The sequence below is a fragment of the Schistocerca nitens genome, chromosome 2, assembly GCF_023898315.1.
Source record: "Schistocerca nitens isolate TAMUIC-IGC-003100 chromosome 2, iqSchNite1.1, whole genome shotgun sequence".
Taxonomy (NCBI): Eukaryota; Metazoa; Arthropoda; class Insecta; order Orthoptera; family Acrididae; genus Schistocerca; species Schistocerca nitens.
Genome location: NC_064615.1, coordinates 1,000,133,338 through 1,000,205,426, shown reverse-complemented (window position 1 = coordinate 1,000,205,426; position 72,089 = coordinate 1,000,133,338). Strand labels below are relative to the sequence as shown.

The 72,089-nt window shown below is 43.2% G+C and overlaps 1 pseudogene; it reads right to left on the bottom strand.

Moving 5' to 3' along the window:
• Positions 1-54,790: 54,790 nt before the first annotated feature.
• LOC126237600 (5S ribosomal RNA) lies at positions 54,791-54,908 on the bottom strand (annotated as a pseudogene).
• Between the last annotated feature and the right edge of the window lie 17,181 nt (positions 54,909-72,089).

Here is a 72,089-nt window from a genome sequence, read left to right as displayed (position 1 = left end):
ATTATATGTGAAAAATTTTTAGCACTGTTGTTGTGTTTTTCATTTTAACGAGAGTGACAACTCACACACCAGTACAATGATACTGAGAAATGGTGCTGTTAACCACTCTGTTTATCAGCCAACAACTTTATGTCCAGCCATCCATCATGCCACAAAAACTGAACTTTATATATAGTTAAAAGGCAAGAGTTTCAAGTAAACTTTTGTATTTAATTAAATTGATTATGGAAGTGAAATGGTTTTGCAGGTGGTAATTGATATTACATCCTCATATGACTAATTCTGATATCGCACCCCAGCAAGAACGGTAAAACAACTAAAAAATGCATTACTTGAGAAAACTCAACTTAAAGAATTAATTCTACGAAACTTGCACTGAGATACTACAGGCTTCCTTTAAATTTCAATTAAGTGATACTGGCATTAAATTCCGTTATACTCTTTATGCATGTTAAGGCACTTTACATGCATTTTTCAATGATATAAACGAAAGATCCCGTTTTTCGACTTGTGACAATTTCTTTCCCGGGATGTGATACAATTTCAGCAAACTTATTAATAAGTTAGGCAATAAAGAAATAACACGAATACAAAAGCTATTTTCATTTATATAACAATACTGTTAGACTGGTATGAAAAATAAAAGAACTGACACTAAAAAATACACTCCTGGAAATTGAAATAAGAACACCGTGAATTCATTGTCCCAGGAAGGGGAAACTTTATTGACACATTCCTGGGGTCAGATACATCACATGATCACACTGACAGAACCACAGGCACATAGACACAGGCAACAGAGCATGCACAATGTCGGCACTAGTACAGTGTATATCCACCTTTCGCAGCAATGCAGGCTGCTATTCCCCCTTGGAGACGATCGTAGAGATGCTGGATGTAGTCCTGTGGAACGGCTTGCCATGCCATTTCCACCTGGCGCCTCAGTTGGACCAGCGTTCGTGCTGGACGTGCGGACCGCGTGAGACGACGCTTCATCCAGTCCCAAACATGCTCAATGGGGGACAGATCCGGAGATCTTGCTGGCCAGGGTAGTTGACTTACACCTTCTAGAGCACGTTGGGTGGCACGGGACACATGCGGACGTGCATTGTCCTGTTGGAACAGCAAGTTCCCTTGCCGGTCTAGGAATGGTAGAACGATGGGTTCGATGACGGTTTGGATGTACCGTGCACTATTCAGTGTCCCCTCGACGATCACCAGTGGTGTACGGCCAGTGTAGGAGATCGCTCCCCACACCACGATGCCGGGTGTTGGCCCTGTGTGCCTCGGTCGTATGCAGTCCTGATTGTGGCGCTCACCTGCACGGCGCCAAACACGCATACGACCATCATTGGCACCAAGGCAGAAGCGACTCTCATCGCTGAAGACGACACGTCTCCATTCGTCCCTCCATTCACGCCTGTCGCGACACCACTGGAGGCGGGCTGCACGATGTTGGGGCGTGAGCGGAAGACGGCCTAACGGTGTGCGGGACCGTAGCCCAGCTTCATGGAGACGGTTGCGAATGGTCCTCGCCGATACCCCAGGAGCAACAGTGTCCCTAATTTGCTGGGAAGTGGCGGTGCGGTCCCCTACGGCACTGCGTAGGATCCTACGGTCTTGGCGTGCATCCGTGCGTCGCTGCGGTCCGGTCGCAGGTCGACGGGCACGTGCACCTTCCGCCGACCACTGGCGACAACATCGATGTACTGTGGAGACCTCACGCCCCACGTGTTGAGCAATTCGGCGGTACGTCCACCCGGCCTCCCGCATGCCCACTATACGCCCTCGCTGAAAGTCCGTCAACTGCACATACGGTTCACGTCCACGCTGTCGCGGCATGCTACCAGTGTTAAAGACTGCGATGGAGCTCCGTATGCCACGGCAAACTGGCTGACACTGACGGCGGCGGTGCACAAATGCTGCGCAGCTAGCGCCATTCGACGGCCAACACCGCGGTTCCTGGTGTGTCCGCTGTGCCGTGCGTGTGATCATTGCTTGTACAGCCCTCTCGCAGTGTCCGGAGCAAGTATGGTGGGTCTGACACACCGGTGTCAATGTGTTCTTTTTTCCATTTCCAGGAGTGTAGAACAGCTGAGGGAAGAGTAATGTAAACGTGTTTAGTAGAAAATCTGTTATGAATGGAGGTGTAGAATGTGGATAATTAAATACATCTGTGACATTTTCTAACGTGGATACGAGATACATCTGTTGTTGTTGTTGTGGTCTTCAGTCCTGAGACGGGTTTGATGCAGCTCTCCATGCTACTCTATCCTGTGCAAGCTTCTTCATCTCCCAGTACTTACTGCAACATACATCCTTCTGAATCTGCTTAGTGTATTCATCTCTTGGTCTCCCTCTACGATTTTTACCCTCCACGCTGCCCTCCAATGCTAAATTTGTGATCCCTTGATGCCTCAGAACATGTCCTACCAACCGATCCCTTCTTCTAGTCTAGTTGTGCCACAAACTTCTCTTCTCCCCAATCCTATTCAATACCTCCTCATTAGTTACGTTATCTACCCACCTTATCTTCAGCATTCTTCTGTAGCACCACATTTCGAAAGCTTCTCTTCTTGTCCAAACTAGTTATCGTCCATGTTTCACTTCCATACATGGCTACACTCCATACAAATACTTTCAGAAACGACTTCCTGACACTTAAATCTATACTCGATATTAACAAATTTCTCTTCTTCAGAAACGATTTCCTTGCCATTGCTAGTCTACATTTTATATCCTCTCTACTTCGACCATCATCAGTTATTTTACTCCCTAAATAGCAAAACTCCTTTACTACTTTAAGTGTCTCATTTCCTAATCTAATTCCCTCAGCATCACACGATTTAATTTGACTACATTCCATTATCCTCGTTTTGCTTTTGTTGATGTTCATGTTCATCTTATATCCTCCTTTCAAGACACTGTCCATTCCGTTCAATTGATCTTCCAAGTCCTTTGCTGTCTCTGACAGAATTACAATGTCATCGGCGAACCTCAAAGTTTTTACTTCTTCTCCAAGAATTTTAATACCTACTCCGAATTTTTCTTTTGTTTCCTTTACTGCTTGCTCAATATACAGATTGAATAACATCGAGGAGAGGCTACAACCCTGTCTCACTCCTTTCCCAACCACTGCTTCCCTTTCATGCCCCTCGACTCTTATAACTGCCATCTGGTTTCTGTACAAATTGTAAATAGCCTTTCGCTACCTGTATTTTACCCCTGCCACCTTCAGAATTTGAAAGAGAGTATTCCAGTTAACATTGTCAAAAGCTTTCTCTAAGTCTACAAATGCTAGAAACGTAGGTTTGCCTTTCCTTAATCTTTCTTCTAAGATAAGTCGTAAGGTTAGTATTGCCTCACGTGTTCCAACATTTCTACGGAATCAAAACTGATCTTCCCCGAGGTCCGCTTCTACCAGTTTTTCCATTCGTCTGTAAAGAATTCGCGTTAGTATTTTGCAGCTGTGACTTATTAAACTGATAGTTCGGTAATTTTCACATCTGTCAATACGTGCTTTCTTTGGGATTGGAATTATTATATTCTTCTTGAAGTCTGAGGGTATTTAGCCTGTCTCATACATCTTGCTCACCAGATGGTAGAGTTTTGTCATGACTGGCTCTCCCAAGGCCATCAGTAGTTCTAATGGAATGTTGTCTACTCCCGGGGCCTTGTTTCGACTCAGGTCTTTCAGTGCTCTGTCAAACTCTTCACGCAGTATCTTATCTCCCATTTCGTCTTCATCTACATCCTCTTCCATTTCCATAATATTGTCCTCAAGTACATCGCCCTTGTATAAATCCTCTATATACTCCTTCCACCTTTCTGCCTTCCCTTCTTTGCTTAGAACTGGGTTGCCATCTGAGCTCTTGATATTCATACAAGTGGTTCGCTTATGATGACTTAAAACAGAATTGCCCACACCAACCACAGTCAAAATCTAATAAGAATAAATTCTTCATTCTGTATACAAATTTTTTTCATTTGGATCACATAATGTAGAATAATGTAGGTACCACGATTAAGAAAAACATATATTATGGATGTACGTTAACATACTACTGTAAGGTACAACTAAATTTGCGACATCTTTTAACGCAGATATGAGATACGTCTACACTGACCAAACAGAACATTATGACTACCTACCTAACAGCCGTTATCTCCAACTTTGGCACGGATAACAGTGTCGACGCATCGTGGAATGGAAGCAGTGAGGCCTTGGTAGGTCACTGAAGGGATCTGCACACACAAGTCACCTAATTCCCACAGATTCTGGGTAAAGGGGCGAAAAGATCTGACGCCACATTCAATTACATCCGAGATGTGTTTTAATGAGTTCAGTTCTGGTGAGTTGCAGGGCCAGCACATCAATTGCAACTCACCACTATATTCCTCGAACCACTGCATCACTCTGCTGGTCGTGTGACATGGCGCATTGGTTGTTGTTGTGGTCTTCAGTCCTGAGACTGGCTTGATGCAGCTCTCCATGCTACTTTATCCTGTGCAAGCTTCTTCATCTCCCAGTACCTACTGCAACATACATCCTTCTGAATCTGCTTAGTGTATTCATCTCTTGGTCTCCCTCTACGATTTTTACCCTCCACGCTGCCCTCCAGTACTAAATTGGTGACCCCTTGATGCCTCAGAACATGTCCTACAAATCGATCCCTTCTTCTAGTCAAGTTGTGCCACAAACTTCTCTTCTCCCCAATTCTATTCAATACCTCCTCATTAGTTATGTGATCTACCCATCTAATCTTCAGCATTCTTCTGTAGCACCACATTTCGAAAGCTTCTATTCTTTTCTTGTCTAAACTATTTATCGTCCATGTTTCACTTCCATACAAGGCTACACTCCACACAAATACTTTCAGAAACGACTTCCTGACACTTAAATCTATACTCGATGTTAACAAATTTCTCATCTGCTAAAAATTGCCACTGCCATCGGGATATACGATCGTCATGAAGGGCTGTACGCAGTCTGTAATCAGTGTACGATACTCCTTGGCCGTCATAGTGCCTTGTACGACATGCTCTGGACCCATGAATGTTTCCCAGAGCATAATGGAGCAGCCGGCAGCTTGTCTACATCCCACAGCACAGGTGTCCCTGGAAGACGACGCATTCGTGCCCTCCCCTTGGCATGTTGACGAAGGAATCGGTATTCATCAGACCATACAACGCTCTGCGACTGCGCCAACGTCCAGTGGCGATTATCAAGTGCCCATTTCAGTGGTAGCTGCCAATCTCATGGTGTTAACATTGGCACATGCATAGATCACTAGCGGCGGAGGCCCATCGTTAGGAGTGTTAGGAGTGTTCAGACACACTTGTACTCTGTCCAGCATTAAAGTCTGATGTTACTTCCATCACAGTTCGCCACCTGTCCTGTTTTACCAGTCTGACCAGCCTATGACATCCGACACCTGTAATGAGGGTTAGTCACCCAAACCCACGACACCTGGACGTCGTTTCATTGTGGTTTCGCCGCGTGTTGAAGGCACTCACCACAGCACTTTTCGACTACTTGACAAGTTGTGTAGTTTCAGAAACGCTCATGCACCAGCCTCCAGGCCGTCACAATCTGTCCTCGGTCAAAATCAAATAGACGGCACGCCTTCTCCATTCTATACACGGACAGCACATTCACTGATACTACATGCACCATGCTTGTGTCTGACTAGCGGTCATTCTGCGTCAGGTGGCACTGCTATCACCTGAATGAGTTTATATCGCCAGTAGGTCAATGGTCATGTTTCGGCTGATCAGTGTAAGTGTGGTGACGTGAACAGAACTATCCACATCTACAATACCCTAAATATCAGTATGCAAGTAGTTACCATATGAACCATTTTACGATTGGTATTTCTGTTATCCATCATAACAAATTCATTTCTCTTTAATACATGGTCTGTGAAAATGGGAAAAACCCAAAACTAGTCAACCAATAAATAAACAACAGCTCTGGTGTTAAAATGTCTTTCCTTCAAAATAATACTGGATGTCAACAAAAATAACAAGTCAAAGTTTGACGAACTGCCTATTGGCTTCTGTCTCGGGTTCTTCGGCCGACGTTCATCTAATGATTTTTCTGACGTTTCGCCAGCACGAGTGGCTGGCATTGTCAAAGCTTCACCCTCCATTGCCGGTGGTGAAGCTTTGACAATGCCAGCCACTCGTGCTGGCGAAACGTCAGAAAAATCATTAGATGAACGTCGGCCGAGAACCCGAGACAGAAGCCAATAGGCAGTTTGTCAACAAGTGGCCACGAAAGCCTTAACAATTTTGTAAGTCAAAGTCTCTTTGAATAAATTTTCTCAGAAGCGAAAGTTTAGAAACAAGCATTTAAAACTTTCTTAGTAAACTTAACATTTATCTATAGCACAGCTTACAAAGATTTCACCCTTTTCCAATCGACATATTGCGTTGTTTACATGCCTTGTATTTTTTTACTTTGACTGTAATAAATAAATGTTGACAATTAGGTGTTGGAAGCGACATTTTCTGTTGCTTGTACAACTTGTAAGTCAGACACAGTAACTGCCTGGATGAATGCAAGACACCTCCCACAACCACACTGCACTAGATAAACACAACTGATTTATAAGAGTCGAAACAAGTCTGTCTCCCTCTTCGCAATTTTATGACTTATCCTGCAGCCACGCCATTGGGTTGTAGGATTCTGAACTCCGCCTCTGTCTGCTGCCTTGCTATGACGACAAGCTGGATAAGGTGCCGACTCCTGCAGATGGCGTCTTGCTTGGAGAAGGAACAAGCAAGTTTGTTTAACCCTTTAATTGCTCTGGACGTGTCAACGCGCGCGCCTTTGTACCTGTCCCTGTGTGCTCTCAACGTGTTTACGCGCGCCACCAGTCCTACCTGGTACTCTGAACGTGTCTCTGGCGTGGGGTCGCTCGTATGACGGCGCGTTCGGTGCGGCCATGTCGGTTGTCCGTGCACCGTAAGGCACGGAGGCTCGCACTAGGACGTATCGCTTCTAGTCGGGCGTGCCGCGGCAGTCCTCACAAGGGGAAGTGACGCGTCTCTCATGGCCTCTCCTTCACAAGTAACTCTTTCCGCCTTCCCGTGGTGCCAGACGCCAAGCTCGGCATTTCTCGAATTCGCTCGAACGCTGCCTTGCGACAGAAGGGAGAGCTGCGAACCAACCCGATGCGAAAGCGAAGGGTGCGTGGCACAGGGAGAAAAAAATGGTTCAAATGGCTCTGAGCACTATGGGACTCAACTGCTGTGGTCATAAGTCCCCTAGAACTTAGAACTACTTAAACCTAACTAACCTAAGGACATCACACACATCCATGCCCGAGGCAGGATTCGAACCTGCGACCGTAGCAGTCGCACGGTTCCGGACTGCGCGCCTAGAACCGCGAGACCACCGCGGCCGGCGCACAGGGAGAGCTGTGTCTGATGGACCGAAGATCTGTCCCTCTCTCTTTTCGCAGGGCACAGACCAGCAGGTGTTCTGCATGCCGACGACCTCGTTTGTCGGCGTGGGATCACGGCGCGAGTCAGAAAGGGTGCTTCACCGCGCCCCTGGGTAATCGGGGCGTGTTCTGCCAAACCCAGGAGGTGGTGACATCGTTTGGGCCAGGTTAGATGGGTGCAGACAGCTGAACGACTGGGTGACCGGCCCGCCACCTGAGTAGGAGTGGGTCCATGGCCGAGAGGTGGAAGCTCGGGCTAGTAAGCGGCGAAGGGCGAGAGGTGCATCCGCCTCTCCGGAGTGCGGGGTGCACTTGCCGAGGAGCGTCGGGTGAAATCGACGATGACGGAGCCACCGATGGGGACCAGTGCGTTGGCGACGGCGCGCTGAACCCTGCAGTTCGTGAGTGCCCTTAGTCTTGTGAGGGCGAGGCCGGTGGGCGAGCTGCGTTATTGTCGCCCCCCCCCCCCCTCCCCCACCATGCCAGAGAGAGACGGGCTCGCACCTTTTATCACTCGTTAACTAAAGATGGCTACAACTGAGACGAGTGATTCGAGTGCGCTCAAGCGTGCATACTCGATGCTTGATCCCTCTCCTCAGGACGAGTTGGGACAGGCAGATGATGAAACCGTAACTCAGAGCCATGCACGAGCTTCGTTGCTCCTGGAGCAAAATATTAAAAATGGAAAAATCAGTCAAGCGGCAGTGTCAATTATTATAAACAAGTCGGCTGCATGGGCCATTGCCCACGCCAAACTCGAAGGCCGCGTAGAGGAGTTAGAAAAGGAAAATGATAGATTGAGAAGGCAACCAAGCAAGACCTGGACGGGAGTGGTCGCGCAAGCGCCACCCAAATCGCAAACTACAAAAGAAATAATCGCCAAGGTTAGCAAGGCGTCAGATACGGCGGTCTTTCTCAGAACCTTACCTGGCCGAGACACAAGTGTGAAAAAGATCCAGGAACTGTTGACCACAACCATTGACCCGCTAAAGGACCAAATTAAAATTAACAAAGTCAAACCAAGCAGTAACTTAGTGATTGTTGAGGTTGCCACCGAGGAAGAGAAACAAAAACTATTAAACAACCCCAAGCCGAGCTCGGTGGTCAAATGTGAACCACCGAGAAAAAGAAACCAACTGATCATTCTATATTACGTTCCTACAAATCTAACAAATCAGGAACTTTATGAAGCTATCAAAGAATAAAACTTCGACCAAGTGAATAATGAGGAATTCAAAAACTCCTTTAAGCTCAGATTCAAAACGGCGCTTCGGGATCGTGATGTTGTACACCACGTTGCTGAGGTTACCTCACCCATTTGGAGGAAAATAATAACAATGGGCACACTATATGACGGTTTTCATGTTGTTAATGTCAGAGACTATCTCGTGGTACCTCGCTGCCATAATTGCGGAGAATTGGACCACATTCTGAGGCACTGCACCAGGGGGTCGGCGTGGTCCAGGTGCGGCGAAGACGGTCACACCCGAAAAGAATGTAAAGTTGCAAGTGTCTGTATCCCGTGCATAAGACGCGGTAAGAAATCCTGTGGAGCCACAGGACGAAATTGCCCTACATACCGTATGCTGGAACAAAGATTGATTTCCAGAATCGATTATGGTTGAGTACGTCAAACAGAACAGGAGCCAAAGCGGAAATCCCCGAGCAAAAGGAGGAGGGATGCCATTAGGGCGAAAAATTTCAAAGAATTCTTGAGGTCTCTTTCGAGTGACTCGAAAATTGAGACAGTTGATAAAGGTGTCCAAACTGACCTCCCAATGATGGACAGAAGTATTCAGACGGAGCCAACCCTCATGGTCACAACTCCCTCCTCTTTCAGCCGGGGAACGAAGCCCGTTAAAGACCAGCAGCGGCAAGGGAAGTACTAAGAACGGAAGGAGTATATGCAGGATAGGCATAATCTAAGAGTAGTGAGGGTTCCGACGTAAAGCTGATAGGTGTTGGGTGAAGAAAATAAGTTAATACTAAGTGTTGTGTCGAGTGAGCATCCTTGAGTGATGAATGGATACGGTGCTGGGCTAACATTTGGGTATGAATTACAGGAAACGGAGCGGAGACAGTTTGTGCATGTGTTGTTTTATCTGTGTGACTTCGTAAATGTAAATTGACTCCCCACGGTCCCTTGCGGAGGGAGCAATAGGATGTTTTGTGTAACTTTTGATTTCATGTAGTTCTGTATATTTTCTTGTGAAACTGGTTTAATTTTTGATACAGCTTTACTTACAAAGGTAATTTGTCATGCATATAAGTAAATTCTATTTGAAACGTGTAGGATCTAAATATCTTGCAGCTAGTAGAAACAAGTTTAAATTTCGAAAATAAGTGTTTTTCTTAAATTATTGATGACTGAAACTTTATGAATTACTGAGCAGGGATAAATCAGCAGAGAACGGTTCGAACTCCACAAAATTCTAATCTGATTAGGGACATTAGTCGTCTCTGACCCCAGAAAATATATGGGTGAATAAAAAATACTGCTGCAAGACATTTTTAACAGCTTATTAATTGTTTAGTTGAAGACTGTGGTGTTGCAACGGGCTTAGGGTCCACGTGAATCGTACTACTCAGAGCAATGTCCATATGTTCTTTTCCCGGGCTTGCAGCTTTGCGCGAATGAGTGAAACCTATGCTAAATGATGTCAAGTTAGGATGCCTTCTTACGTGAGGTCTTGATTAGCAAAGTCGCCCCTACCACGTATGTTATCATTCCGAGATCTCAGTACAATCTGATGATTTGCTCTCTTCCGGGTCACACGCTATCATTTTGAACTGAGACACTTTTCTTTGAATGTATTCCAATCTCTGTCTTACTCTACAGTTTTTGCACTCTACAGCTTCCTCTAGAACCATAGAAGTCATTCCTTGATGTGCTAACAGATGTCCTATCATCCTGTCCCTTCTCTTTGTCAATGTTTTCCACGTATTCCTTTTCTCTCCAATTCTGCGCAGAACCTCCTCATTCCTTGCTTTATCAGTCCACCTAATTTTCAACATTTGTCTGTAGCATCACATCTCAAATACTCCGATACTCTTACGTTCCGGTTTTCCCCACAATCCATGTTTCACTGCCATACAATGCTGAGTTCCAAAAGTACATTCTCAGAAACTTCTTCCTCAAATTAAGGCCTATGTTTAATACTAGTAGGTTTCTCGTGGCTTCTTTCACCTTGAATATTAATCCCGCTTCTGAACCTTTCTTCTATTTCCATAATCCCTTCTTTGATGTACAGGCTGAACAGTACAGGCGAAATACTACGTCCCTGTCTTATACCCTCTTCAGAGTAATTCGTCCTTGGTCGTCCACTTTTATTAATCTATCTTGTCTCTCCCGATAGCTTACCCATATATTTCGAACATCTTGCGCCATTTTACACTGTCGAACGTTTTTTCTGTTGACAAATCCTATGAAAGTGTCTTGATTTTTCTTTAGTCTTGCTTCAGTTATCAACCGCAACGACTGAATTGCCTCTCTGGTACCTTTACATTTCCTAATGCCAAACTAATCGTTATCTAACAAATCCTCAATTTTGTTTTCCATTCTTCTGTATATCATTCTTGTCAATTCCACCTACCTGTTCTCTACTTTGCATTTAACAGCGGAATTGCCGTTACACTCTTAATATTACCACCCTTGCGTTTAATTTCACCGAATGTTGTTTTGACTTTCCTATATGCTGAATAAGTCCTTCCGAGAATCATTTCCTTTTCGATTTCTCCACATTTTTCAAGCAGCCATTTCGTCTTAGCTTTCCTTCACTTCCTGTTTACTTCATCCTTCAGTGACCTGTATTTCTGTATTCCTGAAGTTCCCTGAACATTTTTGTATTTCCTCCTTTCATCGATCAACTGGAGTGTTTCTTTTGTTAGGCACGGTTTCTTCGCAGTTACCTTTTTTTGGAACTATGGTTTTCTTTCCTCCTTCTGTGATTGACGTTTTTAGAGGCGTCTATTCCTCTTCAATCGTACTGCCTACTGAGCTATTGCTTACTGCTGTATCTATAGCCTCAGAGAACTTCATGGGTATATCGTCGTTCCTTAGTACTTCCGTACCCCACTTCTTTGCGTATTGACTAATCTCTTCAAATGGTTCACATGGCTCTGAGCACTATGGGACTTAACTTCTGAGGTCATCAGTCCCCTAGAACTTAGAGCTACTTAAACCTAAGGACATCACACACAACCATGCCCGAGGCAGGATTCAAACCTGCGATCGTAGCGGTCGCGCGGTTTCAGACTGTAGCGCCTAGAACCGCTCGGCCACTCCGGCCGGCTGACTAATCTCTTGAACGTCAGCCTACTCTTCATCACTACTACTTTGCTATCTTAATCTGGTTCTGTTCCTGGGTGCGCCTTGCAGTCCAGTATCTGATTTCTAAATCCCTGTCTGCCTTGATGTAATCTAACCGAAATCTTCCCGTATCATCTGGCCTTTTCTAAGTGCACCTCCTCCTATTCTGATTCTTGAACGGAGTAATCGCTATTACTACCTGAAATTTGTTACATAATTAGTATTCCGTCTCCTTCATTCCTTCTCCAGAGCCCAAATTCTCTTGCAACCATTTCTCCTACTCCTTCCCCTACAACGGCAGTCCAGCCCCCAGTGGCAATTATTAGATTTTCGTCTCCCCTTACGTACTGTATTACCATTTCAATATCCTCATATAGTTTCTCTTCATCTTCAGCTTGCGACGTCGGCATGTATACCAGAACTATCGATGTCGGATTTCGTTTGCTGTCGATTCTAATTAGAACAAACCTATCATTGAACTGTTCACAGTAACACACTCTCTGTCCTACCTTCCTATTCATAACGAATCCTGCTCCCGTTATACCATTTTCTGCTGATGTTGATACTATCCTATACTCATCTGACCATAAATCGTTGTCTTCATTCCATTTCACTTCACTGACACCTATTATATCTAGACTGCGCCTTTGCATTTTCCTTCTCCGAATTTCGTGCTTCCCTATCACGCTCAAGCTTCTGACATTCCACGCCCCAACTCGTAAACGTTATAACGTTATCCTTTCGTTGGTTATTTCAAACTTTTTCTCATGGTCACCTCCCCACTGGCAATTCTCCTCCCATAGATCCGAATGTGAGATTACTCCAGAATCTTTTGCCAATGGAGAGATCATCAGGACACATTTTCAATTACTGGCCAAATGTCCTGTGGGTACACGTTATGTGTCTTCAGTGCAGTGATTTCCTTTGCCTTCAGCATCCTCATGCCTCTGCTCGTTCCTCTGCCCTCTTCGACAAGGCCGTTGGCTGAATGATCGTAACTTCTTATACGGAAAGTGTTTGGCTGTGAATGCTGACTGTGAATTAAAACTTAAACGGAGGCGGGTTTCGAACCTGGGAACGAAGACGTTCTGATTACTTATCCTAGATGTTACCCCCCCTTTTTTTGCATTTTGTTCGTTGTTGATCGTTGTGTTTGGTCGTTGCGGACGTCCCGTAACACCCGTTCAAGTTCATTTGTTGATCTTTCCACTCAGTTTTTTCTTTTATTACAGAGGCCAACCAGCTCTCTGACCGAACACGATGAGCTACCGTGTCGGCATTCTTTAATGTTGTGGGTGACTAAGCTTGAGGCACGGTTGTTACATGAGTTACTGCTACGCATCGAGAAAGTGGCATAGGATTGCAGCTCCGGCTTGTAAGGGGATACAGAGTCGCAGTCCTGACACTTTTTCTCAGCTGCACCAAAACAGTGTAACTCCTGTGTAGAATAAATCCATCAAAATCTATTCAGCGTTGGATAATTTCAGATTGCGTTATCCATTTTTTTGAGTCAGGGTAAATAGATTACGCAGATAAACCTCAGTATCTGCCAACCAAATGCTGCCCAGTGGAGTGCTAATTGTTTGTTGCTCGTACTTGTGTTGCCTACAGTTCAGGATTCATTTGCCCTATTTTATGATTAATAAACTCTTGTCATTTTTATATAAGATTAAACCCGTGTCGGTACCTTAATCACCCATTACTAATTGAGTAGAATAATGACAGGGCCACCTCTTTATTAATTTATCTCAGAATTCAGTTTTTATTTAAGATTCTGATAAAAGTGATAGCTTTCAATTCAGACTATCAGTAGTGACTAATCTCAGAGGGCAGGTTAATTTAGCTGACGCATGGCCATGAAGGCAAGTGGAAGGCTTACAAGTTAAAGCGATTGCTGCCTGGGTGTAAACTGGCAGTAGCCTGTGGTCTTTCAGATCAAACCACAAGACCAGTGTAGTCTTGCAAATTGTACTATAATCATTGCGGAATCCCGCTTGTTTTACGCATTGTCAGTTTTCTGCATCAGCATTGATGCGATTTGTTAAGACGTTAGTGAATAGTTTATAGATAACATGGAGTAAAATGATGGGATGACAATTCTTCAGACCGTGAATTCTTTCTTCTTAGTTGGTTGGGTTGTTTGGGGGAGAAGACCAGACAGCGTTGTCATCGGTCTCATCGGATTGGGGAAGGACGGGGAAGGAAATCGGCCGTGCCCTTTCAAAGGAACCATCCCGGCATTTGCCTGGAGCGATTTAGGGAAATCACGGAAAACCTAAATCGGGATGGCCGGACGCGGGATTGAACCGTCGTCCTCCCGAATGCAGTTTCTTCTTAGTGTACAAGAATTATCTTTGCTTTGTTACAGGAGGCGGGGAAGCTGCCTGCTTGTGTACAAGCAGGGACGGAATTTTTTTGTTTCTTCACCAATATTTCAATCGTTAGATTATCATGATCCCCTACTTCAGCATTTAGCATTTAATTTACGTGAAGTTGTAACGTTCTTTATAAAAGAAGTGACGTTCTTTAAAAAAATTGTGTTGTTTGTTTGCCAATGAATAGGAAATGCATAATGTTTGTGTCATGCAAATTTATTCTGTGATGTGTTGTTGAGCAAATGGTGTACTTAACCACTTTTACTGTAATCCAAAAAAATAAAAAAACTTAATCTGGAAAACCAGTATGCAAAGCCTTTAACAAAATCAATGTCTCTGTAATTTACCCAGTCTCGTGAGAACCGAGTTCTATGGCCCTGTGCAATAAACTGACAAAATACCGTATGCAAATAATTAATGAAATAAGTTTCCTTAGCTATAGAGTCGCAACGGATGTAATCTTAGTATTTTGTTCTCTCCGCAGTACGCATATAAAATATTCATACTTGGCACAGCGAAGTGTAATGCTGGCCTTAAAAAATCTTCAATCAGTAGATTGGTTGATAAGTGAATAACCTTTCAAATGTTCAGTGAAAACATTGGATATTGGCTCACCACTGTGCAATGCTGCCAGCATTGTAACTGTTACAAACATTAACACTTTTCTGATTCTAACACATTAATATTTTTCTGACTCTGATTGAAAAATGATTTCTTTAAAAAAATATTCATTGGATTCAAATAAACACGACATGGAACAGGATGAGGTACTGATAAGGGGATATCCTAAGACCAAATGCTTCAGTTTGAAAACTGTATTCAAAATAAAGTTTCTCCTTCACAAAATCTGATATGAAATATTTTACATTAATTTCAAAATCAGTGAACTTCTCAACTGTTCTACAATTCTCACTTACTGCCGTAATTAAAAACACTTGGATTGTTCCATGACAAAAGTATGACATCGTTTGACAAAATAGATTACAAAATTTATCTTCTCTGTATCCGGGTTACAAAACACACAAAATATTAAAATCGCATATACCCAATCAACGTATACATTAAATCTGATGGAAAAAACTTGGTTCCTACATTCAAAGGTCAGCACTGTAAAAATTAGTGAAATCCACATTGCGTTGCTGCATGCTTAAAACTAAATATACAAAATTCCATTACCATAAAATTTGTTCCAGTTGCTTTGCCTTTGAGTTACAGTTCATTACTCTCCTCTAATTGCCATGGACAATGGTCAATATTGTTAACGATCAGTATCCTTTCAATTCTTGATAATCTTATAGCCAAACAAATTAATGATACACACTTTACACTTTTATAGAAATAACTACGACCTGACATTTACGGGATCTAAGTGAGCGCAAACAATACCATTCATCACTTCATTTTATAAAAACTGTATTATGCTCCGTCCTTAGACTAACAACCAAATTCTCACAGCTAGCCACTAAAGTGCGCGTCATTTATGTTAGCGGCCGAGTTTAGGTTCGTTCTGCGCATCTGTCAAAAAATACAGTCAGCGAATGAACAGAGAACGACGTTGCCAGATCTCGACTGCAGAGCAGAGCACGGACGAGTGTCTTCAGTTTTAGAAACGTTCAGTCATAAATAAAGTAATAGAACAAAAGCAATGTCTTGATAGCAGACTTTGTTTTTTGAAAGTTTGGAAAAACCATTCTTTATACCAATTGCTTCATTTTCTATTAATTAAACCAAACAAGCAATAAGACTCTTAATGCAGGCGATAGCAAGGAAAGGTGTTTGTATCAATTTCACGAATCGCTTTTTCGCAATAAAGAACTGTGGTAATTGTTTATTTCCTATTGTACTTCGACGAAGTGCGAGTAATTCATAGGCATACCAATAGTGTTTGTCAGCAGTTTGCGTTACCTGTTAGACCCCTTATGGAGAAACATTGTAGGACAGGCTGCGTTAGCGTAACGGGTAAGGTGTTGGGTTTGTAAGTGAAAGGTAAAGAATTCAAACCTTGTGCAATGCTAAATATTTTCTTTATTTAAAAACAATATCGAAGTGTCTTACTTCACGAATTTTATTCGTTTAAATGCAATTTTATGAAATTTCTGGTGCTTTGTCTCTTCATTAATCCTTTCGCTGCTGCAGTCACGTGCTCCCCGCATTCCGCTCTGTGCGCGATTTTGTCATCACTGGACTGCTCGCCTGTGCAGACACATGGTGTTCTCACTGCTTTGACACACTTATCATTCGATTTCACAAAAACTATTTGGCCCAAAAATTAGATTTTTACACATCTTCTTGACTGATACCTTCCCCCCATAAATGACTTAATTTTGTTTTTATGTGCAGCATTAAATGTAGTAAACCATTGCACGAAATTTTGAAGAGTTTGCAGAGGTAAAAGTCCATAGCACATACTTTCCGTATGGTCAATTTTAGTTGCCACAATGTTGAGAATGAAATGTGGACAAGATACCTAAATTTCATATAATATTTACTGTATAACAATATCTCATTTAATTTAAGTACGACATAGGTGTCGTATGTAATATTGAGAAATATTCAGTCTTTCGCGACTGTAATAAAAGTTTTATTTACACCGGGCCCGTTTGGCTTTATTTTAAAGCACTTCAATCAGTCAAAGGAAGTGGGGGGAAGGTATCAGTCAAGACGATGTGTAAAAATCTAATTTTTGGCGAAATAGTTTTTGTGGAATCGAATGATAAGTGTGTCAAAGCAGTCGGAAACACCATGTGTCAGCACTAGAGATGGGGGATCCGCTCCTGAACAGATTCATAGAGTTGAATCTTTCAAAGGAGTGAACAATCAGTGATTCAGAAAAAAAGAACGGTAGCTCGAAACGTTTCACACAGCAGAGAGAGAGAGAGAGAGAGAGAGTCGGAGCAGGTCAGCGGGGCCTCTGCTGGTCAGAGCACACTGCACGCCACACAACACAGCCGGCGCCGGCCTCTGCCCTGCTTCTGTCTTGGCTGCCTGCATTGTGCAGTGCCCCATTGGATTTTGTGTTTCACATATGCCGTGCCGTCTCTGTGCTTCCTCTGCCGCGTGCAGTGTCTGGCGCACCTTAACTTAGCATCGCACTCCGTCGGCGATCGTTCCAGTCGCACGTCCTGCCCTCTGGGCAGTTGATGCGAGCAACAGGACAGAGAGCCTCCTAGCGGAGAACATAAGAACTACTTGCAACAACCTGCTCGCAAGAGAACGGACGATTTGTCTCTGAGCGGGTGACTGGTGGCCGTTCACCGCTCACCCCACCCTCGGAACTCGCCCGCTCAACGCTAACCCCACCGTTCTCGACTCTAGCCAGAGTGTTGAGCAAAGCAACTCAGGTGTCACTCTGGTCTCTGCGATCTTAGCTCACGCAGCAATACAGCTCGCGGCTCGACCAGCTTGACTCAGCGCCTCTGCATCAGAGTTCGTCTATACTGGATATTGTTCTTCGGACTAATACCGATATGTATATTACATAATTATGTTATGTATACATCATTTGTTTTTATTTTATTTTTATTTGTTTAAACTGATCAGATGAGGTTCCTGACGACTCCTCTTACTATAGGATTTTTTATTATGGACACTCGAATTTACACTTTAATTACGAGTGAACCAATAAACGTATCGCAAAATGTGATACACCAATATTTTCCTTGTTTTATTCTGCGTAAGGCTATATGCAGCACTTTGGTCTTACAGTCAAATTTATATTTTTTTTCTAATTGTAGTACGGATTTTGCGATTTTGGGCGTCTTCGGAAGGAAACGTTCACTTTAAAAATATATGGCTTGGGATGTATTTGTATGAGGTTAATGAAATTTTAATACATTATAGCCAAATACATTGTTAATGTAAATCTCAAGTTACAACATTTTCCGATCACCCAAAAAACCACGATAGTGCAAAATAAATCGATAATCAAAAACTTTGTCATATCGTGGAAATTTCAATAAACAATACAAAATTATTACTCATTATCTGTGTTACTTCAAAATAGGACCAAATAAGATCAAAATACAGGTATAGTACTGGAATAAACCAAGTTTAAAGGGCAATGTGCCTTCCATTTATTTTCTATTGTGAATGAGTGGTGAGTCATGAAAAAGACCTAGTTCATTTCAGGGAGTGAACAGTTCTGATCCGATCTCTGAAAAGAACAGTTTTGCCCATTTCTAGTCAGCACAGGCGAGCAGTGCAGTGACAAAATCGCGCACAGCGCGGAATGTGGGGAGCACGTCTCTGTAGCAGCGAAAAGGTTAATGCGGCCGTAGTGGCTTTACTTCATAAACTGCGCGCTCCTCCCTAAACGTAAGCTTGCGAACTATACTATACTATGGCGTTGCTTCTCTTGGCACGTGCGTCGTGTGCAACTGGCAACGCAGCAATCTCCCGCTTCTGGGCTGGCATGCGCGAGCCGCCAAGATAAAAGAATTCAACTATAGCTTCAAGTCTTACATCCTGCCTATAACAGAGTGCAACTGCTACTGCACTCTGCGCGCCCCTACTTACAATCGATTCTGCCACTGAGGCAAAATCTTTGGTTGAGTGGTGTCAAAAATACAATCTCTTCTACATATGGCAATCACTTCAGGTCTTTTTCATGAATTGTATTGTAGTATCGGTCTCCACGTACAAGTGCACCCCCTCACGAAATATTCTCAACGGCTCATGTTTTCGTTCGCATAGTGTGCTGTACAAATTCTTCATATTCTATGGATCTATGGACTTTCTTCCTTATATTTTATGCGTACTTTATCAGTGTCAATTGCTATTACTTCTTTTTTAAGAATCATAAGATTTTGTTTCACCTTGTTACAGCCTTCTTTCATATAAAAAAGAAGTAACGTGAAGGACAATCAAACAATTTAGAACGAGATATGGTAAAATAGTCTATATTAAAGTAAGTAAAAGTCCATATCAGCAATAGCTGTTTATTGTGTTTATCATTGCATGACGACTGTTCTTATGTTTTACTGTTCGTGCACGGTTCAGATCGGATGTACGCCTGCTGTTTCATTCGTGGTTTTACTGAGAGGCGGCATTTTTTATGCGCACTTGCACCTTGGAAGTCGTGGCACATAAAGTATTAATTTCATGTGACCTGAAGATATACTTCCAGGGTTTGAAACCGATTGTCATACAGCGATAAACAAAATAAACAACTATTGCGGATGTGAACTTTCACTCAGTTGAATACAGACTATTTTACCAACACCGATTCTAAATTTTTTGATTGACCATATTGTGTATAACTTCTTTAGCTGTGGTTGTTCGACCTATAAGATTACTTGTATATAAAAAAGAGTATATTTTGTGCATTTTGCCTACAAATACGACGCGCTTCTAGCTGAGAGGCTGCCTTTTCCATATCTGAGCTACGGGGTTTTCCTCTTCACTGAAAAATGCTTCGCTATCGCAGTCTGACTTTAAAATATGATAAAGTTCACATTTCAGCTCTAAGCACTTAGCGCCTTAAAAACCGCGTAAAATGGAAGCAAAGTCACTTGTAATCTATTCCTAGAGCACAACGTCTGTTCCTAGATAACATTCCAAGGTCAGAACCGTTTTTCTCTTGGTCACACACGCCCTGACGACACAAAAGAGAAGGAAGGGTCTGCTTTTACGAGAGCTGTGATATGTGGACTGCATCCTCGAAGCCCGTTTTATGGCTCCAGTTATTCCTCTGGAGTTGCCAAACATAAATATGGATACGCTATAACTGTTTCCTCTACTGATCGTAGCAATAAATCTGTAACTCGCTACTCCGGACAGAAAACGTTTGTGATGTATTTTCGCAATTTCCTTTTGCATGAAGCATATTTTATGATTTTTGTGCTTGTGGCCGAGGCTACTGCGTATCACGGAGTTAGCTTTGTATAGTCAAGTACATGGTATGCGATTAAAATATCGTTATAAATATTTTACTTGTTTGGCGAGTACTGATTTCCCGGAAACATCATTCGAATGAAGGAATTCAACCTTCCTGTTACGTTATTTTAATGAACATAAGCATACCAACACGTCGTAATGCCAAATCTGGGTGAGGATGCTATAGGGCAATTACATGTCATTTCAACACAGAAAAATAAAGCGCTCTACTCTGTCATTTCAGTTCTCTTTCAAATTTGGTGCATCCAGTGACCCAAGTAAGACGTATATGACAATTGTGAAGAAAGTTACAGGGCAGCTAAGTTTGAAAATTGTGTCAAATTTCATGCATATGGCTCAACATACATGACAGTAATTATGGTTATCATCTAGATAGAGCAATGGAACCTTTGTCATTGTAAAGGTAATGAGTAGAGCTTTACACTGACATTCCACATTGCTGGATTGCAAGAAATTTCACACGAAAAATTGCTGACCTTGACCTTCGACCTTGAATATCTCAAAATATAACATCTTCAGTTTTACTAAAAAAAAAGGTATTGTGCTGATTCATTATGTTACTATGTTTCTATGAGTATGGTAATCATCTAATGCCACACCAAAGGCACCATTCCAAAAAAAATATTTTGCTAACCACAGTCAACTATCAAAATGCAAAATATAGCACATAAATAAGAAACATAAATTAACGAAAAGTAATATTCATAATTAACATTGAAAAAAAGAATTAGGTTTATATCATAATAAAGGCTTTATGAATCATAAAGCAGTAAAAAGTGGTGACAGCTTTATCACACAAGTCTCCAATTAAATAGTTAAGGTTTATCACATATGATGCAGACAGAATGTGTGTCCTTCCAACTGGTATCACTGTATCCAGTCTTGTCAGAATGTTACATCTTCTGATAACACAAGTGTCTGGCAGGAAACACAAATGATGGATATGCTCCACATCGATGCAAGAAGCTAGCCTATACTTCATCAGTTTCTTCGTAAGTATGTAAGACAAATGCAACCCATCAATGACTATCATATATGCAGGCGAAAGATCCACGTCGGTATGTCTGTCTACAGCATTTTATTGAGCCCGGCAATGACTGACTCTTCTCGACTCACTAAAGAAGCGGTATAAGTCTTTACCTTCACTACACATTTGTTAAAAGGTATTACGGAATGAAACCTGTGGATATCTGGAACTGTCCTTGTATTCTTGAAATGTTGATTCAGCTTGGTAATCTCTTCATCGTGATGGGAAGCCGATGTATAATCGAAGACACATGAAGGAATATTTTTTTGGACCCTTGTAACAAACGTCATGGTGTCAAAATATGGTTTTCATGAGGTCGGTTGAGGCTTGCAAGCGTAGCGTCCCTGCTACCTATCACACTTTAACATGTGCTGTAGTACAAAAGCCATTCTGCTGTAACTTCAAAATCTTCCTGATTGTAGGACTAATTTACGAAATTCTTTGCTTTCTTTGTATCGGGCAGCACAACCATCCTAAAGTAAAGTGTGGTTTTAAGTTAAAAAGTGTCATTTTAAGAAATTGATGAATTTTTGCTGGAAAGAATACACTCTTTCACTGTATTATGTTGAAAGCAGTCAAGTATTTTCACATATCACACATTACTTCATTAGCAACTGCACCTCTGTAGCAAGCTACACATGGTTGAGTTGTAGTGTGCGAATTATTCCAGTAGAATCCTTGTACTTCATCCTGACTGGTGAAGAAGTAATCCTCTGCAAAATCACAAACAACAAGGTATTCAATTTATGGATGTCCAACCTATTGCATGGACGAGGGACTTCGGCTGATGATATATACACTATGTGATCAGAAGTATCCGGACACACCAAAAAACATAGGTATTTCATGTTAGGTGTATTGTGCTGCCAACTATTGACAGATACTCCACATCAGTAACCTCAGTAGTCATTAGACATCGTGAGAGAGCAGAATGGGGCGTTCCGCTGAACTCACGGTCTTCGAACGTGGTCAGGTGATTGGGTGTTACTTGTGTCATACGTCCGTACGCGAGATTTCCAAACTCCTAAACATCCCTAGGTCCAATGTTTCCGTGCAAAGGTGAAGGGACACGTACAGCACAAATGCTTACAGGCCGACCTCGTCTGTTGACTGACAGAGACCGCCGACAGTTGATAAGGGTCGTAATGTGTGATGGGCAGACATCTATCCTGACCATCACACAGGAATTCCAAACTGCATCAGGATCCACTGCAAGTACTATGACAGTTAGACGGGAGGTGAGAAATCTTGGATATCGTGGTCAAGCGGCTGCTCATATGCCACACATCACGCTGGTAAATGTCCAACGACGCGTCGCTTGTTGTATGGAGCGTAACCATTGGACAATTGAAGAATGGAAAAAAGGTGTGTGGAGTGATGAATCACGGTACACAATGTGGCGATTCGAAGCAGTGTGTGGGTATGGTGAATGCCCGGTGAACGTCATGTGCCAGCGTGTGTAGTATCAGCAGTAAAATGAGGCGGTGGTGATATGGTGTGGTCGTGTTTCTCATGGAGGGGGCTTGCACCCCTTGCTGTTTAGCGTGGCAGTATCACAGCACAGGCCTACATCGATGTTTTAAGAACCTCCTTGCTTCCCATTGTTGAAGAGCAATTCGGGGATGACGATTGCATCTTTCAACACGATCGAGCACCTGTTCATAATGCACGGCCTTTGGCAGAGTGGTTACACGACAGTAACATCCCTGAAATGGACTGGCCTACACAGCATCCTGACCAGATTCCTACAGAACACCTTTGGGATGTTTTGGAATCACGCCTTAGTGGTGGCCGAGCGGTTCTAGGCGCTACATTCTGGAACCGCCCGACCGCCACGGTCGCAGGTTCGAATCCTGCCTCGGGCATGGATGTGTGTGATGTCCTTACGTTACTTAGGTTTAAGTAGTTCTAAGTTCCAGGGGACTGATGACCTCAAAAGTTAAGTCTCATAGTGCTCAGAGCCATTCGAAACATTCGAATCCCGACTTCGTGCCAGACCTCACTGACCGACTTCGATACCTCTCCTCAGTGCAGCACTCTGTGAAGAATGGGCTGCCATTCCCCAAGAAACCTTCCGGCACCTGATTGAACGTATGCCTGCGAGAGTGGAAGCTGTCATCAAAGCTAAGGGTGGGCCAACACCATACAGAATTCCAGCATTACCGATGGAGGGCGCCACGAACTTGTGTCATTTTCAGCCAGGTGACCGGATACTTTTCATCAGGTAGCGTATGAGAAAAAGTACCACCACAGCTGTATCTTAAGAATGCCTTTGTTGTATCACACGACTAGTTTCGGTGACACATTACAGCCATCCTCAGACTCCACCAAGGCAAAAAGAGTATTAGATTTCCTTGGCACTCTTATTGTAGAGTCCTTGTTACTAGTACACGTGGCCTAGCTTTCCGCAGGAGCGTCTACTGTACACCGTGTTGTCTCCAATGCACTCATGTGTCCCTAACGTGCCCACAAAGAGCTGGTAACAAGGACTGCACAATAAATGCGCCAAGGAAATCTAATACTCTTTAGACCTTGGTGGAGCCTGAGGATACCGCTGTGCCGCAGAAATTAGTCATGTGAGACAATGAAGACATTCTAAAGATGCAGCTTTGGAGGTACTTTTTCTCATATAACAAGATATTCGTTTACTATGAGTTCTTCTCATTTTAAAGAAATGTGATTTCTGTTGGGAAATAAATGAGTGTGGCAGGATCTATCGTAAACTCTATGCAAATACCCCGATGAAGCCGTCTGCTGATTTTGTTATAGTCACCAGAAATACCCTGCCTGCAGTTAACCAGGCATTATATGTAATTTCGTCAGTGGAATTCGTACCGAATAGTTCGAAAAGATAACATCAGTCTTGTCACATTTAGGCGACAGGGACATGCATCTAAGAAATATGCTGCAAGTGTAGAACTGAATGTAACAAATGCTACGCGGTGTTTATATGACAGTAACGTATGTTCATCACATTCTCTTACTTCTTTCAATTTACACTCTTCAGTTATTAACTTAAAATTATGTTGCGAGGCATACACTAAAACAGCATGTGTCCCAGTAGCACTGGCAAGAACACAGTGCTTTACTCACAACTCACAAAATATTTACATCTGTGTATGTGTCGCTGAAATATGCATCTTCTTTCACACACACAGCCTTTTTTTCCTCGTGTCACACGATCACAGTAAGACTCACATACACTTCGGACAATTTTGTCACATAGTTTCTTACCTGCTTTTGGAGTTGGTGTTACTAATGTGAAATGTTCTGCTAATACTGCTTTTCTCTCTGTACCACGCAATCTGAAGTGGAAAATTCTTTCATAGTTTTCTGTTATGCCCCAGTTCTTTGGAGATACGGTCATAGTATATGATTTTGTCACACATACAGTCTCAATTGCGAAACTTATCTTTCAGCTGGGCTATGATTTACCACTTTTCTGTGTCCATTTGTGTCACGTAAAGTATGCTCCAACAATGGTGTACACAATGTCATACACTGTCTTTATATTACATTACAATGTTATTCATAAATGCGTGCGTGCACGGGACAGTGTTTTGACGATTACAGCTGTTGTAAATATTACGAAACAATGGTGTAAACAATGTCATACACTGTCTTTATATTACATTACAATGTTATTCATAAATGCGTGCATGCACGGGACAGTGTTTTGACGATTACAGCTGTTGTAAATATTACGAAACAGGTTCGTAAACAGAAAATACGTATTGACGTCAACTCTACATTCTATTAATGACACACGAAAATTTTCCGTTTATCGCGAACGGTCGGCTTAACCACTTTGGATATCTGTGCGGGACTCACAAATTACTAGTATAGGGATACGGACAACGTATGGAAGTTTGGGTAGCTCCAGCAAGCGTGCTCTGCTCGATTAGCCGGAGTTAGCCGGCACGGTAGCTCAGCGTGTTCGGTCAGAGGGATAGCTGCCCTCTGCAACAAAAAAACTGAGGGAATGGATCATCGATGAACTTGAACGTGTGTCATGGGACGTCCGCACCGAACAAATCCAACGAACAACATCGAACAAAATGAGATTAGGAAAAAAAAAAAGAGTGAGGTTGTTAAGGCGACCGCTCGCGACATCCGGAAATCCGTGTTCGATTCCTGATCCGGCGCATATTTTCTTGCTTTAATGTAGTGGAAGCTGACGTCAAAACTTAATCGAAATTTGTGAATTTATTACGTAATACGCTCCGAAACTAAATGTGTCTCAGTTTTTGCCTTCGGTTCTATTTCTCACTCTGAAGCCTCTTTTTCATCACAGTAGATTCATCTAAATACTCAAGGTACTATTTAATGAAACCAGCATGGATTTGATACTGTTTCATATTCACTTACCTCTGAAACAGCTGTGCCAACACCTGCAGTGGTTGACGAGTTTTGTGATGCTCCATTAAATTTCGGGCGTGTGGCCGCATAAATTTTGCCTCTTCTTCTAATGTTTCGGCTGTGTATCGTTCAGCCGTCTTATGAGCGAGCCGAATGGCGGACGTTCCAGCACTCGCCCCGTCTTTTTAAACCCGCGGTCCACGCCACTGTGTATGTAGGCACAGATACGCAATTTCAAATAATTGTTTTGCTCCAGTTGCTTCACGGGCGTTGACACTAGCGTCAAACACAAACGATCTCTGCATAACAAGCAACAATGAGTTCTGCTTAGTAGATTTTCTTACGATTACGTGACATATATTTTGTTCCCTAGTTTAAATTAATACAGTCCGCAACTGTTCTCTTATTTTATTCCTTATTATTCTATAATTTTGATGTTACTCCCTGTACAGTTTGGTACCGTTATATGTTACTACATATTACCACTGTATATAAGGCGCTGCCCCCTGTTGTTACGCACTTCATACTGTTATCATTGTTGTCTATACGAAAGGGCCTGAAGGTGGCGTAATATATCGCCGAATATGATAGCCAAATAACATAACAATCCGAAAATGGTGAAAGGAGTTTGATTTGATATTCTGTTCTGAACAGCCGAAGCCTCGCAGACATATGTGAAAAGATAGGTATAAAGTCACAGATACATTGCTGAATGTTGATGACACTTTTGTTGCGTGGCCCCACGGTGAGGATAAATTACAAGAATTTTTATATTACCTGAATTGCATCGTTAGACTAAACCAGTTCGCAGTGGAAATCGAAGAAGCGGGATGCCTTCCATTTTTGGATGTTCTGGTACGACGCGAAGATGATGCCGCTTTGGGACATGCAGGATATTGGAAATGGACGCTTGTAGATTTATATTTACGTGCAAATAGCCACCCTTCTCAGACAATGAGTGTTCTCAGAACTCTGGTACTCGGAGTACACATCATTGCTGGCGAGAGAAATCTGTAGGACGAGCTTCTACGTTTGAAGGGAGTTTTTGAAGACAACGGGTGTTCTCCAACGCAGATATGTACGGCTCTGCGAATGACACCATGCGTGGGCGTAAGGAATGCAGAACAAGACACGGAAAGTTTTAAATTCGTGGCTTTCCTGCCATATGTGGGAAGCCCATTGTCAGAAATAGGATGGATGTCCACCAAACGCGAAGGCGACTTTTCACCCTCCACCAAAGACATCAACACTCCTGGGTTCCATTAAAGAAGATTTGGTGCTACAGAAGGCTGGAGTTTACAAGATCTCCTGTGAATGTGGCCGTTCATATATGGGATAGAAGACACGTACAGTCCATGAGAGATGCACAGAGTGCCGCAGGTAGAACCGGCTCTTACAGCCTAATAAATCGTTGGTGGCAGAGCACTGTTTTGATACTGGGCACTCTATGGTGTACAAAAACGTCGAATTTTTACCCTCAACTTCATCATTCTGGTCGAACAGTTATCCTCAGCTTCATCATTCTGGATTGAAATTCGATTGGTGACGAATTTAATTAACAGAGATAGCGGCTTAAGCTTGGATAAATCATGGAATCCTGCACTGTCTGTAATAAACTTACAAAGACGTCGGTACAGTACAGCTCGCAGTGATACATCGATATCCCAGAGTGGGTCGACTGCGCAGCCACACGTCGAATTCCAGCATATTTGTACGTCCTTGCCGCCGATCAACGTCTCTGGCGCTTTGTGTATCTGTGACCGGATTCGCAGTGAGGCGGTCCGCGAGTTTATGAGGACGGAGCGAATGCTAGGGCATCAGTCATTCGGCTCACTCAGAAGATGGCTCAACGATACACAGCCGAAATATCAGAAAAAGAAGTGGAATTTATGTAGCTACACGCCTGAAATTTAACCGAGCAGTCACTGGGCTGGAAAAACATGAAGACGCACGAGTTTTGTGATACTTGCTTTCTACATTTACTGCACACTTTTGCACCGAGCAATACATTCGGCTCCTCCTTTGTAGTCCATTCCTGAACATTCCTCAAATTATTCTGTGGTCTTGCATGGCCTTCTCTTTAAATTAGTAGCCACAAAACTATTTTGACTTGAAATCCATTCCTACAAACTATTACAGATACTACTGACAGAAAATGTATACTGTGCAGTTCGATTAAACAAGCTACAACCAAGAAATGAGTTAATGATAACTGGTTGAAATAAATATCCCTCTGATTAGCTGTTCACAACAAGAAATGATCAGAAATTGGTCAGAACAATAGTTACTGCTGTTGTTGAAAAAAATGGATCTCTATTGGCTTAATTAATTTTGTTAGCCTAGCGATATAGGGAAAATAAACTTTTGGACGTGATGTCTTTGGTGTACCGTCTTGATGTTCGCCACGATTATAGTTCAGTATTTCGAGAGTGTATTCCTGAGTGTACCGAGAATACGAAGTTTCAGCTATTACTTTTCACCACGGAGAATTTCACGACCGAGATCAGAGACGTTTGCTTTGCGTAAAGCTGTCAGTGGTAACAGGCCAGCAACTCTGCGTGAAACAATCGCAGAAATCAATGTGGGGCGTACGACGAACGCATCCATTAATACAGTGCGGCGAAATCTGGCGTCAACAGGCTATGGAAGCGAGTGCCTTTGTTAACACCACGACACCGCCTGCAGCGCCTCTCCTGGGCTCGTGACGATATCAACTGGAAAACTGATACGACAGACATTCTGGCATCATATGCGATTTCCTCAGATGTTTTTCGTCCATCCTCTGTCAAAATGTCATGATCAATAACCTGAGAGGTGTAGTCTGTTGCAGTTGATGGCCTTCCACTTCTTCGGTTGTCCTCAGTGCTTAACCGACTTCCGCGGGTTGGACAGACCATCGTCATACTGTGCTACGATTCAGTAAACCATTCACACACACCTCTCTCAAAGCGTTGTAAATGTCCGTTGGGTTCTTTCCACGTAGGGATTCGATTTTGACGTGAGTGCGCTGGTCTACATGTAATCCGACCTGACTCGGTTTCAGATTCCATTTTAAAACTGAATTACTCACGACACAACAAACACACATATGACCGTCACGCCTGAAGTGTCGCTCACAACTGACATGAAGTGCAACGTGATCACAACTCCATAAGTCACGCAGGAGCAGTGTGCAGGACTTTTGAAATGACCCTCTTATGGAGCTATGTAGCTTCTTTGTAGTGTGTTTGAAACTGAGTTAAATCAATCTCTCTCTCTCAGCATGGAATCCAGGTTGGCTCCGGTGGTATGTCAGATTTTTGCCCCGTGAAGAGGAACGTGGCCAATGAGATGCGACATCGTTTTACGTCACAAGCAGAACACAGGAACGACCATAGCGCATGGCGTTACAAATAGTATTTGGGGAGTTTTCTATCTCATAGACTACGTGACATGTATACAAAGTGTTTTAAGTCATCAGAAAATTGAGAATCTTTCGAAAATACGTCGTTCTAGCTACGATTTATTACAATAAAATGAGAGGAAACTACATATCGTGAGAGGAAACTACATATCGGTAGGGAAAGGCTTCAGAGCTTTCAGTGCCACGGTACAATGATGATCCATCAAAAGTACGTCTTTTTGGTACAATCTGCAAATCAATTTTCAAATAATGACTTACGTTGATACAGTCTTTGCACAGTATATACCTTATCAGAGGAACCATTGCCATGTTGAAGCTGTAACGCAGTTGCTCTCATTTTTAGGTCTTGTGTTGTGATGTGAAAGGTAGGTGGTTCGTGTCCGCATCCTGCCAAAAATTTTTTTCACCATTTGTTTTCTAAAATAGTCTGGATTTTTTATTCATATAATAAAAGTATTATCACAAAATTCGGTGTTATTTATTATAAATAATATATTTGTTGCAATTCTGTTGCAAAGACTAACGACTGGACTGAAATGTTTCCCTAGTGGCCATAAATCTTAACGTGACTGCCAGTCTATGTCTGAAAGTAAACACGAATTACACACTGGACGTGTTTGCTTTTATGAAAATTCTTGTAAAATATACCCACCTATTTCTGAGTTGATGGACTGTCTCATGTTTTATCTTGCCTTTAATACAGGGTGTTTCAAAAATGACCGGTATATTTGAAACGGCAATAAAAACTAAACGAGCAGCGATAGAAATACACCGTTTGTTGCAATATGCTTGGGACAACAGTACATTTTCAGGCGGACAAACTTTCGAAATTAAAGTAGTTACAATTTTCAACAACAGATGGCGCTGCAAGCGATGTGAAAGATATAGAAGACAACGCAGTCTGTGGGTGCGCCATTCTGTACGTCGTCTTTCTGCTGTAAGCGTGTGCTGTTCACAACGTGCAAGTGTGCTGTAGACAACATGGTTTATTCCTTAGAACAGAGGATTTTTTCTGGTGTTGGAATTCCACCGCCTAGAACACAGTGTTGTTGCAACAAGACGAAATTTTCAACGGAGATTTAATGTAACCAAAGGACCGAAAAGCGATACAATAAAGGATCTGTTTGAAAAATTTCAACGGACTGGGAACGTGACGGATGAACGTGCTGGAAAGGTAGGGCGACCGCGTACGGCAACCACAGAGGGCAACGCGCAGCTAGTGCAGCAGGTGATCCAACAGCGGCCTCGGGTTTCCGTTCGCCGTGTTGCAGCTGCGGTCCAAATGACGCCAACGTCCACGTATCGTCTCATGCGCCAGAGTTTACACCTCTATCCATACAAAATTCAAACGCGGCAACCCCTCAGCGCCGCTACCATTGCTGCACGAGAGACATTCGCTAACGATATAGTGCACAGGATTGATGACGGCGATATGCATGTGGGCAGCATTTGGTTTACTGACGAAGCTTATTTTTACCTGGACGGCTTCGTCAATAAACAGAACTGGCGCATATGGGGAACCGAAAAGCCCCATGTTGCAGTCCCATCGTCCCTGCATCCTCAAAAAGTACTGGTCTGGGCCGCCATTTCTTCCAAAGGAATCATTGGCTCATTTTTCAGATCCGAAACGATTACTGCATCACGCTATCTGGACATTCTTCGTGAATTTGTGGCGGTACAAACTGCCTTAGACGACACTGCGAACACCTCGTGGTTTATGCAAGATGGTGCCCGGCCACATCGCACGGCCGACGTCTTTAATTTCCTGAATGAATATTTCGATGATCGTGTGACTGCTTTGGGCTATCCGAAACATACAGGAGGCGGCGTGGATTGGCCTCCCTATTCGCCAGACATGAACCCCTGTGACTTCTTTCTGTGGGGACACTTGAAAGACCAGGTGTACCGCCAGAATCCAGAAACAATTGAACAGCTGAAGCAGTATATCTCATCTGCATGTGAAGCCATTCCGCCAGACACGTTGTCAAAGGTTTCGGGTAATTTCATTCCGAGACTACGCCATATTATTGCTACGCATGGTGGATATGAGGAAAATATCGTACTATAGAGTTTCCCAGACCGCAGCGCCATCTGTTGTTGAAAATTGTAATTACTGTAATTTCGAAAGTTTGTCTGCCTGAAAATGTACTGTTGTCCCAAGCATATTGCAACAAACGGTGTATTTCTATCGCTGCTCGTTTAGTTTTTATTGCCGTTTCAAATATACCGGTCATTTTTGAAACACCCTGTATCTTTTTCAGTGATGGTGAATAGCTTCAGGTAATGCCTGAAGATGGTGTATTTGATCACCGAAACTGGTAGCCATATAATAAATACAATGTAAAGGATGGCTGTAGGTGGTCGATTTTATTACATAAGTTTCGAAAATATGTCTTCTACTCAAATAAAATTACGAAACGAATTACGATCTTGAAAATTGTGTGATAAAGAGCGTCATTACAGAGCGTCGATAGTCAATGTATTATCGAGAATGTGTATGTTACGCATGCACAATCCCAAATGGGGTGAAAATTCAATTGTGTTAACGAATAAATTGAGGGTTTTAAAGCCAAAGTGGTGTAAGTCATGTTTCATGCATTTTGAGAAACAGAAGGTTTTGTGAGAATCATTATAATAAATTCCACAAGAAATCAATATCACTTTTTTTGTGTTTTACATCACAGGAAGGTGTCATTGTTTCAATGTGTTCATAATTGGAAACGGTTTAATACAAAATTATGTGTCTTTTGAAGGGCCCAAATGACTTACACCATGTTGCCTTTAACCAATCTTGTATTTGCAGTAAATTAAAAACAAAACCAAAAGGTATTTTTAATGACAAATGATATATTTCAGAAATAACTAAGAGCAGTACAACGAAATACCCTTTCTTAGCTATGACAATGTTCAGTCACGTTCAGTATCAACAACATCCAGCGGGCCTGCATCATTTACTGTTGCTTCAGCTGTTGTAAGTCCCTGGAAGTAAGCATGGTTGATGGGTGGAATGTATGGTAGAAGATCTAGCATGTCCCTTTTCTTTTCCTTGGTTACAGGTCTTGGTCCATGGTATAGGTTTTCCATAGCAATACGTCCAAGTGAAACTGGCCTTCCTGGTTTGGCTGGCCTTAGACATAGAGCAGAGAATGGAAAATCCTCATTCAGAGTCTCCTTGTAATAGAGCATAAAAGGTTCGTTCTTCAGTAAACGAATCCACTGCATATTAAGCTACGACACTGGTTTTTTAGCGACATTTTATTTTCTCCTTGTAATAGCTTGTTCAACATTCTTGGTAGACTTGAAGTCTTCACGTGACATTTGCGTAACAATAAAAGCTTTCTTTCTTCTTGATTTTGCGATTATGGAGCACCAATCAGCAGGAACATAAACTGTTTTACCTCTTGCATAGTATTCTATAGATCCAAAATCTGAATCTGTAGGGAGATAGGAGTGGCCACTAACCATAAATTTATGGTCGAAAATGTCGATGTTAACACTGGTGTGAAGCAATTTCATGAGACACAATGCAAATTTCAAATTCCTATTTTGCTCCGTACAAGTGTCACTACACATGACAACATGTTTTGAAGATGGAGCTCTTGTAGTAATATGTTTTGTAACACAAGAACCTATTTCTTGTGACCCACGTGAGTCCATTGTCTCATCCCTTGTGTACATAAAGCCAATATCAGTTGACAGCTCATGACAGCCAAAATTGTATAAGTACTTGTTTCTTTTATAATAGGCCACAGAAGTGGTGAGTTTGGGGAATGGTAGAGATTTCTGCAAGTCAAAAGTGAAGGCATAATACAATTTATCTTTCTGTGACTTTTCTTTATCTAATTTCATGGATGTTCTAGCAGCCTCCGCCTTTCGAAGATGAAGTTCGTGTTGTACTTCCACGTTCTTTCGTTCTATTGCATCTTCAAAAGTGGACATCTGTATTTTGTACTTGTCACACTCCACACAGGTATCTTTACGTGGAGCATGAAAGTGCAAGTTGAAGTCATGACTGAAACATCTGCGATAAATGGGCTCTTTAACGGGTAAGATTTTTTCTCTTTGCAGTATTCTCTGTATAAGTTATACATAAGATGTACATTAAGGTCAGGGGATAAATATTTTCTGTTTGGATTTTGAGCTCTTGTATAATGAGACTGGTATGAGGCGAATGATGAAATATGCTTCCGGACAATATCATTTCTTTCATCAGAGATTTTGTTCACGGGTATCCCACTTCCTCGTTTGTCCTATCCTGGTTGCTCTCCCATTTTCAACTTTTTTTCAGCTCTGGTCATCAGCCCATCTGATATTTGGAATGTTTGAAGGAAATATTTTTTGCATACTTTAACACTAGTTCCATCAACTTGAATATAAAATTGATTGCTGGTTGACTTTGGCAATCTTGACCCATCTCTAGGACGCCTGTGTTGAGGACTTATTTGCTTAATTAACCCACATAGAAAAGCATTCTGACAGGAAAAAGAACCTAAATTCCAAAATGTTTCGAATGAACTTCTGCGTGTCACTTCTGAGATCTTATCTAACATTTTAATCTGCAGCTACAATTTATGTTTGAGAACGTCTTTTCAGGAACCTTTCTCCTTTACTTAGTTTCATATGCCTGACCCAAATTTCTTTTTTTCTTTCTTTCCTGCTTCGTACTCCCCATTTTTTGCCTCTTTCTACTTCGATTTGGTAATTAATGTTGTGTTATTTCCACTTCTTCCTCTGCAACCAAACAAACACGCATAATTATTTTCCGAATGTTATGATACGACGTTTTGAGTTGTGTATCAAGACTGTTATTATTTTTACGAATTGCGTTGCAGAAATTATGCTACATCATTTAGCTCGCGCACCACGTTTGCTATTATTTTCAGTGAAATTATGTTTATAGGCCAGCCATTGTTAAACTTCAAAGATATGATAATGTATTACTAACGTAATTGGCGAAATGATAGACTACGTGAGTTAAACTTACCTGAAGAACCAAACATTTCATTCTCTGAAGGATCATAATCATCACTAGATCCTGCATTTTGCAATATACTGGGTTAACTACTTGTGTCTTCATCAAATTGAGGATCCATCTTCACCAAAACACGTAAAGTACACAGTACGAAAGCACACCTTAGAAAGCACACCTAGAATAATGGCGTAAGTCAGACTTGCACCGCAATGCCTGTAAACAAAGCGGCCGTTTCATTCACAAGTGAAACTGCTAACGCCATCTATGGGGGTAAGAACAAAACTGTTAGTTACACCGTTCTTCCATTTAACAGAGCTATATTTCAAAATTGTATTGCAGCACTTAAGTCAATACTTTTAAAAACGTGACTTACACCACTTCGGCTTTAACCCCGTCAATTCTACTACTATGTATCTCAAATGGTTGCACTGCATTATATAAGTGTTCCTCTACCAGTAACTCACTGTTTAATCCATCGACGAGTCCAGAATGTTCTTCGCGATTTTCTGCGGTGTTCTTTCACAATCGCTAACAATGTTCAGATAACTTACGGGTTTGCTGCCGAGTGACTTCGTCGACCACCGCCGATATTTCGACAGGAACACACCCTGGCATTCTCAAGGCACAATTGCAAGGAGGAAGCAGTGTGCAAGGGAATTTAATACCTCGGTTCAGAGAGGAGAAGCAAGGAAGATACCACACACAGAATAAGTAACCGTGAGTCAACACACAACCAAAAATAACCAACACCAGAAATATCGATAGTGACTATTAATCAACAGGTGAGGTAGCACTAACTCCGTCCCTCTTTTTTTTGATGAGAGACAGTGCCGGATTCCAAGCAGCATTTAAACAAAATCCACCATCTCTGGTTGTAAGGTTGCTTGATAGTTTGATTTCAACAGCTTCCTTAATAACACTATCCCAATAGCTGGACGTGCAAGCTAACACAACAACACGGCTTGCAAGTCCAGCTATTGGGATAATGTTATTAAGGAATCTGTTGAAATCAAACTATCAAGCAACCTTATAACCAGAGATGGTGGGTTTTGTTTAAATGCTGCTTGGAATCCGGCACTGTCTCTCATCAACAAAAAAGAGGGACGGAATTAGTGCTACCTCACCTGTTGATTAATAGTCACTATCGATATTTCTGTTGTTGGTTATCTTTGGTTGTGTGTTGACTCTACGGTTACTTGTTTTGTGTTGTATTTTCCTTGTTTCTCCTCTGTGAACCGAGGTGTTAAATTCCCTTGCACATTGCTTCCTCCTTGCAGTTGTGCCTTGAGAATGCCAGGGTGTGTTCCTGTCGAAATATCGGCGGTGGTCGACGAGGTCACCCGGCAGCAAACCCGTAAGTTATTTCAACATTCAATTCGCCGGGAAAAGTTAAGGTCTCAAATCGGTAACAAGTTCACACAGCTGTTTTACACGCGCCCGCTTCCGTAAAGAAACTCTATTGTTTGCGAGCCAAATAAAGCCGACAACGGCCGCTGGAGAGTGCTGGGACCGTAAATCGCTTTAACTAGCTCGTCCCTCCGTGTGCCGACGGCTTCGTCTCTCGTGAGGTCGCATGACCCATCCACGTCCGCGTCAACGTTAGCTGTATCGTCCCGTGTGAGGGCAGCTTCAGACACGGTAGACCACTGATCGTGGCGAATGTGTTTGTAGAGCCGATATACAGCTCGTCTGCGCCACACCTGTGTAACGGTTTAAGATCGTAGAAACATTCACTTTCCGACAGTGAAAATCCACTGTAGACACTGTTAACTTGGGAAACCCGAATTCTTATGTATTCTCTGGTGTGTTATGACCATTGGTCTTGCAACGGTCATAATACCCCTTTCACAGTCGCTGAACTAGCGACGTGCTGCCGGAGACCTCGCCCTCACACCTACCCTTATAGGTAAAATGTCATTCGGAGTCACAGAGAGCCTGAAAGCTATGCGCACGACACTAATATCGGTCACTTTCAATTATTTCAGTAAATAATCCCCTGCACACTCTCGCTGGCAGTCCTAGGGTTGCTGTCACTGTCTGATACCTACAGAACGTTTACAATTTAGTACGTTGTGCGTGTACGAAGTTTGGCTAAAACTGCTCCAAGCGTTTCTGAGTTATGTTGCAAGGTACACGTATCTCTTAATTTTAACACATCCCTTGACGAGCGTAAATATTGTGACCACCTGCTTACTAGCGTGTCCGTCCACATTTGGTTAGCGATATAGCGACGTTTCTTCGCGACGTGGATTGGACAGTTTGTCGGTAGCTTTGCGGAGTTATGTGGTACAAGATATCTATGCACGTACCTCGCAATTCCCGGAAATTATAGGCTGGTAGTTTGTTGGACATCCACGTCTCACTCTGTAAAGGAGGACAGACGGCCACATCTGGAGGTTCTGACGACACGACACGACGTCGGTGCTGGAGCTACTGTTTCGGAACACACATTTCAGCGGAATTTATTGAACATGGGGCTCCGCAGCAGACGATTCCAAAGTGTGCCCATGTTGGCCCAACGACCATCTGTTGTAACTGCAGCAAGTGAGCTACGGAGTACACTGGGACCTGTGGTAGTAGTTGAAGACACCATGACAACTCTGGACTACGTGAGTATAATTGTGGACCACTTGCATCCATCATATTTGTCTCCGCCGACAGAGATAAGATCTACCAGAAAAACACAGAATCTTTTCAGTTGTTTCAGGTAGATGATGCGAAAGCAAAGAGAGCTTCACTACAAATTTAAACGCAGCCAAAACCTCTTGGACTAACAGAAGCTAAACGATGTCACAGTTAGCGTAAGGGTGTGCTCCTGTCGAAATATCGGCGTTCAGTGAATTCGAAAGTAAAATTCTATGTACCGACTTGACAGAAATGCATAGGAAGTTCTGGTCTTACGTTAAATCAGGAAGTGGATCGAAACAGCATATCCAGACACTCTGGGATGATAATGGCATTGAAACAGAGGATGACACGCGTAAAGCTGAAATACTAGACACCTTTTTCCAAAGCTGTTTCACAGAGGAAGACCGCACTGCAGTTCCTTCTCTAAATCCTCGCACAAACGAAAAAATGGCTGACATCGAAATAAGTGTCCAAGGAATAGAAAAGCAACTGAAATCACCCAACAGAGGAAAGTCCACTGGACCTGACGGGATGCCAGTTCGATTCTACACAGACTACGCGAAAGAAATTGCCCCCTTCTAACAGCCGTGTACCGCAAGTCTCTAGAGGAACGGAAGGTTCCAAATGATTGGAAAAGAGCACAGGTAGTTCCAGTTTTCAAGAAAGGTCGTCGAGCAGATGCGCAAAACTATAGGCATCTCTGACATCGATCTGTTGCAGAATTTTAGAACTTGTTTTTTGATCGCGTATCACGTCATTTCTGGAAACCCAGAATCTACTCTGTAGTAATCAACATGGATTCCGGAAACAGCGATCGTGTGAGACCCAACTCGCTTTATTTGTTCATGAGACCCAGAAAATATTAGATACAGGCTCCCAGGTAGATGTCATTTTCCTTGACTTCCGGAAGGCGTTCGATACATTTCCGCACTGTCGCCTGACAAACAAAGTAAGAGCCTACGGAATATCAGACCAGCTGTGTGCCTGGATTGAAGAGTTTTTAGCAAACATAACAAAGCATGTTGTTCTCAATGGAGAGACGTCTACAGACGTTAAAGTAACCTCTGGCGTGCCACAGGGGAGTGTTACGGGACCATTGCTTTTCACAAAATGACCTAGTAGATAGTGTCGGAAGTTCCATGCGGCTTTTCGCTGATGATGCTGTAGTATACAGAGAAGCTGCAGCATTAGAAAATTGCAGCGAAATGCAGGAAGATCTGCAACGGATAGGCACTTGGTGCAGGGAGTGGCAACTGACCCTTAACATAGACAAATGTAATGTATTGCGAATACATAGAAAGAAGGATCCTTTATTGTATGTTTATGTGATAGCGGAGCAAACAATGGTAGCAGTTACTTCTGTAAAATATCTGGGAGTATGCGTACGGAACGATTTGAAGTGGAATGATAATATAAAATTAATTGTTGGTAAGGCGGGTGCCAGGTTGAGATTCATTGGGAGAGTCCTTAGAAAATGGTTCCATCAACAAAGGAGGTGGCTTACAAAACGCTCGTTCGACCTATACTTGAGTATTGCTCATCAGTGTGGGATCCCTACCAGGTCGGGTTGACAGAGGAGATAGAGAAGATCCAAAGAAGAGCGGCGCGTTTCGTCACAGGGTTATTTGGTGAGAGTGATAGCGTTACGGAGATGTTTAGCAAAGTGGCAGACTCTGCAAGAGAGGCGCTCTGCATCGCGGTGTAGCTTGCTGTCCAGGTTTCGAGAGGGTGCATTTCTGGTTGAGGAATCGAATATATTGCTTCCCCATGCTTATACCTCCCGAGGAGATCACGAATGTAAAATTAGATAGATTCGAGCGCGCACGGAGGCTTTCCGGCAGTCGTTCTTCCCGCGAACCATACGCGACTGGAACAGGAAAGGGAGGTAATGACAGTGGCACGTAAAGTGCCCTCCGCCACACACCGTTGGGTGGCTTGCGGAGGATAAATGTAGATGTAGATGATAGTCAATCTGATGACCGATAGTGTCCCAGATGTGTTTCTTAGATTTCAGATCAGGCGAGTTTGGTGACCGAGACATAAACATGAGTTCTCCTCAAACCGCCGAAAACATTCTGGTTGTGGAACATGCACTGTTAATTTCCTGGAAGCTGCAATCTCTGTCGGGGGAGACAAGTATGAAGGATGCAAGTGGTCCACAGTGAAATTCGCGTAGTCCAGAGTTGTCATGGTGTCTGCAACTACTACCACAGCTCCTATGGAAGCTCAGGCCAGTGTCCTCCATAGCTCCAGTGCTGCCACATCGCCCTTGGACTGTGACATGCATGTTTAGAGTAGACGTTCACCTGGATGGTGGCGTATCTGGACACAGACCTGGTGTAACAATAAAAGTGGTTCATCCGTCCTGGTGAAACATTACTGTTAATCTGTCGTTCCCGTGCTCACAGCAGTAGATGAAGCCGCTGGTCAACATCGGCACACGTGAGAGCCGTCTGCTGCAGAGCCCCATGTTCAACAATGTCCACTGAGATGTGTGTTCCACAACAACTTGTTCCAGCAGAGGCGTCGTGCTCTGTCACCAGAACCGCCGGATATGGCCCTCTGCCTCGCTTTACAGAGTGAGGAAGCCACCGACGTGCACGTCCTGTGCCGGCCGCCTTGACCTCGCGGTTCTAGGAGCTTCAGTCCGGAACCACACGACTGCTACGGTCGCAGGTTCGAATCCTGCCTCGGGCATGGATGTGTGTGATGTCCTTAGGTTAGTTAGGTTTAAGTAGTTCTAAGTTCTAGGGGACTGATGACCTCAGATGTTAAGTCCCATAGTGGTTGGAGTCATTTGAAACATTTTTGAACGTCCTGTGATGAGACGCCGATGTCCAACAGCTTGTTGTCCACTCCCGCTTTCACTGTCTTTCCCCCACTTTCAGTAAATTATCACGACAGTAGCGCGCGACCACCATGCCGGTTTCGCCGTTTTCGATACGCTCGTTCTCAGTCGCCAGGTCATAAATGTATGCTCTTTAGAGTCGCTTGTGTCAATGGATTTTCCCAACTGCGGCTCGTATAGGCTCTAAAATGATTCCCCATTCATCTCTGCTATGTATATAAATTTTCTTCCCTACTTCATATGCCTTCAGTGCCAACAGACAGCATTCTTGCAAGAACAACTACCTCGTATTAAAACGCCAGAAATGTCGCAGTTTAGTCGGTGACTCCGTAGACGGTTGTATAAGGTGCGTATAGTATAACTGGCCACGCTTTCCCACTCAAGTTTTGTGATCATTAAGCCAGTCTGTCTTTGAACTAGCTTGGTGAGCTGCCGTGTAGGAATTCTTTCTGCCTGTTACGCGGAGATGCCCTCGTAGTTTTATGTCCCCTTACAGAGCAGTAGCAGCGCGAAGTGTGTTACTACTGTCTGTGTTTTACGTACCGTAATGAAGTGGGAAGAAGTTTTTCTTTTTTTTCAAATAACTTTTTCTGGGGATGATATTTAAAAAAATGGAAATGAAGTCCCATGCGTCTTCACAGAGCGTAGGGGGACGATGTGGGAGACCCGCACTGCCGTACTAGACGAGGTCCTATTGGAGGTGGTTTGCCATTGCCTTCCTCCGACCGCAATGGCGATGAATGATGATGATGAAGACGACACAACAACACCCATCCATCACGAGGCAAGAAAAATCCTTGACCCCGGCGGGAATCGAACCCAGTACCCCGTGATCGGAAAGCGAGAACACTACCCCAAGACCACGAGCAGCGGATGACATTAATGTGTGTTTATTTAACAAATGCCGTAAAATGAAATTGTTCACACTTATTATAAGCTAACTATCAACGGTACGAGAGCATGTTCTATCACATGCCACACAGTCGCACTGAGCGTACAATCGGTATAGTTCATATAAGATCATATATCTTCGATTATGCCAAAGTTATCCATTTATTTATTAATATCAAAGTTTCCTGGCATTTTAAAATTACTGAAAGGTAGTATTTATGACTCATAGACTCCTCCTAGTGTCTGAGTGGCATAATGCAACTTTTGTAATCAAATATTTATTAATTACAATTACTTGATTCGCGTCAGAGTAAATGTACATTCTCTACGTATCTCTCTGCTGACGTCACGAGCGATTTCTGCATCGGAACCTCATCCCACTGGCTCTGAAAGCACCAGGTGGTCAACCGTCGCTGCTATCCAGGTGGGAACCTACCGCTCGCTCCTTACTCCCTGATAAAATCACTTCACCTATGTGAAACAGCAGAATTGGAAATAAAGTAAAATGCGCTCTTATCTGCAAATAAGGGGTACCTTACATTCTTCTTCACAGTCGGCAGTGGTCACAATGGTTTGGTCCATTACTGTATATTATACGTATTACGATTTCGTAAAGTTGTATTAGTTAATATCTAGAATCATCCTGCACAACGAAGTGCCCTTGGTAGCAGCTCACACAGGAGATAAGGGTGACCAATACTGATGAGGGCCATCTGATACTTCCCCAGAGTTCCCACACTAATATTAGACAACAACATGAAATTACTTAAACGTCGTTACAATAACACTTTCACTAAAGCATCCCTTGAGGGAGAAGTGTTGTTTGTTGTTATGGTCTCCAATCTCATGCAGCTCTCCGTGGTAGTCTGTCCTGGGCAAGCCTCTTCCTCTATGCATAACTACCATGACGTAGATCTATTTGGAACTGCATACTGTGCTCCAGCCTTGGTCTCAATGTACTACTTCTACCACCCACACTTCATTTCATTGCCAAACTGACAACTTCTTGATGCCTCACAATGTCCCGTACCAACCGATTTCTACTTCTAGACAAGTTGTATCACATTTTCTCACCCATTTCGATTCTTTACTTCCTCTTTTATCACTCCATCTATTTTCAGCACTCTTCTACAGCACCAGACTCTTCTGAAGTACGTATCGCCCAAGTCTGTCTTCTGTACAAGGGTACATTGCAGACAAATACCTTCAGAAAACGAAACTTCCTGGCAGATTAAAACTGTATGCCCGACCGAGATTCGAACTCGGGACCTTTGCCTTTCGCGGGCAAGTGCTCTACCAGAAGATACCGGCAGAAGTAGAGCTGTGAGGACCGGCCGTGAGTCGTGCTTCGGTAGCTCAGACGGTAGAGCACTTGCCCGCGAAAGGCAAAGGTCCCGAGTTCGAATCTCGGTCGGGCACACAGTTTTAATCTGCCATATCAGCGCACACTCCGCTGCAGAGTGAAAATCTCATTCTGGACCTTCAGAAAAGACTGCCCTGCACTTGAACTCATATTAGATATTAACGATTTCCTGCTTTTCGGAAATGTTTATCTTGCTATCCCTGTACTTCGAGCAGCATCAGTCATTTTACTGCCCGAGTAACGAAACCCATCTACTATATTCAGTTTTTCACCTCCTAATCTAATTCCCTCAGTATCGCGTGATTTAATTCGACTACAATGCATTCTTGTTTTACTTTTATTTATATTCATCTTATAATCTCTTCTGGAAATAATTCGTATATATACAATGACGACAAAAGAAATGCAACACCAGACCGAGTTGTGTGACATAAACGAAAGTTGGTAGATGCGTCCCTACAACTGAAAGATGGCACCTATTCAAAATTCGCTCCAATCGCCTAAGTAAGAGATGTGCTAGTAGTGCCATTACGAGAATGCAAATCAAATTTGCGTTAAATACACATTGTAACGGTCGTGAGCGTTAGTTGCTTTGAGACTGGATGTGGTGAGTTGATGTTAATCAAAAACACGTTTAAGGCGATAAAGATGACACTCTTAACTCCTCATTGTGTTTGAACGAGGGCGTGTAAGAGCGCTATGGTAAGCTGGATGTTCCTTCTGCGATACTGCAGAAAGACTTGGGAGGAAAGTAGCCACTGCACATGATTGTTGGCAGCGGTGGTCACGAGAACGTACGGTCGTCGTCGGAATACCGGGCTCTGGACAGTCAAGTGGCACTACCGAAAGGGAAGTCCACCATGTTCGGTTCAGATGTTCAATAGTGGGTGAATTTCTAAGGGACCAAACTGCTAAGGTCATCGGTCCCTAGACTTACAGACTACTTGAACTAACTTAAACTAACTTATGCTAAGAACAACACATCCACACCCACGCCCGAGGGAGGACTCGAACCTCCGGCGGGAGGGGCCGCGCAATCCGTGACATGGCGCCCTAAACCGCGCGGACACTCCGCGCGCCCCGTGTTCGGTGTACGGCTGTGGCTCATGATACTTCATCTGCGGCAGCAGTGTGAGCAGCAATTGGCATCACAGTGACACAACCAACTGTTACAAATCTGTTACTTCAAGGACAGCTCCAAGTCAGACGCCTTGCAGTTTGCGTTTGAGTGACCCCAAATTACTACCAGTGGCAACTTCACTGTTGTCAAGTGAGAGCTCATTGGAGGCCATCCTGAGGTCTGTTGTGTTCTCTCATAAAAGCTGGTTCTGCGTCGATTCCAGTGACGGCCGTGTTTTGGTTAGAAGTAGACCAGTTGAGAGCCGCCAACCAACCTATATGTGTGTTACGCACACTGGACCTACACCTGGATTTATCGTCTGGGATGAGCTTTCGTATGACAGCAGGAGCAGTGTCGTGGTTGTCCCAGGCACGCTGACTGCAAAACTGTACGTCAGTATGATGATTCCTGTTCAATTGGTGTTTTCCAACAGGATAACACTCGCCCACATACCGCTATTGTAACCCAATATCCTCAATAGAGTGTCGACATGTTGTCTTGACCTGTTCGATCACCAGAAGCGTCTCGAGTCCAGGGCACATGAGGCATCATCGGACGACAGCTCCAGCGTCATCCACAATCAGTATTAACCGTCCCTGTATTGACCGACCAAGTGCAACAGACATGGAAATCCATCCCACAAACTGGCATCTTTCACCTGTGCAAACAATGCATGCACGTTTGCATCCTGCATTCATATTCTGACGGTTACACCTGCTGCTAATATACCAGCATTTCGCATTTGCATTGCCTGTTTCGCACTTACATTAACCTGTGATCTTACAATGTTAATCACTTAAATATGGTACAGTCCTGCTCAAAAGTATCCGAACGACCTGAATTGCATTTCGCCTGATTCGCATGCAATCCACATAACGCAGCTGTCTAGCAGTTCCTCTAATCGCTCCTGGGTACAGTCGTTCGACTATTGAAAATGGTCCCAACAAATCACCACTAGAAAATACTGCTCTGTATCGCAATAACTCAAGATGTAAAGTAATACCACGATACTACAAATATAAGGGAACACCTTATCACAGATAAGACTGCTCTTAAGGCTTGTAAGCTCACATTTATTACAATAAATGATATACCTGAAATGTTACCACTCTCATTATTACGTCTGATAGGTAATGCACGTAGTAAGTTCGTCGTACTCATGTTTTCCTCTTCAAAGTAACATACCGTACTTATTATTTAACACAAATGAGATTAAAAATTTAAGTTATTCACCAGCAGCTAGTTGAGGATATGTATGAACTCCAAATGACACGACGAACCGTCTCGTTCTGCATATGGATTCAAACCCAGGTCATGCAGACTAAGCAAAGATTTCGTGACTGACGGAAACTAACAGTCATTCCTGATTAGTCATACAGAGAGTGATATACCTCGATTTTAGACAGTATCAGTTAGCAAATACCAACTTTAAATTACATAACGCAAGCATTTTTAACGGACGCGAATTCCTACCCAGCACCTATTGTCCCTGTTAACGAACTACGAGAGATGTTAAATATTGCTTCTTAACAAGTAACTTACTTGAATTGCCGTGAGGTAAAGCTTTGTGTTGGACACGGATTCGAACCCAGAACCTAATCGGATAGATATCGACGCACAATCAACTGTGACATTTTGGATTTTTTCGGCAGTAGCTAGATGTTTTAACTGAAATGACGAGAGGAAACATTAATTTTTTTCCTTCCCAGGACTCCAACCCGGCACCTATCGCTGTTATATTCTAGAGAAAACGAACGTAAAATATGGGTTTGTTGCACCAGCAGCGACATGTGAGCATGTTTGAACTAGAAATAATATGACGAAGAGTTCAGTGCTGACTAGGAATAGAGCTCCACACATATCGTTGTTGACTACAAACAAAGAGACATCAGCTACCGAATTTTTCTCCAGCTCGGACTAACATCTTGAACTTACAGTGATCTCGTAAATAGTTCTGTGTCTCACTGGGAGTCAAAAACGTCACATATCGTTAGTGTTGACAACGAATGAAAATACATTAAAAATCAAAATTATTATCCACCAGCAGATGGGTGTTCTCATGCTAGAGCTTGATAATACATAATGAAATATTTAGTGCCAGGCCAGGATTCGAACGCATTCACGCGCAATATGTGGAGATGTTGAGGAATCTGCAGTTTTGAACAAACAACAAATTGTAGCCGAGCTGTATTGTCACGAAGGAATCAAATTCCGCGTTAAGGACGGTCTGATTTGCATTCCCAGTTCGGAACCAATTTTATCGACATTCAGAAAAATGGCTCTGAGCACTATGGGACTTAACATCTATGGTCATCAGTCCCCTAGAATTTAGAACTACTTAAACCTAACTAACCTAAGGACAGCACACAACACCCAGCCATCGCGAGGCAGAGAAAATCCCTGACCCCGCCGGGAATCGAACCCGGGAACCCGGGCGTGGGAAGCGAGAACGCTACGCACGACCACGAGATGCGGGCCGACATTCAGAAGCTCAGGTAAAAGATGGAATAAGTGTCCTGTGAGCCTACATAGCGTTTGTTTCGTCACTAGAAATAAATAACTAGTATAAGAAAGGTTACTGGTGATAGAGTTTCTATATGTCGCCACTCCAGACTTCATTGTGGTTCAACATAACGTCTACTTGGTAGAGAAGCAATATCATTTTTAATGTTAATTTCAGACCACAATGCCATTATATCTTCTTCACTTGGTGTAGCGAGAAGAGAATGGAATCTGTCTCTCCCTATCTAAAATCATTGACAGAAGTGGGAATCGAACCCACACCATAGATATACAAACATATAATCAGTCCAACAGACCACCAAACCCTCTTCTCTGTGGCTCATTTTCCTATCGTAACGCCGTTGCGCCACACTGGTTGAGAATTCTGACACACAGGCTCCCTGTAGTAATTTGCAGCATGTTCAGTAAATTCATTTACTTGGTTGACCGAATCACCATTAAATAGCTGCCTCGGCTACCCAGTGCATACATTCGACTTTATTTTGTTATCACCGAAATACACTCCTGGAAATGGAAAAAAGAACACATTGACACCGGTGTGTCAGACCCACCATACTTGCTCCGGACACTGCGAGAGGGCTGTACAAGCAATGATCACACGCACGGCACAGCGGACACACCAGGAACCGCGATGTTGGCCGTCGAATGGCGCTAGCTGCGCAGCATTTGTGCACCGCCGCCGTCAGTGTCAGCCAGTTTGCCGTGGCATACGGAGCTCCATCGCAGTCTTTAACACTGGTAGCATGCCGCGACAGCGTGGACGTGAACCGTATGTGCAGCTGACGGACTTTGAGCGAGGGCGTATAGTGGGCATGCGGGAGGCCGAGTGGACGTACCGCCGAATTGCTCAACACGTGGGGCGTGAGGTCTCCACAGTACGTCGATGTTGTCGCCAGTGGTCGGCGGAAGGTGCACGTGCCCGTCGACCTGGGACCGGACCGCAGCGACGCACGGATGCACGCCAAGACCGTAGGATCCTACGCAGTGCCGTAGGGGACCGCACCGCCACTTCCCAGCAAATTAGGGACACTGTTGCTCCTGGGGTATCGGCGAGCACCATTCGCAACCGTCTCCATGACGCTGGGCTACGGTCCCGCACACCGTTAGGCCGTCTTCCGCTCACGCCTCAACATCGTGCAGCCCGCCTCCAGTGGTGTCGCGACAGGCGTGAATGGAGGGACGAATGGAAACGTGTCGTCTTCAGCGATGAGAGTCGCTTCTGCCTTGGTGCCAATGATGGTCGTATGCCTGTTTGGCGCCGTGCAGGTGAGCGCCACAATCAGGACTGCATACGACCGAGGCACACAGGGCCAACACCCGGCATCATGGTGTGGGGAGCGATCTCCTACACTGGCCGTACACCACTGGTGATCGTCGAGGGGACACTGAACAGTGCACGGTACATCCAAACCGTCATCGAACCCATCGTTCTACCATTCCTAGACCGGCAAGGGAACTTGCTGTTCCAACAGGACAATGCACGTCCGCATGTATCCCGTGCCACCCAACGTGCTCTAGAAGGTGTAAGTCAACTACCCTGGCCAGCAAGATCTCCGGATCTGTCCCCCATTGAGCATGTTTGGGACTGGATGAAGCGTCGTCTCACGCGGTCTGCACGTCCAGCACGAACGCTGGTCCAACTGAGGCGCCAGGTGGAAATGGCATGGCAAGCCGTTCCACAGGACTACATCCAGCATCTCTACGATCGTCTCCATGGGAGAATAGCAGCCTGCATTGCTGCGAAAGGTGGATATACACTGTACTAGTGCCGACATTGTGCATGCTCTGTTGCCTGTGTCTATGTGCCTGTGGTTCTGTCAGTGTGATCATGTGATGTATCTGACCCCAGGAATGTGTCAATAAAGTTTCCCCTTCCTGGGACAATGAATTCACGGTGTTCTTATTTCAATTTCCAGGAGTGTAAAATCACGTAACTGCCACCTACACATAACTGCCAACAGTGTAAGATGCAGAAATTGGAATAGGAAGTATTTCTTTCCACTTGAGCTACTCTATTGCGCTGTCTCTTTGTTGAAAACGTCGTGCAGTGCAAATGTGGTATTTCATAAATAAAGTTTTGTATTCCTAGAAACCCAAAATTTGTTTGTCAGCGGCGGGAAGAGGAGTTACCTGTTGTTCAGCATTTTAAGTTTTTCATCATTGCCCCATGAGCCGAAAGTATTTTCTTGCGATTTCCTTATCGATGTTTGAGCTGACTGCTTGTAGCTCTTTCACAAAAGGGATGAAAACGGTACGGTCAGTGAGACTGGAACTGCGAACCATAACAGAAGCTTTTTCACAGGTCAGCACCTTACCACAGAGCTGGCGAAGAAGTATGTGTCTTGGCTTCCTCTTACGAGATCAATAGTGCCTAGAACTCGTAAACCGCTATTTAAAGGACGAGATTAGTTGCGATTTTACGTGCAACGACTTTCCTGGGCTGAAAACAGTAAATTTACAATCTTTTTTAACACCTCAAGCGATAATAACATCTAACTACTGCCGAAAAAATCCGAAATGTCACAGTTGATTGTGCGTCGATATCTATCCGATATCTATCCGATTAGGTTCTGGGTTCGAATCCGTGTCCAACACAAAGCTTTACCTCATGGCAATTCAAGTAAGTTACTTGTTAAGAAGCAATATTTAACATCTCTCGTAGTTCGTTAACAGGGACAATAGGTGCTGGGTAGGAATTCGCGTCCGTTAAAAATGCTTGCGTTATGTAATTTAAAGTTGGTATTTGCTAACTGATTCTGTCTAAAATCGAGGTATATCACTCTCTGCATGACTAATCAGGAATGACTGTTAGTTTCCGTCAGTCACGAAATCTTTGCTTAGTCTGCATGACCTGGGTTTGAATCCATATGCAGAACGAGACGGTTCGTCGTGTCATTTGGAGTTCGTACATATCCTCAACTAGCTGCTGGTGAATAACTTAAATTTTTAATCTCATTTTGTGTTAAATAATAAGTACGGTATGTTACTTTGAAGAGGAAAACATGAGTACGACGAACTTACTACGTGCATTACCTATCAGACGTAATAATGATAGTGGTAACATTTCAGGTATATCATTTATTGTAATAAATGTGAGCTTACAAGCCTTAAGAGCAGTCTTATCTGTGATAAGGTGTTCCCTTATATTTGTAGTATCGTGGTATTACTTTACATCTTGAGTTATTGCGATACAGAGCAGTATTTTCTAGTGGTGATTTGTTGGGACCATTTTCAATAGTCGAACGACTGTACCCAGGAGCGATTAGAGGACCTGCTAGACAGCTGCGTTATGTGGATTGCATGCGAATCAGGCGAAATGCAATTCAGGTCATTCGGATACTTTTGAGAATGACTGTACCTAGACAAATGTATTCTGGAAATACTATTATTCTACATTAATTACTATTTGGTATAGCAATTTTTTCCGACAGTGTATTTTGAACCCATTACCAGTATGATAACATTTTTAGAAGGCATTTGGTCCATACAAACACTGTGGGCCTCCAGTGCGTGTAGGCTGCCTCGCACTGGCGCCAGCCTGAAGTATCTCTGTGTGCCGTTGTTGCGCGCATCGCGTGCCAGTAATCAGTGCGTTATTTTGCTAGCAGCCGGCCTAAGGGTACCGATACGTCCTCACACAGAATCTCACGTCCGTCCAGTGCAAAAACGCCGCTCCGAAACATCGCTTGCGGAGTGATGTCGTCTTCCTCTCTTGCGTTTCGTTAAGGTAGGGCATTAACTCACAAAGAGCACTACCAATTATATTGCTTCTGGAAAATATTATATCCCCGTAGTATTTTTTTCCTCGTTCTGGTGCTTTTTAGACGCAAATGTTTATTAAGGACCTGTGCTACACAGCTATGCGGTTTGTTGCAAATGGTAGCTTAACTTACGTGGTTTTTTGTGGATACATACACATTTGCCATGACGCAAAACGATTCCTTTTATTTCTCTCTTCTTACTGATAGAGAAATATAGGAATGCTGCTGATACAACTGTGTCCATGCAGGAGAAAGCGTACTGTGTTTGTGGTTTCACGAAACGCAGTCATCTATTACAGTTAGGCGACAGCTCCCAATTACCTATGCTCGAGATCTTCCAGATGTGAAGAGCATCAGATGATGGTATGAAAAGTTTCAAGAGGCGATAGTGTTGGTGAGAAGGGAAGAAGCGGGTAGATCTGGAGAGAGTGAAGGCAATGTTGATGTCGCGTGTATAGCATTTGATCGCACTCCGCCGAAATCTACGGACCGTGTATCGAGGGAAACAAACATGCCTCAGAGCCCTGTGGTGAAGATTTTACACAAACTGAGACGCTACATTTTCATGCATACATGGTACAACTATTGTATGCTTCGCAGCCAGATGATATGTCCAGACCTGCTGAGTTAGCTAGGAACATGCTGGAACGAATCGGCGTAGATAATGACAAATAAGGTTTGCTTTTCCGATGAAGCGACTTTCCACATCTACTTGAAAATAACCAGGCATAATGGTCGGATCTGTGGCTCGGAGAATCCACAAACCGAGGTACAGCAGATAAGTGCCAAACCGAAGGTGAATATGTCGTATGTCGTAATGCACTGCACAGTTACTGGATAGTTCATTTTCACTGGTACTACCATCACACCAACTGAAGATGCTGAAACTTGATGTTGCACCTCAGTTACCGTAATTTCAACCAAGAGTAGTGTTTCCACAAAATGGTTCACCGACACACTGGAGGTTATTTGTTCGCCTGTTTTTGGATGAGACATTTCCAGACAAGTGGATTGTTAGATGTTCATCATCATAGCCACCACGTTCACTAGACATATCGCACCTTGACTACTTCTTGTGGTGAGGTTACGTTATGGCTAAAATACTCAGTTTATCAGTTCCTGATGTGCAAACTCTTACAGATTCTGTAGACAGATCATGGATGAGATGTTGGCTAAGACTTGGAATTCAATATCGCCTAGACATTCCACAGGTAACAAACTCAGCACATGTGGAAGCGTATCCACAAAAATATCTGAGTTAAGCTACTATTTGCAGTAAACAGTACAGCCTGAAACGGGACAAGTTACACTCTCGCCTATTTTTTGCATACGGAAAATTATTAAAAATTTCGTTACAACCTGATGCACCTTGAGCGAGACTGCAGAAGGCTAACGGCCCGAACAGACGTTGATGGAGCCTGGTAGGGCGCTACAAGCATGAGGTATTTTTATGATGCTTAGCTCATAGAAACGGCTTGTTGGGAGTTGAAAGCAGTTGGAGGCGAGCGCATCCCTTAGTAAATCTTGCAGGACAGGCCCACAGCCGTAAAGGGCAGATAGGGCAGCCCCTCATCGAGACAGGACTCCAGCAGAACAGTGCTGCACTACCTGCAACGGTGCCAGCAGAAGCCTGAGTTGGGGCGACGGTCTAAAGTAACACATCTACACAGCGGAGTCCTAAACCGGTCATTGTGTGAAGAGCCATGAGTAATAAAAATTCACGAGTTTTCATGATCACCAATATTGCAAATAGGCCAGTGGACCGTCTCGGTTGTATAAGAAAAATCCGGCGTCTGAGAAACGTTTAGAGATATAATCTTTATTACACCTCATATCTAGGCTTAACAAGCTCCAAGGCACAGGCGATTTAGATAAAGATTTTTGAGATTGTATCTGTTTGCTTGTTGCTGTGGGAAGAGATATGGCTTCGGAAAAAAATCATCTCTTCCCCCTCTGCGAAAACTTAAAAAAGCCAGTAATTGGCGGTTTCTTTTTTTTCAGAGATGCAGGTTTCTTAACTCTTGCCCTGGTTCGACATGAGTTTGTGCTGTCGTGTGGGAGGGGAGATTTAGCGCCTCTAGAGCTCTGTGATTGGCTCAAGACGGTGCACTTTGCGGGAAAACGGAGACTGACTCCACTTGCGAGTAGCCTAGACTGGGGAGCCTGTGGTGTTCTTACTGTACGGACAGTGTGACTTCAAACGTCTCGGACTACTCGTTTGCCGAGGGAACACTTATTCATATTTGGTTTACCAGTCTTCACGTTTGGTATCCTTGTGCGCTCTGTCATATAAGTGAGCCAAGTTGGTTCTTGGTACGACCAGCGAATGGGTATGTCACACTCTGAAATCAACGTGATTTTAGGGCTCTGGTAGAAAGTAAGTTTCGATCTATCTGCCTGATCGCTAGACCGTGAGAGTTGTGCGTTTCTTTCGTGGCCGCGATCGATTCACAGGTGCCGCCTCCAAGTCTCACCTCCGCCGCACACATCTCGCTAGGTGCAAGTTACATCGCCGCACGAAACAGACAGGGTAACGTGCTGCCGCTCCAGCATTGTCAGGGTGTACAGATCTCAATCGCCGCTTCAGCTGCACCTGTGTAGAGGAACTTCAGTAGATTTGATCAATCGAAGTCTGCTCAGCGTCAGATCAATTCAGCTTCCGTTATCCACATTTTTAGTGCCACAGTACTCGCTGGTCATCTAGTTAAATTCTCTCTGCCAGCCAGGATCCTTGTCCAGTGTAGTCTCAAATCACCTGTTAGTAATGTAGAGTATTCAATCAATAACTTGTTTAGTATAATTTATGTCTTTTTGGGGAAAATAGATGTTGTTAGTACACGAAATTTTGCCTACATTCTCAATCATTTAAATAGTCACACCAGAGTTGCCTTTCAAGCCATGTATAGCATAGTGGCTTAGAAATATATTTGTTGTAATCAGGGAAAGAGTTTATGTTGAACGCGTACACAGAGTGACAAAAATTCAGTGTCGAAACTGACAGATGTGGTGGTGGAGACAACAGACATATTTCGTTAAGTAACCACTGTCGGAGATGCACATTGAGTGAGTAAATGTGTTTCAGCCGTTTATTTTTCTGATCAAATGTTACAATAAATGTTCAAAATGAGCTCCATTTACATCATATTCGAGCCAGTACCGACGTAGCAGGACGTCCTATGTTAGATGGAAAACGTGTGTTCTGTACGTGTGTGGCCGCTGTAAGAATTCATGCAAATTGATTCCTCCTCTGAATCCACAGGGATTGATTTCAGTTCGGTTTTCATGCAGACCTAATTCTAATAGGGTTAGGATCCTTCAGGTGGATATGCAGGTCCTCCCCATTCGATCCACCGATTACCGGAAGTACGGTTAAAGCAGCTCGTAGTGTCCATGCAAAGTACGTCGGCGCTCCATAATGCTGAACAGCATCCTCTCCCTGATACGTAAGTTTATCTCCTCCAATAACATCGTTAGGTGCTATGGCAAGAATAGTCTGTACATGGTCACCTGAGTCGAAGAGACAACACATATGGCCCGAGGAAGCAGTCACTGAAGATACCACCTCACATATTTACTGAACATTGGTCCTGATGACATTGCATCAGCCAGTCGGGGTGGCCGAGCGGTTCTAGGCGCTACAGTCTGGAACCGCGCGACCGCTACGGTCGCAGGTTCGAATCCTGCCTCGGGCATGGATGTGTGGGATGTCCTTAGGTTAGTTTGGTTTAAGTAGTTCTAAGTTCTAGGGGACTGATGACCTCAGAAGTTAAGTCCCATAGTGCTCAGAGCCATTTGAACCATTTTTGAGATTGCATAACTGTTGTATGTGGGAGTTAACAAGCCCAATTGCCTTCAGCTCCACCGTTGACCAAGTGCATGCCCTATACTGGCTCAGTGCGAAAGTCAGGACGTGGCTCTGCCTCAAATTATCTTCGGTATAACGACTGAAGAAGGTGCCATTGGTTTATCTCCTTCGTCATGGGCGTACTTACGCATGCTTGGTTCTCACTCAGATATGGTTGCCAAACTAAATATACAGGGTGGCTCATCTGCTCCTACCGATGTCGTTTTACGCAACCCGCAATGTTATATCTTATCGTCTAAAACCACAAGCGAGATTTTCATGTTCTCTCGTTCCCTACGCACAAACTATTATTCTTACAGAATAAAATAAACAATGCCTTTTTATAGGAAATTTACTGTAGCTAAATTATGTGCTGCGATAAGTTTACCATACAGTCCGTAGTTTTCGAGTTGCTCAATAAGAACGTACGAAAGTGACCTTCTTCAAACGTACCCCACTCCCACACTCAGTCCCCATCGGTCAGGACTTCTAGAATGTCGTTCATCGCAATCCCACTAACTACTGCACAAAAATTTTCCACTGCATGAATTATTTCCAACATTTCTCATTTTTTGGTCTTAATTGACAGACGTTACGTAACCGGCTTCGTCGAGCGCTTACAAATTGTAAAATTCTCATTTGTGTATATTTTGACTAACAGGTTTGTGAACATTAACAGCGTGAAATAAACAATTACATCATTGTATTCGTCAGGCCTTCTGACTAGTTAGTACTGTGCTCGTTCGAGTCAAGTTTGGATCGAACAGTCGACGTAATTAGTTTTAGTATAACGTTCAAAAACGTCGTTTTTCTCTCATTACTCTCACTGGCACGCTGAAATTAATAATGTTAACGAAATAGCTGAGTACGCTAGTGGCCGGCCGCGGTGGTCTCGCGGTTCTAGGCGCGCAGTCCGGAACCGTGCGACTGCTACGGTCGCAGGTTCGAATCCTGCCACGGGCATGGATGTGTGTGATGTTCTTAGGTTAGTTAGGTTTAAGTAGTTCTAAGTTCTAGGGGACTGATCACCATAGCAGTTGAGTCCCATAGTGCTCAGAGCCATTTGAACCATTTTTGAGTACGCTAGTGGCGTAATACTCCAGTCAATAGACAAAAGAAGGTCGAATATCGGAAATCGTTCGTGTTGTCGGGCATCTTTTATACAGTGGTAGGTGGGAGGCAACGAACAGCGTACTAGAAATCCTGACTGGTGAAGGATCTGTGGGGATACAGTTGCATTTGAAGGTGACTTTTCTGTGTTTTTCTTGAATAACTCTAAAATCGTTACCTCCAGTAAACACGCATGCCAGCACAAAATATCCTACAGAAAGGACTTGTTTATTTTTTCTCTAGTAGTTTGCAGGTAGGGGGTGAGAGAATATGATAACCTCGAGCGTGGTTTATCAAAGCTACATTGCGGGTTGCATAAAACGACATCGGTAGCGGCAGCTGAACCACACTGTATTTGTTGTTGACTCCACTGCAATATCCATCAGACTGGGCACTAAATTTTTTGAACTGATAAATGTTAAAATATGTTTTTAAAAAGCTCTTAATAACTAGTATGTGCAAAACACTTTGTTTGTTCAACAGTTTCCACGGGTTTTTAGGCAATGGGATTGTCTCAATTAATAATGTATGTCTACCTTTCAAATCCTCTGTAGTGTTTTATGTTTAATTCTTTGGAATGATATATAATTGTAAGGACTGTACTTTTAAATCTTAGTATGTATAGAGGGCTCTCATTAACACTACAGAGTTTTTTCACTGACCAAAGTCCTTCTATAACTTTTCTATAAAGTGACAGCATACAAGTTTAAAGCACTCCGTCTTCAGGCCACTAGTGGCATACCGGGACCATCCGACCGCCGTGTCATCCTCGGTGGAGGATGCGGGTAGGAGGGGCGTGGGGTGAGCACACCGCTCTCCCGGTCGTAAGATGGTATTCTTGACCGCAGCCGCTACTATTCGGTCAAGTAACTCCTCAATTGGCATCTCGAGGCTGAGTGCACCCCGAACAATGGCAACAGCGCATGGCGGCCTGGACGGTCACCCATCCAAGTGCCGACCACGCCCGACAGTGCTTAACCTCGGTGATCTCACGGGAACCGGTGTATCCACTGCGGCAAGACCGTTGCCACAGCATACAACTTTGGCTTTTCTATATCACAGTGAAGCTGATAGTATGGTAATTTGTAAGAACATGAAATAGAACAATTATGTAGGCTCAGTCGTAAATAAGCAGGTTCAAATGGTTCAAATGGCTCTGAGCACTATGGGACTCAACTGCTGAGGTCATTAGTCCCCTAGAACTTAGAACTAGTTAAACCTAACTAACCTAAGGACATCACAAACATCCATGCCCGAGGCAGGATTCGAACCTGCGACCGTAGCGGTCTTGCGGTTCCAGACTGCAGCGCCTTTAACCGCACGGCCACTTCGGCCGGCAATAAGCAGGTGGCTGACCGATTCTCTGGTGGAACAGTAGGGAAATGTGTTATGATTCTCGTCGTCAGTTGTTATGATGATAGGTGGCCAATGCTAAATAGAAACATATATTGCAGGTTTGGCAGTGAAGTCGGTAAGGAGCTAGCTGCATAGTCTGTATCTGCAGCGACTAAAATAATTAGTAGTCGTTGGCAAAAAATGATATATATTGTACTTAACTTGTGTTGCAGGCTTCTTCATATGCTGCATACACGTAATTACAAACATATCTTGAGAGGCATTACTTACGCCATACTCGACTAAGCGCCTTGTTAGAAGTTGCTTCCTATCAGCTGAAGGCTATGCTACTTTACTACTTGACGTCCCGAGCAAGAGTGGACGAGAGCTCGCCGGCCGGAGTGGCCGAGCGGTTCTAGGCGCTTCAGTCTGGAACCGCGCGACCGCTACGGTCGCAGGTTCGAATCCTGCCTCTGGCGTGGATGTGTGTGATGTCCTTAGGTTAGTTAGGTTTAAGTAGTTCTAAGTTATAGGGGACTGATGACCTCAGATGTTAAGTCCCATAGTGCTCAGAGCCATTTGTACCATTTGACGAGGGCTCGCTAGAAACTTGTCACAAGCCGCGGAGCGGCGCTGGTCGCGACTCGCGGGTCCGGCGATATCTATTACGGACCGCGGTCGATATCTGCAACTCCTGACAAGTGTGGTATCGAACGTTGATACCACAAAATGCAATCAGTCTAGAAAGGAGATTCCTTACAAAACACCCGTGTAATCCATCCTAGAATATTGTTCAAGTGTGGGAAAACTGTAGAACATAGCTCTAACAGGGGATGTTCAATGTATACGAAGAAGAGCAGCACGAATGTTCACAGGTTTGTCTCGCTCATGGAAGAGCGTCGTGGAGATGCTGAAAGAGATGAACTGCCAGACTCTCGAAGATGGATGCAAATTATACAGTGAAGCCTCTACTTAATAAGTTCTAACAAACAGCTTTAAGTCATACATCTAGGAAGAAGCACCTGCATGTCACTCCCGTCGGATCTCGAAGATAAGATCAGACTAAATATAATGAATATGTAGACGTTTGAGCAGTAATTTTTTCTGCGCTCCATACATGAGTGGAACGTAAGAAGCCCTAATAACTAATACATTGGGAAGCACACACCGTCATGCACTTTACAGTGGTTTACAGAGTATGGATATAGACGTCGATGTAAATCGACCACCATTACCACCACGTTACTTGATAATCTTTCGAAAACAAACGGTCACTGATTCCTTGTTCAGCTGACACACACACACACACACTGAAAGGTAGCAGTCTGTCACCCCTTGTTAATCACTTAGTCCCTGCAGAAGCACTGCAGCTATCTCAGCTACGTAGCGAGCCATCGGCATGAGTAACTAGAGGTATGACAGGCAATGACAGAGTTTGTTTGCCGCTAGCAGCTAGTAGTTGCGACACTAGGATTTTTTTTTTTTTTGTAATGGTGAAGAAGGCACAGAAAGGTGGCCAGGGCGGCAGAAGTGAAAGAAACAGCCTTAGGCTTTTCCAGGAAAGCATCCAGACTTCCATAAAAGGGTGACCACTTTGCTTGTGAGTGCTGGCGGTGACATGTCGCTATAAAGCGCCCAAACGACGGCGGTCCAGGCTTCAGCAGGACAATGCCCAGTAGCCTGCTTTCCGGAGACGTATTGTCCACCTCGGATGTGCGGCTGACAGAGTTTTATGATGTTCTCTAGGAAGGAGAACATACTCCGAATAAGTGCGTCGAGAAGCATCCCACTACCAGTCTAATCCGAACTGTGAACGAGATATCTAAAATCTTGAACACATCCCGGTCCGCAGATAACCTTAGTCGTATTTTTCAAACATTTCTAGTGGAGTTCGAAGCACAACAGTCGTTTTAAAACAGTATTTTTATTTAATTTCCTGTATGACCCTCGAATTTATTTCTGCCCTTTAACACAATATGGCTGGAACTCTTCTTTCGGCTGACCTTTCATGACAGCGCATGCCATTCAAAGTAAACGCAATTACTAGGCAGTAGAATTTTCTGTTGCCTTTCTGTTCGCTTTGCTTCACATTCAGATTCGTTTCGGCAGCGACGCAGAGCCCAATATTTACATCTGCTGCTTTTAATTTCGCGAGTCTGCTAATTAGAATCTCTGATGGTGGAAAAATTGAAATTAATTTTGCTGTTCATGTAATTGGACGGCACCGTAAACAATCTTTTTCTGAGAAAACAAAGAGTGTGTGTACCTTAGTGAAACACACTGTAAGGTGTTTCATTATTGATAGAAAATAAACGCAACAGAACTCTAAAAAAATTTTTAACTTTTGTGAATCGTCAGATGACCCAATAGGGAATCAATATTTGGTTCCTTGCTGGGAGTCTCATTCGAATATCATAGGGGCTAGGGTCACCGACTGGAAATTGTGTAATTCGTAATTCAGTTTTAATAATATGGTACCAGAATAAGCTGACCTTCAAAAGTATAATATTCGAAATTTTTTGTTAATGACTGTTCTATTTGGCTCTGGGGCGGTGTATGCTGACATGTACGGTGTCAGGTAAGAGATAGCTGCTACCTGTTCAGGGTATTTCACAATTCCTAATACAGGCTTCTCTATGGGTAAATACAGTTCTGAGTAGATAAATTTTTGATAAGGAACCCTTGTCCGGAAATATACCGTTGTGATATAAAATAAGTCTGAAGCTCGAATAACTTGCAAATCTCCTGTTTCACAGTACGCGCACAGGGGAGATAAGAAGCTGTGAACTTTTTACTCTGTAGAATCCCTTTTTCCCGAACTATATTCAGTACCTCCTCAGTAGATATGCGATCTACCCATCTAATCGTCAGCATTCTTCGACAGCAACACGTTTCAAACGGTCCTGTCGTTTCCTTGTCTGAACTGCTTATCGCCGACATACAAGGCTACACACTCGTTCACGGATTTCTTACAAAACTCGGCAAAGTTAAGGTTTTCGAAAGACGGGGATTTTATAGCTTTGTGCATCTGGTTGTTGCTTCTTGTTCGGAGCAGTTGTGAGACGAGAGAGATAAGCTAGAAGTTATCTTGTACTTTCTGTCATTTGTATTAACTAATCGGATCGTAAAATCTCTGTACGTTATTTCCTTCGGTAGAATATTTAAACCCAGTGATTGCATGATTTGTAATTTTTCAGAAACACGAAGCATTTTCGAATCTAACAAGAACTTTATTTGCAATGAAAGGTCGTCAGCGCGTTGAGACTACGCAGACAACGCAAATAAACACAGGGAGGTCACATTAGCAAACTGAGCGAATCGCGGGTAGACTTGGAAATGGACGCGTTGTGCACGGACTGAGAACTGGCGCTTACATAGGTAAATGCAGTGTGATGCTAGTGAGTGCAGTAACATTTTCGAGATGTCACTTGTTGTATTAAATTTGAGTTTAAAATCATTAAAATCTGCCTCATCTCGAATAATACATTTCCTGATATTTGCAATATCGTGTCATTAAATTACATCGGACTGGATTACCATATGGAGCAATGATCTGTACGCTTCTCTTGTAGTAATCATTTGTGTAGTGAAACGACTATACCGAAAAGAGATTAGAAGATCTGCAAGAAACTCACGTAATGTGACCTGCATGCAAATTAGATGGAATACAATCATGTGGTTCGGATACTTTTGAGCATGAGAGTATGTACCGGGTGATCAAAAAGTCAGTATAAATTTGAAAACTGAATAAATCACGGAATAATGTAGATAGAGAGGTACAAATTGACACACATGCTTGGAATGACATGGGGTTTTATTAGAACGAAAAAAATACAAAAGTTCAAAAAAATGTCCGACATATTGCGCTTCATCTGATCAGAATAGTAATAATCAGCATAACAAAGTAAGACAAAGCCCAGATGATGTTCTTTACAGGAAATGCTCAATATGTTCACCATCATTTCTCAACAATTGCTGTAGTCGAGGAATAATGTTGTGAACAGCACTGTAAAGCATTTATAAATTATAAAAAACAGCTACCAGCCACATGTATGGTTTAAAAAGGTTTATTATCTTCAGACCATGACCGGTTTCGGATTTTTCTTTACAAATCCATCTTCAGATGGCAGTTACAAGCATTCTTAGTTGGACCTAGTTTTGGTCCAACTAAGAATGCTTGTAACTGTAATCTGAAGATGGATTTGTAAAGAAAAATCCGAAACCGGTCATGGTCTGAAGATAATAAACCTTTTTAAACCATACATGTGGCTGGTAGCTGTTTTTTATAATTTATAAACCTTAAGTACAACAGCCACGTTTCTCAACATGTCGACTTTCGACAAAATAACTGTAAAGCATGTCCGGAGTTATGGTGAGGCATTGGCGTCGGATGTTTAAGCATCCCTAGAGATGTCGGTCTATCACGATACACTTGCGACTTCAGGTAACCCCAAAGCCAATAATCGCACGGACTGAGGTCTGGAGACCTGGTAGGCCAAGCATGACGAAAGTGGCGGCTGAGCACACGATCATCACCAAACGACGCGCACAAGAGATCTGTCGGACATTTTGTGAACTATGTTTCTTTTTTGTTCTAATAAAGCCTCATGTCATTCCAAGCATGTGTGTCAATTTCTACCTCTCTATCTACATTATTCCGTGGTTTTCAAATTTATACTGACTTTTTGATCACCCGGTATATTACTTTTATTCTCTTTGTGAAATAATTTTGGAGGCAATGATGTATGCATAAATATGGACTTCAAGCGCAGCACTGAAATGAAAATGACGTGAAATCTGCGATTACTTAGGGTAGTTAAAGTCTGTATCACATGTAAGATGCATCAGGTGACACCAAGAGTTTTTGTATGCGCCAGTCAAAGCATCAGACCAGCGACCTCCCGTAACAGACCAATTTACCTCATCAACACTTGGAGCTTCTGAAACTCGTGACAACAGCAACAAGAATTAATCCATAAGCAGTGCAGAGACAATTCTCTACAACTGTCTTTGAATTCTTCCTTCTCAAAGATGGCCAATAGATTCAGAGCTGGAAAGGCAGTAAGAGACTAGGAACTCCATGAAGTTTCGGGATTGCACCCGGATGATGTCGATATTTTGACACAATATTTCGGCTGACAACCATTTAGCCATCCTCAAGTGAGTGTTTAGCACTAGCGAACGCTAGTTATCACCGCTAACTTCATACCAAAAAATGGCACAGAGACTCATGTGCAAAGGCAGCCGCTGCATGAGCGCCCTCTGATTGCATTTGCATTGCTTCCGCATTCAGACAAACAGCGACCACGGAGTATCACCACTGCGCATGAGCGTGCGAGCCATAGATGGAGCAACATCCGAAGAGGGCGCGAAACTCGACACAGGTCGCTCATGTAGCAGGCATGTAGCATGCATTTTTGCTGTATGAGATCTGTTCAAAAAATTCCTGAACTTTGTCCACAAAACTTTTCTACGCTTACATCGGTCTCCTTCACAATTGATACACCTCTCCCAACGGCGTTTCCACTTCCGGAAGCAGCGTTGGTACGCCTCTTGCTATACCGCGCAAAGCGCCGTCTGCGAATTTTCTTTTATCTCGTCTATCACTGCAAATCTTAGTCCTTTCAATGGGATTATCTACTTTGGAAATCAAAAAAGTTGACTGAGGCCATCTCTGGAGAGTACGAAGCTTGAGGCCGCGCACTGATTTCGTTATTTATGCAATAGACACGCCACCAACAGTGATGAATGTGCAGATGTGTTATCGTGAAGCAGGAGCCATGAATTGTCTCGACCCATTTCAGGTCGTTTCCTTCTCACATTTTCTCGCAGGCATAGCAACACGTCCCTATATCACCATCGATTAACAGTTTGTTTCTGCGGCACTATTTCAAGATGAAATAATTCTTCAAAGTCAAATAAAATTACCAGCAAGACTTGACCTGACTTGACGAGCTTTTTTTGGTCTTGGAGAAACTTTCCCGACCCATCGGAACATTGAACCTTGGTCTTAACATCATAACCGTAGACGCAAGTCTTTTCACCGGTTACGATTCTCTTACGGAACATCTCTTTCTCATTTGTGTGACCCTGAAGTTTTTCACAGATTGCGTGCTCGAAGGTCTTTCTGGTGTTGACTCAAGAGCCGTGGGAAGAGCTTGTTGGCAGCACGATGCATTCCAAGATGCTGTAGCAGGATTCCATGACATGATTCAACTGAAGTGCTACATTCTTCTGCAGTCTCTCGGACAGTTAGTCTTCGACTGGCACTCGCAGTTTCATTGACGTTAGTGACATGAGCATCACCGGTAGACGTCAAAGCGCATCATGAACGAGGGTCACCTTTAATTTCCGTCTGGACATTTCTAAACAGTGTGAGCCGTTCATAACACAAAGTACACCTGAAGCGCTCATTACCGTAGGCTTTCAGCAACATTTGGTGTGTCTCTGTAAAGATTTTATTGACTTTCAAGCACAGTTTAATGCAGACGCGTTGCTCCTCTAAAACTGCCATCTCGAAATTCGCGAACTGTGCGACACAACGCGCCAGTGAATATACCGCTGAACAATAAATAACAAATATACAATGAAACTTCCGTCACTTAAACATTAAACATAAGCGTGTGCAGGGATACCAACCGCATTTTGCTCCAACAAACAACTGGCGCGAAATCATGAATGTGAAGGATATTTTGGAACAGCCTCGTAAAGTTGGCAGTGTGAACTAGCAATCTCCAGTGCTAAACACTCAAATAAGATGGCTGAATGGTTGTCAGCCGAAATAACGTGGCAAGATGTTGACATCACTCGGTTGCAGTCCTGAACCTTCATGGAATTTTATAATTAAATGTTTCCCTGAGACATTTAAGTTGTTGTTTTTTTTTGGGGAAGGAGACCAGACTGCGAGGTCATCGGTCGACATTTAAGTCTCTTCTTTATGTACGATAATGATCGAAGCAGAAGAAATTAATAAAAATTTGTGCTGCGGCCAGGACTCGAAAGCGGGTCTTCTTGCTTGCTAGGCAGAAATGGTAATGAGACTTAAATGTCGCAGGGGAAAGAATTATCTAAAAGATAAGGACTTTCCCATTACGTCCAACACTGGTGTGCTATTCCAATGCCGAAGAGACCTGGCAGTAGTGGTAATGTAAGGGAAAATAAGCTGAACACTGTGTTGGGGCCGGCCTGAGTGGCCGAGCGGTTCTAGGCACCGGTACCGCGCGACCGCTACGGTCGCAGGTTCGAATCCTGCCTCGGGCATGGATGTGTGTGATGTCCTTAGGTTAGTTAGGTTTAAGTAGTTCTAAGTTCTAGGGGACTGATGACCTCAGAAGTTAAGTCCCATAGTGCTCAGAGCCATTTGAACCATTTGAACTGTGTTGGGGAGGGTACTCAAATTGGGTATTTCGTGCAGCAGGGTTGACCATTGTGCTGTGGTGGTGTAAAGGTTAGCACTTCTTCCTACGAACAAGAAGACTTGGGTTCGATTCCAGGCTGCAGCACAAATTTTAAATCATTTCTATTGCTTCGATCTTCATGGAGCTCTCTTTACACCGGGAAAATTTCAAGAACCAAGAGCTTACTTCAGCACATATGTTCTAACACTGAAGACGCAGCTGTGAAGAGATCTTTGGTTACGATTTTACCACACGACGAAGAAAGAGCTGATACAAATATTTTTAATGGCGATGGAGAGGACACAGTTTACGTCTGCAGCTGCGATCTCATCATCCGATCAAAAAGAACGGTAATGTTGTTGTAATGCATGGGCTGTTCAGAATGGAGCCATCCACATTATCCTTGAGTTAGAAACAGACAAAAAAATCGCGAGTTGGATCGATAAGACAATGACTGTCTCATTGTTTGAACTGAAAGTACTATACAGTACTCGAACACTTGTGAAATTTTAAATGCGACTTGTGTGTTTGTAAGTATGCAGGTAACGTAAGATATTTTAAAAATTTTTAATGGTTATTGTTACTTTGTTAGGATAAGCTTTAATTCAGGTATTACTTGTTAAACCTGTATGCTAATGCTCAACACTAAAAAAAGAATATGTCTCGTATCGGACAGCCCAACGTGACATGGTTAAATATATTTTTAACTGTTCATGAAGAAACTTTATTATTTTATGCGTAAACTTCTCTAAAAATAATTATGGGATGTAAAATTTCATTCATTCAGTTTCAATCGGCCTAAGTTAGCTGTAACATGCAAATTAAATATTAAAATATAATTTTTGGGCCAGCTCCTTATACGTTAATCATGTGAAATTTCTGCACTCGACATCGTTCATTATCTCTCTCACGGGCTTCTAACTTCTCTTGAATTATCCACTTGCAAACGTCCGCGGCATACGAAGATTTCCTCGTGATTCGGCAACAGAAATTTTAGGGACACTATCTGATCAAATTTCCGAGACACTCCCACGTAATGAGAAATTGACCACTAGATATCACGAGAGCTGTCGGAAAAGGAGGTGGGGAGTATTGTGTTGTTAGTAGCGAAACAGTAACAGGGGAATGGGTCATTCAGCAGAGCTCAGTGATCTCCAAAGTGCGCTGGTCACTGGGTATCACCTTGGTAACAAATCCATCAGAGATATTTCAAATTTTCTAAAGCTGTCCAAGTCGACTGTTGGTGACGTGACTGTTAAGTGGAAAAGCGATGGCACAACCACAGCCAAACCAAGACCAGGGAGACCTCATGTGCTGATGGACAGGGACCGTCGATCATTGCGGAGGGTGGCTGCAAAAAAATCGAATGGAATATGCGGATCACTCGTGAGTTTAAAAGTGCTACCAGCACCCCAGGCAACGGCCTTGCCGCAGTGGATACACCGGTTCCCGTGAGATCACCGAAGTTAAGCGCTGTCGGTCGTGTTCGCCACTTGGATGGGTGACCATCTAGGCCGCCATGCTCTGTTGCCATTTTTCGGGGTGCAGTCAGCCTCGTGATGCCAATTGAGGAGCTACTCGACGGTATAGTAGCGGCTTCGGTCAAGAATACCATCATAACGACTGGGAGAGCGGTGTGCTGACCCCACGCCCCTCTTCTCCGCATCCTCTCGTGAGGATGACACGGCGGTCGGATGGTACCGGTAGTCCACTCGTGGCCTGAAGACGGAGTGCTTTACCAGCATCCCAACTGGCTAAATGACTATGCGTTATGAGCTACAGAGGATGCGATAGAACGGTCTAGCAGCTTCGCGTAAGCCACACATATTTGTAATAGGTGCTAAGCAAGGCTTCAGGTTGTGTAGGGTGTGACACTGCTGCACAGTGAAAAGCTGGAGATGGGTGATTCGGAGTGACCAGTCATGCTATTCGGTGTTTCAGTCCGATGGAATGGTTGGGGTTGGTGAATGCCTGGAGAACGTTAATTGCCATCATGTGTTGAGCCAACAACAAAGTACTGTGGAGGTGGTGTTCCGGTATGGGTGTGTTTTTAGTGGTTACGGTGTAGTCCCCTTATTGCGTTTCATTAAAAGCTAAACGTGGAAGAACATTAAAACAGATGTGACTCTCCAAGCTTTCCTGGTGGATATATTGTAAATAGCCTTCACGGTTTTGCCGCCGGATGACATTGTGCAAATTCCACAATATTTCCTCTGAGCAACTGTCCGACATCTTCAGGTGGTACAACCTTGCTGGTGGCTACGTGCGACTTCCTAGCCACCAGCAAGGTTGAACCGCCTGAAGGTGTCGGACAGTTGCTCCAAGGAGCCTAACATACGATGACAAGCAGATAGAAGAAGTGGACAGTGTTAAATTCTTGGGATTACAGCTTGATAATAAATTCAACTGGAAAAAGCACACCACAGAACTGCTGAAGCGTCTTAACAAATGCGAATGCATGGAATCAATACTAGAAATAAGAATAATCTTCACAAGGATTTAAAGTCACTTAGTCTTGTACAAAAAGGTGTGCATTATTCAGGAAGACACATTTACAATAACTTGCCAGCAGCCATAAAAAGCTTAACAACAAATGAAATTCAGTTTAAGAGAAGCCTAAATGCGAATTGTGTCAGACATAGGGGATATAAAAATGAAAAAGCTGGAATACTATGCTTACTTTCATTCCATAATGTCATATGGGATTATTTTTTGAGGTAAGTCAAGCTAAGGTTTTCCGGGCACAAAAACGTGCAGTAAGAGTTATATGTGTTGTGAACTCAACAACATCCTGCAGAAGCCTGTTTAGGGAATTAGGGATACTAACTACTGCTTACCAATATATTTATTCTTTAATGAACTTTGTCATTAAAAATATGTCACTTTTTCAAACCAACAGCTCAATTCATGGAATCAATACTAGAAATAAGAATAATCTTCACAAGGATTTAAAGTCACTTAGTCTTGTACAAAAAGGTGTGCATTATTCAGGTAGACACATTTACAATAACTTGCCAGCAGCCATAAGAAGCTTAACAACTAATGAAATTCAGTTTAAGAGAAACCTAAAGGATTTATTGGTGGCCAACTCCTTCTACTCCATTGATGAATTTCTCAGTACAACCAACTGAATAACTTCTTCACCATTTCAGTGCAGTAATGTGTTCATTGTAAATAAGTATTATAGTAGTTGTATTACACTTTTATTACCTTATAAATAAATAAATAAACTTTTTTTTAATTCAGTGCATTAGTATTTGTAAAACGATCCTTTCATATAGAGTTCATTAAAAAATGACGATCATATCACTTGGGGCCTGTGGAATGATACATTGGCTTATATGTTTTGAAACGCGTACGTTTCATAAGTATTCATTACCAGCGATGGCGAGGCATGACAGAATCTCTGACCAGAGAGTTATTTATCGTTGCTAGTCTGCGCTTGACCGCGCGAGTGTTCAGTTGCGAGTTGCACTCTGTCTGCAGTAGTAATCAGTCGGCAGTTGCGTGTGGCGAGACGGCATGCGTTCGCGGTGTGCTCTGCCCACGAGTCTGGTCAGGATTGTGGTGGACGATGTGTATTATTGTAGAAGGTAATGAAGCAGCATTGCGCTCAGCTAATAATGTATGTTAATTGTAATTAATTTGTTCAAAAAATGCCCCAATAATAATTTTGTATAAAGTAAATCTTTTAAAGAAAAGTAATCATTTCAATTTAAAGAATTTTTCCACTCTTTTGAAGAAAAAGCATTCATTTCAATTTAAAGAGTATTTCCTATGCATTTCCTCCAAGAATCAAAATTAAATATACGCCAGCATTGCACAGAGCTGTGCCGAAAAATAAGAGCAGATATAGACGCAGTTTTACTGAGGTAAGAATTTATCAGGTTTAATTAGTTCACAGGGCCGTAGGTCAGCGCTGCTGTCCTATCATTAAACCCACAATAATGTTAATTAAATAATGATGCATGAACTGAATATAACATCTCAACAGCAATAATTAAACCTGATAAATTTTATAAGGGCAGCAGCGCTGACCTTCGGCCCTGTGAAATAATTAAATCTGATAAATTCTTACCTCAGTAAAACTGCGTCTATATCTGCTCTTATTTTTCGGCACAGCTCCGTGCAATGCTGGCCCATATTTAATTTTGATTCTTGGAGGGAATGCATAGGAAATATTATTTAACTTGAAATGAATCTTTTTCTTTAAAACAGTTACTTTATAGAAAAATTATTATTGGGGCATTTTTTGAACAAATTAATTACAATTAACACACGTTATTAGCTGAGCACAAAAATTATTATTGGGGCATTTCTTGAACAAATTAATTACAATTACCATACATTATTAGCTGAGCGCAATGCTGCTTCACTACCTTCTACAATAATATACATATCGTCCACCACATTCCTGACCAGACTCGTGGGCAGAGCACACCGCGGACGCATGCCGACTCGCTACACACAACTGCCGACTGATTACTACTGCAGACAGAGGTCAACTCGCAACTGTTCCTGCCGACTCGGTACACGCAACTGTATCCGACTTCTACTACAGACAGAGTGCAACTCGCAACTGAACACTCGCGCGGTCAAGCGCAGACTAGCAACGATAAATAACTCTCTGGTCAGAGATTCTGTCATGCCTCGCCATCGCTGGTAATGAATACGTATGAAACGTACGCGTGTCAGTTTGAGTTGTAAATATTTGTCATGTATTGTTGTTTTTCTGACATGTTCTACATCCTGGAGGACCTCCTCACTGCCCGCATCTCGTGGTCGTGCGGTAGCGTTCTCGCTTCCCACGCTCGGGTTCCCGGGTTCGATTCCCGGTGAGGTCAGGGATTTTCTCTGCCTCGTGATGGCTGGGTGTTGTGTGCTGTCCTTAGGTTAGTTAGGTTTAAGTAGTTCAAAGTTCTAGGGGACTTATGACCACAGCAGTTGAGTCCCATAGTGCTCAGAGCCATTTGAACCATTTTGAACCTCCTCACTACGGATCAATTGGAACGAAAGTAAATCTAATCTAAAAGGAAATATTGTGGGATTTGCACAACGTCGTCCGGCAGCAGACCCGTGAAGACTATTTACAATAAAAACGTATCGCAGCGTTGCGTACTGCGTGCAGTAGATGAATAGTTTGGAGACAATGACTATGCGCCCAGTCATCAAGGAGAATCTGTGAGGCAAGGGTTTGTGGACAATAACATGCGTGTAATGGTTTGGCCTGCCCAACGTCTCAGCATGAAGCCAATCGAAATCTCTGAGATGAGTTAGAACATCGACTTCGTTTCAGAAGCGAACGTCCAACGTCACTACCTTGTCTCTTTTCGGTTCTTGAGCAAAAATGGACTGCCAGTCCTCCGCAAACATTGAGATACCTCATCAAAGTGTCGCTAGCACAGTTAGGCGAAGAGCGGACACACCCCATATTAATGTCCACCAATAGGTGTCTGGATACTTTTGATCAGATAGTGTATTGGCTGCTATGTTTACTTAGTCGCTGACACACAGCCATATGCACCAAGAGGGCCCCACCATCCATTCACTCCACCTGTGGTACTACACTGAGCGCCAGTCTGTTGCCGGCCACCTGGCGCTCATACAAGGTCTTTTCAAAAAATTCCGAAACTTCAAATGGTTCAAATGGCTCTGAGCACTATGGGACTTAACATCTGAGGTCATCAGTCCCCTAGAACTTAGAACTACTTAAACCTAACCAACCTAAGGACACCACACACAGTCATGCCCGAGGCAGGATTCGAACCTGCAACCGTAGCGGTCGCGCGATTCCAGGCTGAAGCGCCTAGAACCGCTCGGCCACAACGGCCGGCTCCGAAACTTCGGCCACAAAATTTTTCTGCGATTACCTATTACTTATTGTGCATGGTCTCCTTCGAAATATTCTCATCCATAATTGATACACCGCTCCCAATGCCGTTCCCACTTCAGGAAGCAGTGTTGGTATGCCTCTTGCTGTACCGCGCAAAGGGCCGTCTGCGAATTTTCTTTTATCTCATTTATCTATATAAATCTTTTTAACGATACACATTTTCGTCCTTACAACAGGGTTATCAACTTTGGAAACAGAAAAAAAGTCTGCAGGGACGGAGTCTGGAGAGTACGGAAGATGCTGCCACGCAGTGATTTCGCTTTTTGTGCCACAGTCACGCATCAACAGGGATGAATGTGCGGGTGCGTTACCGAGATGCAAGAACCATAAATTATCTGGTCACATATCAGGCCGTTTCCTTCTTACATTTTCTCGCAGGCGTTGCCACTCGTCCCAATAGTACCATCGATTAACAGTTTCTCCTGTGGCACGAATTCACGATGAACTAATTCTTAAAAGTCAAAGAAAACAGTCAGCATGGCTTTGACATTAGACCTGACCTGACGAGCCTCTTTGATCTTGGAGAACCTTTCCCGACCAGTTGTGAAGAATGGACCTTGGTTTCAACATCATAATCGTAGACCCACGTCTCATCACCCACTTATGATTCTCTTATGGAACATTTCGTTCTCACTTGTGCGATGCAAAAGCTCTTCACAGATTGCGAGGCGAAGTTCTTTCTAGCCTCTACTAATAAGCCGTGGGACGAACTTGGCGGCAACACGATGCGTTCCAAGATGTTGTGTCAGGATTTAAGAAATGATCCAACTGAAATCTCACATTCTCCCGCAATCTCCCTGGCAGTTAGTCTCCGCTTGACATGCACAACTTCGCTGACGTTCCTGATATGAACATCGACGGTAGACGTCGCAGGGTGTCCTGAACGAGGGTCGTCTTTAACATCCGTCCGGCCATTTTTAAATTATGCGAGCCATTCGTAACACCGAGTATGGTTTAACCACTCATTATCGTAGGCTTCCTGCATCATTTTGTGTCTCTCTGTGAAGGTTTCCTTGACTTTCACGCAAAGTTTAAAGCGGACGTATTGCTCATCTAACTATGCCATCTCGAAATTCGTAAAGTGTGCGACACAGCTTTCTACTCAATGCAGCTTTGAACATACAGCAATGAAACTTCCGACAGTTACACATTAAACACAGGCGTGTGCAGGGATGCCAACCGCATTTCCTTCCAGCACACCATTTACGCGAAATTACGTTTGTTTCGTAATTTTCTGAACTGAACTCGAAATATGGATCCAGTTTCCGGGTCAAATTCATCCGACGTTAGTGATACCAGCGGGAGGCGCTGATTTCCGACACTATTTTCGTATTGCCAGATGCAAGATTATTTCAACAGTAACAGGATAAAAAGAGACGTGCGACCACTCTCATCCCTTTCAGTTCCAGTTGACATCCGTCTCAGTCCATGTCGGAGCTCCTACAGTTCTACAATTGCAGTCTACATCAGCCGACACTGTCCTTATAGCCACTGTAATAGCAGCCGTTACTTCCGAGTAATCGTCGGACTGTTGAAATCTGTGAAATTATTATTCAGAGACTTATGTGATTAAAAATCAAATACAGCGGTGCTGCTAAACATCTTGATTGAAATTTCTCATAATTATAGATAAGAAGGAGCTATCTGTGACTGCTTCGGAGAAAATTACATAGCCAACATCGTATTCAGTACTATTTACTACTGATTTCCGGCTTCAGTAGTTAAGACTCTCATCTTCCGAGCTGTAAAGAGATACATTTCCGTAGTATACATGTATAGTTATTATTTATATTTGCTATTACGAAAGAATAGAAATTGTACTTACAACATCAAGTTCTTTAAAGGTATGAAAACGCAGAATTTATACTTCGTCAGGATGTATGACAGCAAGTTTTTTAAAGGTATGTAAACGCCGACAGCTGTGGCCGAGTGGTTCTAGGCACTTCAGTCAGGAACCGCGCTGCTGCTGCGGTCGCAGATTCGAATCCTGCCTCGGGCATGGATGTGTGTGATGTCCTTAGGTTAGTTAGGTTTAAGTAGCTCTAAGGGTCTGATGACCTCAGATGTTAAGTCCCATAGTACTCAGAGCCATTTGAACCATTTCAAAGGTCTGTAAACTTAGAGTGCATCACTTTAAAGTTCAGGAGATGACAGTCTTTAGTGTTGAAATCGGTAATCAGGAATAAACACATAGCACTGAATGTGATCTTGGCTATTAAATTTTCTCCTAAACATTTTTAGATTAGACAGTCATCTTCATTGTGTTAGGGTAGTCACTGTATTGGACTTTGAATACGGAGCCCCGCATCTCTCCACTCTTAACAGACGTTTTTGTATGACTCATTTTATGTTGCCCATCGCGTGTATCTTTTAGAGCCCTCTGTTCATAAAAAGCTGGGTAGCGTGCAGGCCAACCACCTTCCTCTGCAGCTAAGCATCTGTAGCTCGGAGCTCGCTTCCTACTGCCTGTGACGTTGGGCGTCATTAGCTATTAATGAATACGAAACAATGAAATACAAGTACCACAAGGCATCTCTTCTTACAAGTTTAGATTTGACTAACTTTATTTTTGTTAGGGGCATCTAAGCGTTGTAATGTTTGGCTCTGCACTATGACAGAAAGGGTTATGCTACCGAGTGAAGCCATTTGCGACAGAGGACACGCAAGCTGCGTAGAATAGACGTCTGGGCAGCAACACGGTGCATGTTGCTGACCCAACATTCAAGACACGTCTCGGTACAGGCCAAATGACATACGTAAATCCCATAATGAAATTATTTCGTAATGACTCCGGCGCACAGTATGTCCTTGATTTACAGCTAGGAGAAATTGAAATATCTCTCACTGCTTAATAAACAAATTTATTACCGTACTAAACGAGCTGACCACTGTGGATAACCGACACATCGTCACAATTACAACAACTCAAGTATGCAGCTGGTTACATTTGTTGCTTGTGGGTCGCCTGCGTATGTTGTAGGATACCTTGGAATTTCGAAATGTGAATCAGGACTGAGTGTAATAAATTTTTATTTGGTCCACTGAATAAACAAAATTCACAAAAAAATTGTCAGGAAATCAAGTTCTCTAATATCTCAAATTACACAAACGACGCTTAACTGTGAAGGGTAGGGGATTGTAATACCAAATTATATGTAAGATTGCTTGAAGAAAAGGCAACAAGATTTCCTCGTCTGTGCAGCTCGCGAATTCAAAACTAACGAGACAAAAAGGCAAAAAAAAAAAAATATAATCAGTTAGACAAAACAAGTTGTGTCGTGGAAGAAGTAAGTTGCAAGGCGTTCAGAATTCGGATCGCGCTAGCTATCATGCCCACACAACTGCCTTGGCAATTAGCCTGTATACTTCTGTGTATTTCCCGTGTAGGATTTGCATTTCGGCCTTCACGCTATTATCGAGTCCAATGATCTTAGACCCGGGCCCGCACGCGGGGAGAGACGGCGGGGTGGTGCGGAGTCAATGGGCTGTGCCCCTACCCCTAAACGTTTGGGCTTATACTAGATACAATGGCTATTTTCTAGTACCAAAATGATCCTTCATATTATTCATCCTTGATTGTGACTG